This window comes from Balaenoptera musculus, chromosome 8 (assembly GCF_009873245.2).
Source record: "Balaenoptera musculus isolate JJ_BM4_2016_0621 chromosome 8, mBalMus1.pri.v3, whole genome shotgun sequence".
In the NCBI taxonomy this organism is placed as follows: Eukaryota; Metazoa; Chordata; class Mammalia; order Artiodactyla; family Balaenopteridae; genus Balaenoptera; species Balaenoptera musculus.
The window spans coordinates 29,863,760-29,935,848 of record NC_045792.1 but is presented as its reverse complement, the minus strand read 5'-3'; the positions used below and the strand labels follow the sequence as shown (position 1 = coordinate 29,935,848).

Here is a 72,089-nt window from a genome sequence, read left to right as displayed (position 1 = left end):
GTCTCTAAATGATGATATAATCACTGTTTTTAAAAACTGGCTTGCTGATGAGATCCATGTAAACGAATCCATTCTCAGCCATGTTCTGTGGTCCCCAGTGATAGATAACATTCAACTGCACAGGATACCACCTGAAACTCTACCTCTTTCTCTCCAATTCAAAAAAACACACTAGAAAGCAGTGAGAGTGACACTATCAAAACAGATAGCCCAGAAAATGATACAAAAAATGTAAAAATGTAAATTGTTTGAAAAATTCAGCACTTTATTATTCCTCATGACCAACCTCACACAATTAATGGAGACAAATTACTCAGTTATGACAGCAAAGTGGAGGATTTCCCCAAAATTTTAGGTATGAAGATGAGAATATTGAAATTAGTTCATGTATAGGAAAACTTCATTTACAAATGATGAAACAAAAGCCTATGAAAATAAGTTATTTTTATTTTAACAATTTATTTTGATAATTTATTTTAGAAAGATAATACATATTTGACAAGTGCTAATAAATTTTATGTCCTAGAATATTCTCATAAATTTTTATATTTAAAATGCATTAACTAACTTATTTCAATGATTCTTAAGTTTTTTATAAATTCTTAATATGTTTTAAAAAAATAAAATGAGTATCAAACACAGAATTTTATGAAACAATCACTGAAACACCAGTATTATCATTTTGTTAATTTCAGAAATTTATTGAAATCTCTCAAGTGTTAATAAACCCTCGCATTGTCTTGGTTCTTATAGAGTTTTATAACTTTTGTTTCTTTTATATAATTTTAACAGAATAAGGATTGACATATAGACGCATTTGTCTGCAGCAATATCTACTTGTTCTGCCTGGGGTATCTGGTCTGTGAGGGAGAAAAGAGTAACAGATAAAATCTGAAGGAACAGTCCTTTAAGATCACCCAGGGCCTTTTGCTCTGTCTCCAAACAAACCAAGAAAACTCTGCTCTTGATTATATTTCTCATATAGGTATCTCAGTGGAAAAGAATGCATAAATTATTGGATATGATTCTTTAATAGTCATATTTTTACCAAGCAGATATTCCTCTATCCAAATTAACACTGGTGCACTGATTTGTCAGTTTCTTGTGAATAGCTCTGGTCTGCATTGAACTGCCATGATCCAGAGATGATTTTTAAGGCAAAAGATATTAGAGCAGTAGAGATATAAGACTAACAGTGGTAACTTAGTTGAGCTTTGTAACTACTCTTCCATCCCAGACCAGCCTAACCCAGATTACCTGTTATAAAGTGTATTTATCTGCTCTTTGCTCTGCCATAGAAATGCAATTGCCTTTTTAATACACACATGTTTGAGTCTCAGGAAAACAAATACAACAAAATATGAAACAAGCAACTCCCTGATCATGATATAATCAATCAGGAAGAGGCTTAGAGATTTCTTTTTAGTTGTCGGAAGAGAATTCTCTGTGAACCTAACCTCTGTATAATTCATAAGGTTTTCTGTGGGTTGCATGCTATTTGCAATTATTTATTAATTATTGATATTTATGAACTCAGTGCTCAAAAATTACTTGGTTGATGGATAGATTAAACAGAAAAATCATCTAAACCCAAATTCAGTTTAAATTGTAAGTAGCCTTATTTAATTAGAATGTTAGTAACCTAAATATTATTATTATACTATTAACATTAATACATACAGTTTAAAGAAGTTGTTTGCAATCTCTTGTAAGTTAGTAAGATTTTAAGTTACCAAGAGTCACTAAATAATGTGAGTCATGTTGTCTGGCTTCAACTCCAGACAATGATTGTGGCTTACATTGGATTAAAGTATAAATGATATGAAGAGTTTGTGAGCCATGCCCTTGGGGCAGGGAAGACGGTGCTGCATACCTTTAGTAAAAACTTTGAAATTGATTCTGTATGTATGAATCACTATTGGATTTTCCATAACCACAAAAGAGAGAGAGAGAGCGAAAGAGAGAAATATAAAAAACAAATAAATGACTTTTCATTTCCTTAAAAGCCATTTAAGGAAGAAAAATCTTAGTTCAGAAGGGCAAATTATTTTCAAAATAAAGTAGACAGCTATAAAAACAAATTTCAGGTAATAAGCAACAGTGGTACTTGAGCCATAGAGTCCCCTCACCTGAAAAAGTTAACCATTGGTGTACAATGGAAACAGGCACTGAGTGTAATCTTCATGGGGTGACTTGAAAGCTGTGTGACTTTGGCAAAATTATTTAACTTTCTGAGTTTCATTTTTCTGTGTATAAACTAGGAGTGAAAACTATTCTTCTTTCATAACAATATAAGGAATAGAGATAATATGAGTAAAGCAGCAGCACCTTACCTGATATATAGCAGGTCCTCCTACTTATCATCAATGTCAGTTATTGCTGTTGTTATTTGTTATTACTGAAGATTAGCCAATATTTGTTGAGCATCAGTCATGCACGAAGCATAGTTAAAGTTTTAGAAGACATGCAAGACGTAGAAGATTTAATCTTTTAGACAAAACAAGGGAAAATCCCAATTAACAGAATCCTTTTTACAAAGCAGTAGTATTTCTCTTACCACATTCTAATACGGGACAACAGAAATAATCAAGAGGTAGGGCAGATCAGGTAGAAATCTCTCAACTGGAAAATACTTCTAGGAGGCTGTGAATTTTCATTAGATTCTGCAGGGCTTTGGTGAGGGGCTTGGACTGGTAGAGAAAAAGGCAAAGGGCATTTTAGGAGAGGGCATACGAGGCAAATGTACGGAGATAAACAAGCTGGTTTCCAGTTGATAAATCATGTTCTTTTTTGCTTTAATGCACTCACAGGAGTCTTCTCCTTGACGTTTCTCCTCACCAGTCTTTACCTTTGAGTAAATAGTGCATGGGGTCTTAAAATCAAGGCCAACCTGAAAGGTGACTGAAGGTGTGAAAAACGTGCTGCTGGGATGCTTGGATACAGAAGCCCACAGTGCTGGCAGGTTATCTGCAAGCTAAAGAGAAAGGAAGAAACCGAGATAAAGAAGTCAGAACTTGGTCACCAAGTGGTCACTCCCTGGGAACAGCTGAAGGGATTTATGGAGGCCTGTTACCTTTAACGTATTTACAGTCATCTAGCAGCCCTCATGGAGAACCAAACTTCTTTCCCAATTCAATGGCAATTCTAGTCGTCCAGCAGCAGTTCTGGTGATACCCCACCAAAGCCAGCCACTAACTCAGGGACACTGCTGGCTTCGTGCCTCACTTCTCCTCTCTGATTCTTTGCTCCTGCTTTATTCTCCACTGCCTATACTAACTCCTGACTCTCCCAATCCTCCTTATTTCGTGGCTTCTGATTATTTATGTCTTCAAAGTGTCTGCTTATCGTCTTCTTGGTTGTAGTTTTTTCAGTCTCCCCCCCCAGCCCTCCGCCCCCAAAAATTCTAAGAGAGAATCTGATTGATTCGTTTAGATACTCTCCAGTATAGATTTGCTCCTCCTATAGAATTTTCTGGCAAGCCTATGAATGGTTACCTTTGATTTCAAGGGTCCTGGTTAAATTCGATAGGCATGATGGTGTTATGATGGTCAACATAAAGTATGGTAACAAATGTGCAAGGAGTCACTCTTGGACAGGGGGCTGTGGGCATGGTATGTACTGAGCAAATCATTAACTCACCTAAAATTCTGAGGCTGCCTCACAGTCTTCCCTAGGGTTAGCTAATCCTGTTAGAATATAAAAGGTAGTGCAGGATGGGCAAAGAGGGTGAGGCAGTAGTCAAAGTTAATTGATTTAAGAGATATTCCCAAAAGAATTTCCCTTAAATCAATCACTTTTATACTAAGGAAACTTTCTTCTTGACTAATTTGTTCCTATACAACCGTGCTGCATTATACATATTGATACAGAAGTTAAATAAGAATAATGATAATAACACCTAATATTTAGTAACTAGGCTAAATAATCTTATTTCATTTATGTAATAGTACGCAACTACATTTTAAAATTATTATTATTATCATTCCCTTCTTACAGATAAGAAAATAAATTCAGAAAAGTCACACTTCTTAAAGTCAATAAATGATAGGTGCAGGATTTAAACCTAGCTCTTTCTGGCACTAAAGCCCATGCCCTTAACCACTATCTTATAATGTTAGTCAACTAAAAAAAAAGAATTTGGGGGGGGGAAAAAAGAAGCATATCTCACAAAGGAAACCCGAGGCTAGAAGTCAAAAGAGCTAAACACTCAAGACTGAAAGATTTAAAAGATCTCTATATAATACTTGATCAGCACCTTTGATCCAGTAGGGCACAAAAACCAGACAAATCACTTTCTGCTTGTTGTTAACAATATGTATGGTGATTCAATGACTTTTTTGCTGTAAGAGTCCCCAAGGACAAAGCTGGGGAAAATATGACAGCTGTCTTAGACTGGTGATTTCCCAAGATGTTACTCCAGTACTTTTCACCTGCTGATTCATGCTAAAGCATTTTACACTAATCACTGAGTAGGCATCTTGAAAACAAAGTGTACACTTAATTGTACTGCATAATTCTCGATTGATCATGTCTTTACTACTAGAAATTTTGTCATATAAAGCCAAATTTGCTCAGATCAAAAATAACATTCCAATATGGATATTGACTTATATTTGACATATGGTATTTCCACATAACACTCCTAATTAGCCTTTGTTTAAACCTGTCCTATATAATTACTGGGGCAGAGTTCTTCAGACTTCAGACAGAAAACAATTCTAAGTCAAAATAAAGAGAGCTTGTCACTCAGATTCCCATCTCTGTAAAATCACCAACAACGAACCAACAGGTAAAAAAGAGATTAAAAATAAGCAAAAAATAATTAAAGATTCATCAAGGTCCTGTTATAAGATCTGGAAGATTGTTATTGAGTTAAATGTTTCACTTTCTGTTTTGAAGAACGTATCATATTAGGGAAAGAGTTTAACATATTTTTCTTTAGGTTACTGGAAGCCACTGTGGTGCTACCCACCGAAATTGGCACTGCTTTACTGTGGGGTGAGGTGCCCTCCACTTATGGGTTTTCCTCTTTTACATACACCACAGCATATAATTTTTGCCATACAGACATTGAGCAATGCATTGGGTCTGTGTTTGGTAAGAAACCTGATGAAATTTCTGTATTTGCTAAGCTGTTGGAGGGTTTCCCCGAACATCTAATTCCAGAGAACACAGGAAATTAATGGAAATTTGGGTGTAAACCACCCTGGAGTTCTCCTTCCTGACAGTTCACACGCCCGCATCCCAGCCCCTATGAAGCTACATTTCTTGGGCTTTTCATTTTTTAAGCCTAAAGGGTAAGAATTCAATACAGACACTAAATTGATCTCCTGATCTCATTCTAGTCGTGGTAGCTGCAATTAATAAAGCACTCCTGACCTGGATCTTCACCATTTCAACCCAGTTCCTATTAGTGGTCACCCTGTCTCCTCACTGGGCAAAGCCACAGGAATCCATCCAACCACTGGGTAGGAAGTTCACCTAGTTGAAAAGTCAAGATCTGAACCATTAATCAGGAGATGGAACCTGGGGGGTGACAAGTCATTTCCAGGAGACTGAATATGGGGGCGGCAAAATGATAGGACATTGCTCATTGCAAGTCTGAAAAGTCGAAAAACTATTGTAATTGAGGCTGTCTCAGGGCTGGCCCATTCCATTGTGCTAGCAAATAAAAGTGAATGAGCAAAATATTATGACTCACATCCTGACATCAACATGAGACAACACCTCAGGGTTAATTAAGGAAATAAAAAATAAATATCAAGGCAATGTCAAGGTGCATTTTTAATTTGCCTTGGAAAGTTGGGTATATTCTATTTTTAAGCTTCACAAATTGCTTCCTTTGAAGAGTTGATGTTAACATAGCATCTAAATGCCAAAATGGCTCTACTGCCTAGTTTGGTTCTTTTGTTGTGCTCTTTCATAAACTTATGCTGGGGATGTACACGTCTATCACACTGTCTTTTTGTTTTCTCTTCTCCCAATGTTGGGTGTTGTGTTGGGTCAGGTATCTTCCATCATGTCTTTAAGTATAGATACATGTTTTCTTTACCCCAAAGAGGTAGTACTCCTTACTTTTTCGCCACTGCTCATAACTCTTTATATGCATATTACGTCAAACCATATGAAATTGTCATTTTTGTAGGTCAAAAAGTAGTCAGTACTGACAACTTCAAACAATTCAACACACAATTTGTGTGTATGTGTATGTATTATATAATGTGTGTGTGTGTCTGTGTGTGTGTGTGTCTGAGGCAGAGTACTTTACATATTTTACTTCAATTAATTTTTACAATATCCTATAAGGTATGTCAATTTCTTCAAGGTACACATGTGAAAACAAGAGGTAAAAAAGGGTAGTAATTTGTCTAAGGTCTTCAAGGATTCAAATTTAGCTTTCTTTCCCTGTGCCACATACTCTTTCCAGGCTCCCCATTATGAAGACTGTTTAGTTGCCTGAATCATCTTGACTTCAAAGCCATCTTGGGAAGAGAACCACCTGAGTGCTCCCAGCTTGCAGGCATCCCTGCTCTCACCCGGTCCCAGGATGCGGCACTGCACAAGGAAGTGAATCAGCATGTGCTATGTGGGCTAACCCCACTAGCAAACATTGGTAAAATTAATTTAGAATGTTTCAATGATTGTGATACTGACTTCTAAAAGAAACCTTGAATAAATTCTTCAAGCCATGTTTTGGGCCCAGGTTTGGAATACTAGTTTTCCCAGACATTTGGAGAGAAATGTGCTTACAATATAGTTGAGCAAAGGTATCCAAACACTGTGAAATCTAGTTCTCTCCTCTTCCAAATTATAGAGCGTGAGAAGTGGTTTGCTGGCTTTCCGGTTCCTACTCTGGGCATTTTGGGAAGTAAGACCACAGCAGTCTAGATTTACATTGTTGGGATTATTTTTTTTTCCAGTAAATGCTTATGCAAATCCACCCTTTCCTGTTGGTCTTTGATTGATTTGTTTTCAACTCACATTTTTTGCTGAACTGAAATTATTAAAAAAAAAAAAAAAAGACCTTGGCCCTAGGTCATGAGAACATTGTATTAAACCATATTCACAACTCACATTTTTAGACCAGTGGCAGCAAGGAAGCTGACTTTGAAAGAGCAATCACAGCATCTTCAGGATTCTCTGAGAAGAGAATAGGACATGAAGCAAACCAGAGTGAGGTCACCGGTGAAGTGTCTCTGTCTCAATGATCTAGTTCATTAACTGAAAAGGAAAGAGTAGGGCGAGCCATTCCCAGTGTAAACCTCACCAGATCGGAGGGTCCATCAGGATTAAACTTTTCTCAAACTGAAGTCTCTGCATGCTTGGTAGTTTGTGCCATGTGTTCTTAGGCATCTGCAAGGCTCCCATGAGAATTTTTTATTTTGCATTTTAATTTTAATGGTCTTCTAAAAAATGATCAGCATAAGCATATCCTGGGTTATTTGGATGACCACCTTGGAACCAAGAACTATGGCCTCATTTCCGGGCCCATATTTACAGTTATGTTTGTAAACTGTCGAGAACAGGGGAGAACTGAATAGGTCAAGTGAAAACTAAATGACTTCATGAGCATTGTATAAAGGAAAGTTCTGGAGTAGAGAAAAGTTGGGAGAACTGCATTCAGGAATATGCAGTCAGGAATATATTCATATTGGGAGCCATGATATAGTTGTAGCAAAATTATACCGATTGTCACATTAACTTAGTGTAGCTCATTTAAAACTTTTTGGGTTTATAATTTTAAATATATGTGTTTTGTAAACTTGTTTTGCTTTGGTAGCTATAAAAGAACTGTAGGTTTATGGAGTGTGCATATATAAATATATTAGTTTGCTAGAGTAGCCATAACAAAGTACCACAAACTGGGTGGCTTAAACAAGAGAAATTTAATATCTCACAATTCTGGAGGTTAGAAGTCCAAAATCAAGGTGCTGGCAGGGCCATGTTCCCCCTGAAGTCACTAGGGAAGAATCTGTTCCAAGTCCTTCTCTTAGCTTCTGGTAGTTCCTTGGCTTGTGACAGCATAACTCCAGTCTTCACATGGTGTCCCCTGCATGCATGTCTGCATCCAAATTTCCCCTTTCTATAGGAACACCATATTGGATTAGGGACTCATCCTACTCCAGTATGACCTTGTCTTAACTAATTACATCTACAACAACCCTATATTCAAATAAAGTCACATTCAGAAGTGCTAGGGTTAGGACTTCAACATACAAATTTTGGACTGACATAATTTAATCCATAGTAAGAAATAACATAATAAAAATAATTTGTCATCATTAGAGTCAAGATAATTTTTTTTCTTTTAAAAATGGTCTGCACAAATATCATATGATATTCCTTATATGTGGAATCTAAAAAATGGTACAAATGAACCTATTTACAAAACAGAAATAGAGTCACAGATGTAGAAAACAAAATTATGGTTACCAAGGGGAAAGGGGGGCAGGATAAATTGGGAGATTGGATTTGACACATACACACTACTATATATAAAATAGATAACTAATAAGAACCTACCGTACAGCACAGGGAATTCTACTCAATAATCTGTAATGACCTATATGGGAATATAATCTAAAAAATAGTGGATATATATACATATATATATATGTATGTGTGTATAACTGATTCACTTTGCTGTACAGCAGAAACTAACACAACTTTGTAAATCAACTATACCCCAATAAAAATTAAATAAATAAATAAAAGTGCTCTGCAGGTTGCTCAATTTTGAGAAATCATTCTCAGAATTACATCATTCTTGTAAGAAATTACAACTTCTTATTTGCCCATAGAAAACATTATAAAAATATTTAAGTATTAAAAATAAACTCTTTATGGATCAAACCATAGAAAACCTAGATAAAAATAGAATTGAATATTTAGTCAGACTTTTTGAAAAAGATGAGTCTCTCAGCCAGAGGTAAAAGAAGAAATCGCAGTGGAAAAAGACAAATAGGCTTGATGGTATAAATTTTTTTTAAAAAGTATACTTTTTAAAAAGGCAGACAAACTGTGTAAAAATATGCATAAGAAACAAAACAGAAAAGGGAATAATATGTTTATTTCACAAGACACGTACAGAATGATAACAGAAGCATAAGACCTCAGTAGATAAATAAGTACAAGACAAAAAGAGACAATTTTATAAGAGAAAATGTGGCTCAGAAACAATCAAATAAATGGGAATTTTTAACTGAAATGCTTTTTGCAAACACACAGGCAGGCACATAGGGTGAAACTGGGCTCTTGCATCTTGCTGGCACCGGGGTAACTTGCTACCACCCTCTCAGAAAGCACTGTTGAAAACACTACAAATGAGGTTTATCAAAGTTAAGAAATACACAGATGAATTTTTTTTTAATTTTTATTGAGATTAAAGTCCCATAAAACAAAGTTTACCACTTTAAAGTGTATAATTCTGTGATATTTAGTGCCTTCACAATGTTGGGCAAGCGCCACATGTACTGAGTTCCAAAACACTTTCATCTTCCCAAAAGAAGGTCCTGGATCCTTTAAGCTGTCACTCCCCATGCCTCCTCTCCACCAGCCCTTGGCAACCATCAGTCTGCTTTCTGTCTCCATGGATTTACCTAGTCTGGATATTTTTTGTGTAAACAAAATCATGCAATATGCTATCTTTTTGTGTCTGGCTTCTTCAATTAGCATTAGGTTTTGGAGGTTCATCACCTTATAGCATGTATCAGTACTTCATTCCTTTGTATGGTTGCATAATACCCCATTGGGTATATGTATATAACACAGTTTGTTTATGCATTCATTCACTGATAGACATTTGGTGGACAAAGTTGTGCCCATCTTTTGGCTGTTGGGAACAGTGTTGCTACAAACCACCCTTAAGAAAAAAAAAGTCATATTTCTGATTCAGTCATACTAATTCAGGAATTCTCTCCAAAGGGAAAAACCTAAAATATGGGGAAATCTACATCTTATGTTTATTTCAGGGTTATTAATGTAATTGGGAAAAAATATGGTTGTAGTAAAATCCACACTGACTGCTGGCTGTTTCGTCTTTTGTTATAACCTGCTAACTGGTTCCCACTATTCCACTTTTTTTTTTTTTTTTTTCTGCGCAGTGCAGCTTGCGGAATCTTCCCCAACCAGGGATGGAACTCAGACCCTCGCAGTGATAGCACTGAGTCCTAACCACTGGACCACCAGGGAATTCCCACTAATTCCACTTTTTCCCCTAAAATGTATCCTTCAAACAGTAGCTTAAGTAAATGTTTTTGAACAGGATCATCTCACTCCCTAGCTAAAATCTTCCAATTATTTTCCATCTCATTCAAACTAAAACACAGTCCCCTATCCCTGCTTATGAAGCCCTGCCTAATTGTGCTCCAGCCTCATCTCTACGCACCCTCCCTTCCCCTCTGCTCAGTCATATTGATTTCCCTTCTGTTTCTGACGGGAGACATTTGCTATTCTCCTCAAGGTCTGGTCACATTTCTCTCCTCGATTTCACTGCCTCTATTTCCTCCTCACCCACTCATCACGGCAACCTGAACTTTGTTCTACCAGATGGCCAAAACTGCACCCGGGAAGTGACTCATAAAAATAATGTCAGAATAAACGTCCATATGCTACATATTCATGAGAGTCTCTGATGATATCCTTAAAAATAAATTGCTATGCCACTCTCACTTCGTCCCAGCTTACCCTTCCCCCTCCCCGTGGCATGGACATATGTACTCTGCCAAAAGTACAATATATAGCTAGTGGGAAGCAGCCGTAGAGCACAGGGAGATCAGCTCGGTGCTTTGTGACCACCTAGAGGGGTGTGATAGGGAGGGTGGGAGGGAGACACAAGAGGGAGGAGATATGGGGATATATGTATATGTATAGCTGATTCACTTTGTTATACAGCAGAAACTAACACACCATTGTAAAGCAATTACACTCCAATAAAGATGTTAAAATAAATAAATAAATAAATAAATAGCTAAAAAAAATAGTTTTAACATGTTTGAGGTTTTCTGCCAAACCAACTCTGGAAACTTTTACCAGCTTGATCTCTGTCACTGGTCATCTTTCTCTACTTCCTCCCCCTCTTCACTATGTGCAACCATTCTTCAATGTGCAGACAGTCCTCTGGCCTAAGTTCTTCTCTCTATACTGTTTCCTTGGTGACAAAATGCAGCACAGGACCCAGCACTGCTCTGGCATGTGTTTTCACGCAAGGCAGTGACAGCCAAGAAAGTGGCTAAGGTAACTTTGAAATGACTGGGTCAAAGAATGTAAAGTGGATTTATCCTTGTGTACTTATGATATCCAACCACTTGGAGAACATGCTAAATAAGGTGAGGAGGCTGGATTCCTAGTGACAGGTAGGGTCCAGGTACTGGTGAAATTCAAATATTAATGTTAATGTGGTCTCTTGTATTCTCACAAGTTGTTAAAGCCTGGGCCTTCAGGACTGTGGCAGATCCACACTTCTCTAGAGCAGAGAACTCCGCAGATCAGTTGTCAGCACCTGTCAGTTACTATATTACACATAGATTGCTTCAGGGTAACTCTCTGGCTCATTTATGCTAATTAATGTCAAAAGCACACAAGAAATTGCACAAATAAATGCTGGTGCTCATTACATTCAGCAGGACAACCCATCATGTCTCTGCTTCACCACAGTTTTAAGGTTCCCATTTGCACATTTGCTTAATTCAATCAAAGAAACGCATACTGAGCACCTATCATGTGTTCATCCCTGAGCCAGACACATTAGATACAAGATGAATTTGACATGGTCTCAGCTCTAAAAGATTAATGAATAATGTAGAGAAGACTAGAATGAAGGGAGCCTAATAGGTAGTACATTCTTCTCCACCAGCATTCAGAACAAATTCAGAGATAAGGTTAAAAAAAGCAAAACTAGATAAGCAATATGTCAACTTCATTAGCAACAGAAAGTAGATTGAAGGACAAAGGTTAGTGTGAAAGCCAAATTGAGTTTGCTATTCCTTTACCCTCTAGTCTGGACCTTGGAACAGCCCAACAGAGGAAAAGTTTAAATCTGCAAAGTAGACACACTTACTTCATGTCTTACCTCCCACTGGTCAAAGTGGAGAGGGAAGGAGAAAAGAGACCAAATGTGCAACCTCAGGATCATTGATAGATTAACTTCATCCACTTCAGACACTTGGACCAAAAGCTGTCACCCACTGAGCAGGTACTTATTCTATGGGGGAAAGTCAGGGAGGAGAAAGAGGCCAGGAACGGTAAGGGAAAACTCTTCTTTGTGGAAACCAGGAGTGGAAAAGATGCTATCAGGAGGGAGCAGAGAAGTATGTATTGGGGAGGTAGCGCTTTCATTATGTTGGAAAAATGAGTAGGGTTTGGACAGGTCTAACCAGAAAGGGAATAGTAGAGTAGGCGGTGGAATGCAAGGCAAATGGAACAACATGACTCAAGGTACAAATGTGAACGTTCACGGTGAGCTAGAGAAGAAGCAAGTATCCAGCAGGATGGACAGAGTCATTTTATGAGACCAATTTGATCTAGAGGTTTTTGACTTGGCCGTAAAGGCAAATATTTTTCCACATTTTAAATTATCAGACAATGTTTAAATGTGCTTCATCATGCGTCAGGATGAAGTGAAGTTCGAGGTTAGGGGATATTCAATTAGGGACACTAGGGCCAAAAATGGGGACAAGAGGTGATTAAAAAAATATAATGATTGACATTATGATGTGGCCATTTTGAAAATATATTTGTCAAAATGTCTCTCATTTCCCAGAAAACCCTGTTCATATGCTGGGCAGTATGGAGGGCATAAAGTAAGAGATGGAGATTTTTTAAAATGTAGGTGGGGTGAAATTGTAAAGGACTTTGAATAGCATTTAGGTGAGTTTGTTTCATAGAAAATAGGAAACAAGATTTTTGAATAGAGTTATTATGTGACAGGTGCCATACTAGTCACTGATATAAAGTGATACTAGCCTTCCAAGGGTTCATAGTCTAGTCAAGGAGATCAACAGATAGATAATTTCCATACAAGTAAACAGAAGGATAGGATGACATAATCTTAGTCATGTGTCAGAAATATCTCTTTGGCAACAGTGTGAGTACTGGTTGAAGGAGGAACAGAGACTGGAGGCAAGGACCTCAGTTAAAAAGCAATGCGGCATCCAGGTAAGAGACCAAGAGGATCACCGAGTGGTCAGGAGGAAATGAAGTCTAGCACACAGGCAGAAGCATTCATTTTGGAAAAAAGCAATTTCACTTCTGAAACAGGTGAAAGAAACAAGCACAAGTAAAGATACAAAAAATCATATTGCCTTTTAGACTTGCATGATTTAAAAATCATTTTCACATTTTAATTCAACAGGGTCTTCTCTTTCACTGGTTGTGAGGGAAAGTATTCAGACCAATTCAGATTCCAAACAAAGAGCATACTTTTTTGTTTATTTAACTCTAATATGGCCCAGCTGTAGAAAAAAAGCAAGAGTTGACCATGGTGTCTGTTTGTACACTTAGAAAACTATAGGTTAGGTTCCCAGAGGTTTTTATTTTTCCAGGAATCAAAACCACAGTCACTGTAAAATTATGAAACTAAATAGTCAGGAAAGTAAGATGGGAAGCTCTTTTTGAGAGGACAGGGAAGGAAGAGGCACATATCAGAGTAGATTCAAGGTGATAGGCAGTAGATACTTGTAAAGAGGTTACGATCTCTAGGCAGTTATTCAGCTACCCCTGAATAGCTCATAAAATCAACTGCCTACATTGACATTCACTCATTCATTTCTGAAATATTTATTAAATGCCTACAATGAGCCAGACAGTCTTCTATGTACTGGGGATATAGTAGTAAATATAATAGACAAAAAAAACTTATCCTCATGGAGCTTACATTTTAGTGACAGAAGTCAGATAATTAAAAAATAGATAAGTGGAAAAGTAATGTTAGATGGTAATTGTTATGGAGAAAACAGCATGGAAGGTTGGACGAGATGGTTATAGCTAGGGTAAGGGATGTGCAGAGAAGTCTTCACTGAGAACTTAACATTTGGGTAAAGGCCTGCAGGAAGTGAGAGAGTGAATAATTAATGCTTCTCCTTTTGAACGTCCAAAGACTTAAGAATCAGCATGCTCAGAAAGGTGGTTCCTATCTGTTAATAAAATTCTTTGGTGTTAAAAATGTATTTTAAAAAATATAAGTATAATTTACAAGGGCTATTTAGAATCAATTCCATTGAACTTTCTAATTTGCTTATTTGCTATCTTAGGGTTAGGAATTTGGGCAATTAATATAAGCAGATCATTCATTCAGCTCTATCTTAAAATACATGTCCAGAATCACACCACTTCTCATCACTGCCGTTCCTACTACCTTGGATCATGCCTTCATCATCTCTCATGCCTGGATTACTGCAATAGCCTTCTAACTCATTTACCAGATTTATCTCTTGCCTCCTGTTCAACTGATTCCCTCAATACAGCATACCAGGGAGATCCTTAAAAGTTAATAACAAAAAACTCTTCTGTTCAAACTCCTCAATGGCTTTCCATCTCACTAGAGTAAAAGCCAAAGTATTTAATGGGCTGAAAGGTCCTACTTGATCTGGCCCATGGGTATCTCCTTGATCTCATCTCCTATAGTTTTCCCCACCATAATTTTAACTCTCTGCCACTCAGGTCTTCAGTTCCTAGAATACAGCAGGCATACTTCTGCTTCAGGGACTTTGTTCTTGCTTTTCCCTCTGCTCACAACACTCTTCCTCAAGATATTGGCATGACTTGCTTCTTTAACTTTTTCAGGTCTTACTCAAATGTTAGCACCTAAGTAAGATTTTTCACTGATGATCTTGTTCACACACACACACACACACACACACATACATCCTATCTCTTCTTCCTTATCCTTCATCTTCAACTTGAGCATGAGCTCCCTATTGTCAGTTTCATTCACTCCTATTTCATTCACTGCTGAATATCCAACACCTGGAACAGCGCCTGACACATGGAAAAGACTCAAAAAATTAGTTGTGGTATGAAAAAATGAATTTATCAATAATCTTTATTGTATGTCTACTAAATATCAGGCATAATTTCTAGTCCTATAACTATTCCTCAATAGCTGTTTATCTTAGAGCAAATCACTTAATTTGGGGGGCCTATTTTTTGCCACTTGCATAATAATGGTGTGTAGTAGCATCAGTTTAGTTCATCAGCTCAACAAAAAACATATTGAGCAAGTACTATATACAAGGAACTAGGCCTGGACTGATAGAGGTGAGGGAAGTTTAAAAAAATGAAGAAATATTTTTCTTCAAAATATTTACTTCTGGGGAGTAGGGGCAAGATGGCGGAAGAGTAAGACGCGGAGATCACCTTCTTTCCCACAGATACAGTAGAAATACATCTACACGTGGAACTGCTCCTACAGAACACACACTGAACGCTGGCAGAAGACGTCAGACCTCCCAAAAGGCAAGAAAATCCCCACGTACTTGGGTAGGGTAAAAGAAAAAAGAAATAACAGAGACAAAAGAATAGGGACGGGACCTGCGCCAGTGGGAGGGAGCCGTGAAGGAGGAAAGGTTTCCAGGCACTAGGAAGCCCCTTTGCGGGCAGAGACTGCGGGTGGCAGAGGGGGGAAGCTTCGGAGCCACGGAGGAGAGCGCAGCCACAGGGGTGCGGAGGGCAAAGCGGAGAGACTCCCGCACAGAGGCTCGGCGCCAACCAGCACTCACCAGCCCGAGAGGCTTGTCTGCTCACCCGCCGAGGCGGGCGGGGGCTGGGAGCTGAGGCTCGGGCTTTGGTGCTAGCCGGGAGGGAGTCCGGGAAAAAGTCTGCAGCTGCCGAAGAGGCAAGAGACTTTTTCTTGCCTCTTTGTTTCGCGGCGCGCAAGGAGAGGGGATTCAGAGCGCTGCCTAAACGAAATCCAGAGACGGGTGCGAGCCGTGGCTATCAGCGCGGATCCCACAGCAACAGGGGCGCAGAGGGAAAAACGGAGAGATTCCCGCACAGAGGCTCAGCGCCGAGCAGCGCTCACCAGCCCGAGAGGCTTGTCTGCTCACCCGCCGGGGCGGGCGGGGCTGGGAGCTGAGGCGCGGGCTTTGGTGCTAGGCGGGAGGGAGTCCGGGAAAAAGTCTGCAGCTGCCGAAGAGGCAAGAGACTTTTTCTTGCCTCTTTGTTTCGCGGCGCGCAAGGAGAGGGGATTCAGAGCGCCGCCTAGACGAACTCCAGAGGCGGGCGCGAGCCGCGGCTAACAGCGCGGACCCCAGAGACTGGTAGGAGACGCTAAGGCTGCTGCTGCCGCCACCAAGAAGCCTGTGTGCGAGCACAGGTCACTCTCCACACCGCCCTTCCCGGGAGCCGGTGCAGCTCGCCACTGCCAGGCTCCCGTGATCCGGGGACAACTTCCCCGGGAGAACACACGGCGCGCCTCAGGCTGCTGCAAAGTCACGACGCCTCTGACGCCGCAGGCTCGCCCCGCCTCCTCCGTACCGCTCCCTCCCCCGGCCTGAGTGAGCCAGAGCCCCCGAAGCAGCTGCTCCTTTAACCCCGTTCTGTCTGGGCGGGGAACGGACGCCCTCAGGCGACGTACATGCAGAGGCGGGTCCAAATCCAAAGCTGAACGCTGGGAGCTGTACGAACAAAGAAGAGGAAGGGAAATCTCTCCCAGCAGCCTCAGAAGCAGCGGATTAAAGCTCCACAAACAACTTGATGTGCCTGCATCTGTTGAATACCTGAATAGACAACGAATCATCCCAAATTCAAAAGGTGGACTTTAGGAGCAGGATATATTAATTTCCCCTTTTCCTTTTTTTGTGAGTGTATATGTGTATGCTTCTGGGTGAGATTTTGTCTGTATAGCTTTGCTGTCACCATTAGTCCTAGGGTTAGGTCCGTCCATTTTTTTTTCTTTTTACTTAAAAAAATTTTTTTTTCCTAATATATGTTTTCTTAATAATTTTTTCCATATTTTCTATTTTTAGAAATTAAAAAAATTTTTAATAAGTTTTTTCATATTTTTTATTTTAAAAAATTAAAATTTTTTTTCTTAATAAATTTTTTTCTTAAAAATTTTTTTCTTATTTTTTACTATAAAAAATTAATAAATCTATTTTTAAAAATTAAAAAAAAATTTTTCTGAATACATTTACTCTTAATAATTTTTTTTCTTATTTTTTATTATAATACCTTTATTTTATTTTATTTTACCCTCTTTCTTTCTTTCTATTTTTTTCTCCCTTATATTCTGAGCTGTGTGGATGAAAGGCTCTTGGTGCTCCAGCCAGGCATCAGGGCTGTGCCTCTGAGGTGGGAGAGCCAACTTCAGGACACTGGTCCACAAGAGACCTACCAGCTCCACGTAATACCAAACGGCAAAAATCTCTCAGAGATCCCCATCTCAACATCAAGACCCAGCTTCACTCAACGACCAGCAAGCTACAGTGCTGGACACCCTATGCCAAACAACTAGCAAGACAGGAACACAGCCCCATCCATTAGCAGGGAGGCTGCCTAAAATCATAAGGCCACAGACACCCCAAAACACACCACCAGACGTGGACGTGCCCACCAGAAAGACAAGATTCAACCTCATCCACCAGAACACAGGCAATAGTCCCCTCCACCAGGAAGCCTACACAACCCACTGAACCAACCTTACCCACTGGGGACAGATACCAAAAACAACGGGAACTACGAACCTGCAGCCTGTGAAAAGGAGACCCCAAACACAGTAAGATAAGCAAAATGAGACGACAGAAAAACACACAGCAGATGAAGGAGCAGGGTCAAAACACACCAGACCTAACAAATGAAGAGGAAATAGGTAGTCTACCTGAAAAAGAATTCAGAATAATGATAGTAAGGATGATCCAAAATCTTGGAAATAGAATAGACAAAATGCAAGAAACATTTAACAAGGACGTAGAAGAACTAAAGAGGAACCAAGCAACAATGAAAAACACAATAAATGAAATTTAAAATACTCTAGATGGGATCAATAGCAGAATAACTGAGGCAGAAGAAAGGATAAGTGACCTGGAAGATAAAATGGTGGAAATAACTACTGCAGAGCAGGATAAAGAAAAAAGAATGAAAAGAACTGAGGACAGTCTCAGAGACCTCTGGGACAACATTAAACACACCAACATTCGAATTATAGGGGTCCCAGAAGAAGAAGAGAAAAAGAAGGACTGAGAAAATATTTGAAGAGATTATAGTTGAAAACTTCCCTAATATGGGAAAGGAAATCGTTAATCAAGTCCAGGAAGCACAGAGAGTCCTATACAGGATAAACCCAAGGAGAAACACGCCAAGACACATATTAATCAAAGTGTCAAAAATTAAATATAAAGAAAACATATTAAAAGCAGCAAGGGAAAAACAACAAATAACACACAAGGGAATCCCCATAAGGTTAACATCTGATCTTTCAGCAGAAACTCTGCAAGCCAGAAGGGAGTGGCAGGATATACTTAAAGTGATGAAGGAGAAAAACCTACAACCAAGATTACTCTGCCCAGCAAGAATCTCATTCAGATGTGATGGAGAAATTAAAACCTTTACAGACAAGCAAAAGCTGAGAGAGTTCAGCACCACCAAACCAGCTTTACAACAAATGCTAAAGGAACTTCTCTAGGCAAGAAACACAAGAGAAGGAAAACACCTACAATAACAAACCCAAAACATTTAAGAAAATGGGAATAGGAACATACATATCGATAATTACCTTGAATGTAAATGGATTAAATGCTCCCACCAAAAGACACAGACTGGCTGAATGGATACAAAAACAAGACCCATATATATGCTGTCTACAAGAGACCCACTTCAGACCTAGAGACACATACAGACTGAAAGTGAGGGGATGGAAAAAGATATTCCATGCAAATGGAAATCAAAAGAAAGCTGGAGTAGCAATTCTCATATCAGACAAAATAGACTTTAAAATAAAGAATATTATAAGAGACAAAGAAGGACACTATATAATGATCAAGGGATCGATCCAAGAGGAAGGTATAACAATTGTAAATATTTATGCACCCAACATAGGAGCACCTCAATACATAAGGCAAATACTAACAGCCATAAAAGGGGAAATCGACAGCAACACAATCATAGTAGGGGACTTTAACACCCCACTTTCACCAATGGACAGATCATCCAAAGTGAAAATAAATAAGGAAACACAAACTTTAAATGATACATTAAACAAGATGGACTTAATTGATATTTATAGGACATTCCACCCAAAAACAACAGAATACACATTTTTCTCAAGTGTGCATGGAACATTCTCCAGGATAGATCATATCTTGGGTCACAAATCAAGCCTTGGTAAATTTAAGAAAATTGAAATCGTATCAAGTATCTTTTCCGACCACAACGCTATGAGACTCGATATCAATTACAGGAAAAGATCTGTAAAAAATACAAACACATGGAGGCTACACAATACATTACTTAATAATGAAGTGATTACTGAAGAAATCAAAGGGGAAATCAAAAAATACCTAGAAATAAATGACAATGGAGATACGACGACCCAAAACCTATGGGACGCAGCAAAAGCAGTGCTAAGAGGGAAGTTTATAGCAATACAAGCCTACCTCAAGAAACAGGAAACATCTCGAATAAACAACCTAACCTTGCACCTAAAGCAATTAGAGAAAGAAGAACAAAAAAACCCCAAAGCCAGCAGAAGGAAAGAAATTATAAAGATCAGGTCAGAAATAAATGAAAAAGAAATGAAGGAAACAATAGCAAAAATCAATGAAACTAAAAGCTGGTTCTTTGAGAAGATAAACAAAATTGATAAACCATTAGCCAGACTCATCAAGAGAAAAAGGGAGAAGACTCAGATCAATAGAATTAGAAATGAAAAAGGAGAAATAACCACTGACACTGCAGAAATACAAAAGATCATGAGAGATTACTACAAGCAACTCTACGCCAATAAAATGGACAACCTGGAAGAAATGGACAGATTCTTAGAAATGCACAACCTGCTGAGACTGAACCAGGAAGAAATAGAAAATATGAACAGACCAATCACAAGCACTGAAATTGAAACTGTGATTAAAAACCTTCCAACAAACAAAAGCCCAGGACCAGATGGCTTCACAGGTGAATTCTATCAAACATTTAGAGAAGAGCTAACACCTATCCTTCTCAAACTCTTCTAAAATATTGCAGAGGGAGGAACACTCCCAAACTCATTCTATGAGGCCACCATCACCCTGATACCAAAACCAGACAAAGATGTCACAAAGAAAGAAAACTACAGGCCAATATCACTGATGAACCTAGATGCAAAAATCCTCAACAAAATACTCGCAAACAGAATCCAACAGCACATTAAAAGGATCATACACCATGATCAAGTGGGGTTTATCCCAGGAATGCAAGGATTCTTCAATATACGCAAATCAATCAATGTGATACACCATATTAACAAACTGAAGGAGAAAAACCATATGATCATCTCAATAGATGCAGAGAAAGCTTTCGACAAAATTCAACACCCATTTATGATAAAAGCCCTGCAGAAAGTAGGCATAGAGGGAACATTCCTCAACATAATAAAGGCCATATATGACAAACCCACAGCCAACATTGTCCTCAATGGTGAAAAACTGAAACCATTTCCACTAAGATCAGGAACAAGACAAGGTTGCCCACTCTCACCACTCTTATTCAACATAGTTTTGGAAGTGTTAGCCACAGCAATCAGAGAAGACAAAGAAATAAAAGGAATCCAAATCGGAAAAGAAGAAGTAAAGCTGTCACTGTTTGCAGATGACATGATACTATACATAGAGAATCCTAAAGATGCTACCAGAAAACTCCTAGAGCTAATCAATGAATTTGGTAAAGTAGCAGGATACAAAATTAATGCACAGAAATCTCTTGCATTTCTATACACTAATGATGAAAAATCTGAAAGTGAAATTAAGAAAGCACTTCCGTTTACCATTGCAACAAAAAGAATAAAATATCTAGGAATAAACCTACCTAAGGAGACAAAAGACCTGTATGCAGAAAATTATAAGACACTGATGAAAGAAATTAAAGATGATACAAATAGATGGAAAGATATACCATGTTCCTGGATTGGAAGAATCAACATTGTGAAAATGACTCTACTACCCAAAGCAATCTACAGATTCAATGCAATCCCTATCAAACTACCACTGGCATTTTTCACAGAACTAGAACAAAAAGTTTCCCAATTTGTATGGAAACACAAAAGACCCCGAATAGCCAAAGCAATCTTGAGAACGAAAAATGGAGCTGGGGGAATCAGGCTCCCTGACTTCAGACTATATTACAAAGCTACAGTAATCAAGACAGTTTGGTACTGGCACAAAAACAGAAATATAGATCAATGGAACAGGATAGAAAGCCCAGAGATAAACCCACACACATATGGTCACCTTATCTTTGATAAAGGAGGCAAGCATATACAGTGGAGAAAAGACAGCCTCTTCAATAAGTGGTGCTGGGAAAATTGGACAAGTACATGTAAAAGTATGAAATTAGAACACTCCCTGACACCATGCACAAAAATAAACTCCAAATGGATTAAAGACCTAAGTGTAAGACCAGACACTATCAAACTCTTAGAGGAAAACATAGGCAGAACACTCTATGACATACATCACAGCAAGATTCTTTTTGACCCAGCTCCCAGAGAAATGGAAATAAGAACACAAATAAACAAATGGGACCTAATGAAACTTAAAAGCTTTTGCACAGCAAAGGAAACCATAAACAAGACCAAAAGACAACCCTCAGAATGGGAGAAAATATTTGCAAATGAAGCAACTGACAAAGGATTAATCTCCAAGATTTACAAGCAGCTCATGCAGCTCAATAACAAAAAAATGAACAACCCAATCCAAAAATGGGCAGAAGACCTGAATAGACATTTCTCCAAAGAAGATATACAGATGGCCTACAGACACATGAAAGAATGCTCAACATCATTAATCATTAGAGAAATGCAAATCAAAACTACAATGAGATATCATCTCACACCGGTCAGAATGGCCATCATCAAAAAATCTAGAAACAATAAATGCTGGAGAGGGTGTGGAGGAAAGGGAACACTCTTGCACTGTTGGTGGGAATGTAAATTGATACAGCCACTATGGAGAACAGTATGGAGGTTCCTTAAAAAACTACAAATAGAACTACCATACGATCCAGCAATCCCACTACTGGGCATATACCCTGAGAAAACCATAGTTCAAAAAGAGTCATGTACCAAAATGTTCATTGCAGCTCTATTTACAATAGCCAGGACATGGAAGCAACCTAAATGTCCATCGACAGATGAATGGATAAAGAAGATGTGGCACATATATACAATGGAATATTACTCAGCCATAAAAAGAAATGAAATGGAGGTATTTGTAATGAGGTGGATGGAGTTAGAGTCTGTCATACAGAGTGAAGTAAGTCAGAAAGAGAAAAACAAATACAGTATGCTAACACATATATACGGAATCTAAGGAAAAAAAAAAAAAAAAGGCCATGAAGAACCTAGTGGCAAGACGGGAATAAAGACACAGACCTACTAGAGAATGGACTTGAGGATATGGGGAGGGGGTGGGGTGAGATGTGACAGGGTGAGAGAGTGTCATGGACATATATACACTACCAAATGTAAAATAGATAGCTAGTGGGAAGCAGCCGCATAGCACAGGGAGATCAGCTCGGTGCTTTGTGACCACCTAGAGGGGTGGGATGGGGAGGGTGGGAGGGAGGGAGATGCAAGAGGGAAGAGATATGGGAACATATTGTATATGTATAACTGATTAACTTTGTTATAAAGCAGAAGCTAACACACCATTGTAAGGCAATTATACTTCAATAAAGATGTTTAAAAAAAAAATTTACTTCTAAAGGGGGAGTTAAAAGAGAAGTACAAAAAAAATCAAGGGAACTCAAAGACAACAAACATTACATTTTATTGGGCAGTCTTTGCAATGATTTTGTGGCTTATTTAGCTATTCGATGTCTTGAAGGATGGTTAGGATTTTTAAAGGAGTGTATTATAAATGGAGTGAATATAAAAGAAAAAGACAACAAAATAGATAGCAATGGAAAACAAGAACATGTCTAGTTCAAAAGAAACAGCTAATAGTGGAGAGGGGGAAGTCACGCTGTATTTTAAGAAGTTACATACGTTCTCAGAAAAGCAGAGAAGGAAGTATATCTGTGTTACCCAGAGGTCTTCCAATAACAAGTCTCAAAAACCTCAAACCATTTTAAGCAGAAAAAGAAGAATTTAATACAGTGACACAGTTTCACAGAGCCCCAAATGGGCTTGCAGTTATGAAAAATTTGAACTCAGTTTTGAACACTGCCTCACCCACTTCTACTTTCCTCCTGACTTCTCTTTGTGAGTTGACTTCATTCTTCTTTCTTGTTGCTCACAGTTTATTCTGGTCTTCAATCCATGTGCCAAGCTCCTGCAAAATTATTTACAAAATTACTTAAAAGAGATGTCTTGTAAGCACTTGGAAAGGAGAATTGACTGGGAAACAAAAACAGATTCACAGAGAAAAGTCATGTCATATCCATGACACTTCATTTTTTAAACAGGGTTACTAAATTGTAATATTAGAAAAATACTTTAGAGCACTAAAGTTTTACATGATATGCAAATATGCCATTTTTAGTTAGCTATGTTAGGCATTTCATGATCTGACCCCTGACCTGCCTCAACAGTCTTCTTTGCTCCTCCTATTGCTCCCTGTCACACTGAACATATCATCTGTCTCTCCTGCTAGGCTGTAAGTTAAATGGAGGGTAGAGAGTACGTCATATTCACCACCATACTCTCAGCATCTAGCAAAGATTCTGGCCCATAACAGGCATTTAATTAATGTACACTTAATCAATAAATGAATGAATAATATTTTATAAATAAAAACTATGGTATGTGGGCTAAATGAGAGTAAGATTTTGTTTGTTTGTTTGTTTGTAAGTAAATTCATTAAAAATATGCTTAGGTTCATGTAGTAACATCAAGTATTTGAGGGGTATAAGGTCTGAACCTAGCTATGTGCTATTCAACATTCCCATCAATAATTCAAATGCAGAAAAAGGAGGAATGTTTATTATACCTCTAACAAAGCTCAAGGGACATGAGATTTGGCATTTCATTGGAATCTCATTTCACCATATTGTGGAATGACAATAGCAGATATCAAAAATATCTTGACAGGCTGCAGGGATGAAAAGCAATCAAGATGGAATTTAACAAAAATAAATATAAACCTCTGCATTAAAGTTCAAAATCAACAATAACAACGGAGACATGATTTGACAATATTTCAAAAGGTGAGCCTGAGACTAGAACTGTATTTCAGTTAATTGCCTTCATTTTGCTGTCCTGTGTATTTTATTTTTGCATTTAAAAACATTCCAAGAAAGGATACAACACTAGGTTGCGAATGGAATTTCATGGCACAAAATCCACAAGAATTCCTGACCTACAGGCTCTACTTTTCAAAAAAAGCTTTATTGATTTATAATAATTAACCCTTTTAATTCATAAAAATTAACCCTTTTAAACTGTAAAATTCAGTAGTTTTTAGTATATTAATAGTTACGTAACCACCACCATAATAAAATTTTAGAACTTTTCATCACCCCAAAAAGAAACCCCATACCAATTAGCAGTCATTCCCCATCCCCATTCCCTCCATTTCTTGGCAATCACTAATCTACTTTTTGTCACTATAGATTTGCTTGTTTTGGACATTTCATATAAAGGGAATATGTTTTCACTTCCCTTGGACAAATACCTAGGAGCAGAATTGCTGGCTATGTTTGAGTTTCCTAGGAACAGACAGATTGACTGTCCAAAGTGACTGCACCATTTTACAATCATGATAGTATGATTGTACATGCTACCTTTATACAGAGGGTTCCAATTTCTCCACCTCCTCTATAACACTTATTTGTCTGTATATTTTATGGCAGGTCTCCTAGTGGGTGTGATACAGTATTTTATAGTTTTGATTTGCATTTCACCTATGACTAATGATGTTGAGCATATTTTCATGTTCTTATTGACCTACTGTATATCCTCTCAGGAGACATGTCTATTCAAACCTTTTGTGCATCTTTTAATTATTTGTCTATTTATTATTGAGTTGCAAGTGTTCTTTACATATCCTTTATACAAGTCCCTTATCAGATATACGATTTGCAAATTTTTTTCTTTGGATTGTCTTTTCATTTTTACTGACTCTTCTTGACTATAAAATCAATTTGACCCTTTTCACAACATTGCCAACAAAAATTAACATAATGTCAAGCTGTATTAATAAAATTATAAGATGCAGATCAAAATATATCTGCTCTCTGCTAGTTCGGCCACTCTGGAATGTCGACATTGTTCAGAACACCACAGTGTAGAAGGCATACAAAAAAATAGATAAGATATTTCAGGGTTAAGCAAGGGCCTGAAAACCATTCCATATTTCTTATGAGGAACAGAATAGGGAGCAGAGTATATTTAGCACAGAATAAGGGTTCTCCACTTAGTAACAGATACTCATGTAATCCTCTGGAAACCAAAAGTAAAATAAATAGATGCCAAAGGAAGAGACACATTTGGGGGTCTATGTAATGAAGGAATTACAAGAGTCACGCAATGCCAAATACTTATTAAGTATTTAATAGATATTAGTTAAACTGATCAAGGAAGAAATGAATTAGACCTATACAAAAGTAGAACAAGCAGTTTCAACAAGGAGTAGGCTCCCGTTAATAAAATGTTCAAGAAAGTAAAAGACTATTATGTGCTGCTCTTATAGTAGAAAAGTTTCCTGCCTTGGTAAAAAAGATTGGATGAGACAACCTGTAAAGTCTAAGATTCTATCACTTAAAAACCCAGATCGGGCAGCTATTGATGAAAATTCAAATTTTTAAATTAATTTTGAATTAGGAATGTACTCACAAGGAAAAATATAAGGTACAAAGAGAATATATTGAAACTCATATCTTTCTCCCATCCCTGTATCTCAGTCACCCAGTGTCCTTCTCCAGAGGTAAACCCTGTTATTTTTTCTTATCCAGAGATATTCTTCTTATGTAAGTACATATGAAAATATATTTTTACAAAATGGTAGCTTGGTACACATGTTTTGCATCTTGCATTTGTCACTTTAAAATCTATGTTGCAGTTGTAGATTATATCAGTACATAAAGACCAATTTTACTCCTATTAAAGGTTATACAGTATCCAATAGTATGCAACTACTACAATTTATTTAACCTGACCCCTATTGATGGATACTTATGTGGTTTTCTATTTTTTGCAGTTACAAACAATGCTGCAATGGATACACTTATGCATTCCTCATTTTGCATTTGTAAAAAAATAATTGTCTTTAGGAAAAATTAATAATAAGATTTCTAGAATCAAAGGTTTTGCATTTTGTTTTTGATAGAGAATGCCAAATTGTTTTTCTGTTTTTTTTTTTTCAGCATATTTATTGGAGTATAATTCTTTACAATGGTGTATTAGTTTCTGCTGTATAACAAAGTGAATCAGTTATACATATACATATGTCCCCATATCTCTTCCCTCTTGCGTCTCCCTCCCTCCCACCCTCCCTATCCCACCCCTCTAGGTGGTCACAAAGCACAGAGCTGACCTCCCTGTGATATGCGGTTGCTTCCCACTAGCTATCTATTTTACGTTTGGTAGTGTATATATGTCCATGCCACTCTCTCACTTTGTCCCAGCTTACCCTTCCCCCTCCCTGTATCCTCAAGTCCATTCTCTAGTAGGTCTGTGTATTTATTCCTGTCTTGCCCCTAGGTTCTTCATGATCTTTTTTTTTTTTTAGATTCCATATATATGTGTTAGCATACGGTATTTGTTTTTCTTGCCAAATTGTTTTTCATTGGAGTTGTAGCAATTTACCCTTTTACCAAAAATGTTTGAGAATATTTATTTCCCCTCACCCTCAACCCCTAACTCAATTCAGTATTTTCAGTTTTTCTATTTGCCAATATCATGAGTGAAAAATGGTCACTGCCACTTAATTTTTATTCCTATTATTTTGAATGAGCTTCTTTTCATGTTAAAGAGTCACTTGTATAATTTTTTTAAATATCCTTATCTAGTTTGCTACTGGGTTATAGGCTTTTTTTCATAGTGATTAATTTGGTATTAATGTGTTAAGGAAATTATGTATTAAAGAAATTAACCATTTGTTTATGATAAGAGTTGCAAATTTTCCCCCAGGTTCTAATCGTATTTTGTCTTTATGTTTTTTTAATCGTATTTTGTCTTTATGAAGTTATTCTTCATTTTATGTAACTGGATTAAATATCAATGTTTTCTGTTATGGCTTCTGAGATTTATTTCAGCTTACAAAGATCTTCCCTATTCCAGAATCATATTAAAAATTATCCTCTGTATGTTCTATTACTTTTATGATTTTGTTTTTCACATTCAAAGCTTTGCACCATCTGGAATTTATTTTAAGTGGAGGTAGGGAATCACAGTGTTTTTTTTTTCCAGATGGTTACCTAAATGTTTTATTGAATAGAGATGATAGATGAAGTTCATAGTGCTGAGTATAATGCTATAAATTATCGCAGTATCTACAAGAGTAGCATGTACATAGTGGCATAATAACAATAGCAACAATAAAAATAATAGCAACAGCAATAATACTAGCTATACTTACATGGTACTTGGTACAGTATGTGCCAAGCACAGGTCTAAGCATTTTACACAAACACTACGGGATGATTATCTCCCATCCTAAGAATTGGCCAGGTTCACTGCAATGATTGATGCAAGAAGGCAAATCCTTCCTATACTCTAGGATAGCCTGCTTGGAATATAAATAAAAACAAAGAAGAATTTCCTCATCTTTACAGTGGAGTTGGAGAGAGCTCCAGGAATTAAAACAATTTATTTATTTAGGCAAATGAATAAATAGTAGCTCAGTTGGTATTTGTTGAGTACATGGCTTTGCACTAGGGAAATGGGATAAAGGCTGGATTTGATTAGTCAGTGCACCACAATCATAGTTTGCATGTGCCAGGCATCACAGATATTCAGCCTGTACACACTAGAACAACACCACCAGCTGGCTCCACTCTGATGATGGAGCTCTGTATATTCTGATTGATCAACCCCAGAGCTATACTGGTTGTTAAATATTTCAAATAGCACCATAGTGCCAGTGCTATTGTAATTCTTTACATGCATTAAAAGTGCTCTAAAATTAGCAGTTTGGGATTAAAATATACACACCACTATATATAAAATAGGTAACCAACAAGGACTTACTGTGTAGCACAGGAAACTATACTCAATATCTTGTAATAACCTATAATGGAAAAGAATCTAAAAAATAATAGATATATGTATATGTATAATTGAATTGCTCTGTTGTACACCTGAAACAAATACAACATTGTAGAGCAACTATATTTCAATAAAAAATTAAAAAACAAAAAACCAAAAAGGAACAATTTGAACAATAAAAAATTAAAGTGCTCTAACATTTCCCAGCACGTTTTCTTCATAACATTTACTACAATTATACACTTTTATATAATTAGATTCTTTCTGCCAGATTAGACTGTAAATTCCCTGAAAGCTAGAACACATCTGTTTTGCTCAACATTTTATCTCAGTGTCTAGCACTTAGTAGGTGCTCAATAATTATTTGTCAAGTGAATTATTTTAGTTCTAGAAGCAAACAAATCCAAGGTTTAATTCTTTCCCCACCTCTTCCTGACTATGTGACCTTGGGCATGTTTCACAGTTCTCTATACTTTGTTTCTGCACATGTAAGTGGACATAGTAATAAATATTACCTAATAAGGTTGCTATGAGAATTAAATTAAATATTATATCATTATCACCATCATACTGAGTTCTTATTATATACCCAGGTCCTCTCAGCTCTAGGAAAATCTTGCAGAATGTGGCCCACACATGCTCATGTTTGAAAAGCCAGTCCTGAGATTCCATATCTGAATGTTCAGGCTTTCCTTTAATCTCATGATTCACACCCTGGCATCCAAAATCTACCAAGCACAGTCAGTAGAGAGCGAGGGACCAATTTTTTTCTTTTATGTATGTGTTCTAATTTTGCCTAAGGTGTTTGTCCGAGACTTTTAAAATAAGGGTGACATAGTGTCCATCAACAGATGAATGGATAAAGAAGATGTGGCACATATATACAATGGAATATTACTCAGCCATAAAAAGAAACAAAATTGAATTATTTGTAGTGAGGTGGATGGATTTAGAGTCTGTCATACAGAGTGAAGTCAGAAAGAGAAAAACAAATACCGTATGCTAACACATATATATGGAATCTAAAAAAAAAAAAAAAGGTTCTGAAGAACCTAGGGGCAGGACAGGAATAAAGACGCAGACGTAGAGAATGGACTTGAGGATACGGGGAGGGGGAAGGGTAAGCTGGGACGAAGTGAGAGAGTGGCATGGACATATATACACTACCAAACGTAAAATAGATAGCTAGTGGGAAGCACCCGCATAGCACAGGGAGATCAGCTCGGTGCTTTGTGACCACCTAGAGGGGTGGGATAGGGAGTGTGGGAGGGAGACGCAGGAGGGAGGAGATATGGGGATATATGTATACATATAGCTTATTCACTTTGTTATACAGCAGAAACTAACAACATTGTAAAGCAATTATACTCCAATAAAGATGTTAAGAAAATAAAATAAAATAAAATAATGGTGACAGACATATACTGCATATAGTAAGCAGAGAAGCAGCATATAATAAGTAGATAAGCAGACAAGGCAGCAGAGTGCCTGTCAAGTGAGTATGAACAATTTTAATGACAAACTGTTCGTACATTACTCCCTAAGGGTTTGTCATCCAATATTCTGTAAAACTAAGTGAGGAATTCATGGGATACAATCTTACATCTGCACTTTAAATGCCCTAAGATTTACATTGCTGGTTTGGCAGCCACATTACCTCTTCTATTATGAACTTGATACTGCCCTAAAGTGCTTCCAAATCTGCATAGAACCTACCTACTCTCATGATGATAACTTAACAGGAGACTTTAAAATGTCTTTGAACAAAGCTATAAAATACACTTTGTACAGAGCACTAAAAGGATACACTAGGGGATCTACTAGAAGAAAGAAGCGGAACTCCCAACATCAGGGAGCTTCTTCACTCAGCTTCTACATCGTGATAACTCATGCGTGCGCGTGTCTCCAGTCCAGTCCAGATTGTTTTATTCAGCTATTTACTGGACATCTCCATGTAGCTTTCCAGAGGCTCATCTGCCTCACCAGTCCCAAACGAAATTTGTTGTCATTTGCCCTAAGTGTGTCCCTGTTCTGCTAATTGACCACATCACCTGCCCAGTTACCCTTACCAGAAACTTAGAATAGGGCTTGGATTTCTCCCTCTCCTTAATACCCCTCATGTAATCATTCAGAAAACCTGTCAATTTTATCATCTCCATATTTCCTTATTCTGTTCTTTCCTCTCCCTCTCCACTGCCACTGCCTTAATTCCTGACCTCATCATCTCTGACCTGGACAACCACAAGAGTCTCCTCAGTTGGTTTCCCTGGCTCCAGTCAACCCTGCCTCTAACCCATTCTCTTTACTGCTGCTGAAATGATGGCTCCAAATTCAAATGTTATCATGACCCTCCACCGTCGCTAAACTTTTAATGACTCCCAACTTCATAGGATAAAGTCCAAACAAGGCCCTTCATGAAATGCACACTAATTCTTGTCCAGCCATTTTTAGTCACCCCACCCCCACCCTTACATGCCAATGTCAGGCAAATTTAAATATTTAGAATGGTCTCTGTGAGGCCTTCTCTGATTTACCTGAACTATAGTTGATGACTTCTTCCTTTACCCCATTAGTGAAATTCATCTGTGTCTCTTTCTGCCATTTCTCACTGTATTATCATTTTTTTATGCCAGTATCTCTTTCTAAACTTTAAGTACCTTAAAACTGGATCTTTTAGTATAACTCTTCAATCCATGAAGCACTCTCTATATTCATCACCATCACACTTGCCCAAGTCAGCACTTCTCTCCAGAATTATTCAGTAGATTCCTAACTAACCAGGTTCTCTACTTCCACTGTTGTCTCCTTACAACCCGTTCTTTCTCTGAATTTGGAGTGTTTTATTTAAACACAAACAGATCATTTTATATATATATATATATATATATATATATATATATATATATATATATATCTCCTTCACTTCCTAACATATGTTAGTGGCTCCACATTTCCCTTAGGAAGACTGCACATGCCCCAGTTGTCCCAGCTGCCCCAGCTGCCCCTGGAAATCTAGAGCCCTGATGACATCTCTGCCTCTTATCCCTTAAAATTTCCTTACTCCCCTCCCTTTGGGGAGAAGGTGTCTTTAGAGCAGGAGTTCTCCCTTCTCCATTCTTTGATCAATGAACAAATTTCTGCACTGCTATACCAAACCCAGTCTTATTCAATTGACATTGTGACTGTGGGCAAAGGACCCATTGAAGGGTCCCTGACCCACAGGGGATCAGTAACACATTCAGTCCCTGTATCTTCCCATTAAACACACAGAGGGGTTTAGATTTTCTACTAAAGGACATAAAAGTCAGTAAAAATAGTGTATCAAGTGGGTACCATGATGCAAATATACCAGAAAGGAGGAGTCCGTATATATTGATCGATGGGATGAGTCCCATGTGACCAGCCAGAAAATTGGTGCAATAATCTGGGTGTGACTTGTGTGATGGCAGTGCACACAAAAGAGGCAGGAAGAAATATGAGACGTTTCAGAGGGAAATTCTTCAGAACTGGGTGCCTGTTTAGTTACAAAGAATGAAGGGAAAGAATGGGCCACAGGAGAATGGTTCCCTAACTGAGAGGGAACAACTGAGCGGGGGTCTTGATTTGGGGTTAGGACAATGAGATCTACTGAGACTTGTTACATCAAGCTGAGGGAAAGCGAACTGAAGGAAATGTTCCTGTGAAAGCATGGACAGTATAGCAATACAGATCTGGGAGCATCCACATAGCACAGAGGGAAGGGCAGGGGCTTGAGTGGATCTGCTCTCTTGAGGAGACTGTATAGAGGAAAGGCCAGAAGGTGGAAACAGAGCTAGAGGAAATGCCCAGAGCAACGAGTCAAGAGGAATAAGAGAAGCTGTGGAAGAAACAGAGGACTATCAAAGAGCTAGGCAGAGGCTGAACACATTATGTCTTGGAAATCAGTACAGAGGAGGTTTCAAGAAGGAGCAGGTGGTCAGTGATATCAAATGGAGGTCAAACAACATCATGGAAAACAAAGACTGAGAGATGGCTTTTGGATTTGGTAAAAAAAAAAAAAAATGAATATCATTCTTGACTTCTCAGAGAGCCTCATTAGAAGGTAAGAAAGAATAAAAACCAGAGAAGAGAGTGCTAAGGAATAGGCTATTACTAATCCCTGGGGAAAAAATGGTTTTCAGTGATATTTTGAAGAGTTAAGAAGGCAAACCACTGGTTACTCACCAGACATCCTGAAACACCTCTGTATTCAGGAATAGGTTGCCATATGTTGTAAGCAGAGACTAAAACCATATAAAACAATTCTCTTAAAACCTCCAAGGTTGGGAAAGCTGTGAAAAATCCAAGTATAAAATGTTTTCAGAAGCTTTCCCCATCTTCCATTCTTGCTTATTCAGAAGAATATTTACAGTCATTTCTTTTCCAGAATGATGTCTCCATTCTGTCACTGCAGCATGCAAAAACGCAGCTGGCTGCTTTCTTCTTGTTTATGTTTTACTTTAAAGTAACTCAGATCTGAAATAGCCCAACTCTCCAGCTGTATTTTCATAAGCTACTAAAGTTTTAGAAAACACCTAAACTCTTATCCATTCATTCTAAACCTCTGTATAAACTACTTATGGCTCAGAAATACCTATCTCCTAGCTTTCACTCAAAGAAATGAAGTAGCTGTGTCCAAAAACTCTTTTAAAAAATCACTTTTATTTCACCATTTAGTGAATTCTATGTGAGCCAACCATTATGCTGGTTTCTGAAAAGATGAATGACTTCCCAGCCTCAAAGTTTTCACACTTCAGTTGGGGCTAACATGTACTTTTTTTCTCCCATGGGAGAAGGTGTGACTTCCAAGAAGAATAAATTTGAAGATATGCTAAGAGTCCCAGCTCAGATTATCACAGGAGAGCCAGTGAGTGGAGCTCGCTGATCTATACCAGAAGGGAAACTGCACAGCATTGCTCTTCCCTGAAAATTACTTTATCATTATAATTGATAAGTGGGGCAAGGACCAGGGTGGAGAGCCAAGAGCTCTCTAAAGACAAATTCCTTCACCTGGTTAGGGGCATGGCTTATACTTTGTTCTTTTCACCTTGGAGTGAGCATTAATGATCTTCTCCTGCTTACTGGGAGCACAATTACAATTTGCTCTAAACTATGCTAAAAAGAAGATCATTAAAGGGCGTGGATAAAGAAGATGTGATACATATATACAATGGAATATTACTCAGCCATAAAAATGAACAAAATTGGGTCATTTGTAGAGGCGTGGATGGACCTAGAGTTTGTCATACAGAGTGAAGTAAGTCAGAAAGAGAAATACAAATATTGGATATTAACGTATATATGTGGAATCTTAAAAAGTGGTACAGATGAATCTATTTGTAGGGCAGGAATAGAGATGCAGATGTAGAGAATGGACATGCAGACACAGGGGAGGAAGGGGAGGGTGGGATGAATTAGGAGATTAGGATTGACATATATACACTACCATGTGTAAAATAGATAGCTGGTGGGAACCTGCTCTATGGCACAGGGAGCTCAGCTAGGTGTTCTGTGATGACCTAGATGGGTAGGATGGGGGTGGGGGAGTGAGGGAGGTTCAAGAGGGAAGGGATATAGGTATACTTATAGCTGATTCACCTCGTTGTACAGCAGAAACTAACACAACATTGTAAACAATTGTATTCCAATTTAAAAAAAAGGGTGTGGACAGATTCGAATGACTTTATCTAAATGAGAAAATGCATTCCTGCTTTTAAGTGAAAGAACTCAGCTCAGTTATAGCAATGACTTTGTTTTCCCTTCCTTCTGAGGGAACATTTCAAGCTAAGGAAATCTGCCAAATCAACCTAACATTTCTTCAACATGTTTGACATTTTCAGCAGGGAGTCCAAAAGGTTGCCAGAAGTTAGTTCAGTATCTGAATTTACTGTGCGTCTCACTTTGTCATATAATATTTAGAGCTGGTCATTTTGAGATGTCTAGATAGGTAGTTTTTCTTCTGTGTTTCTTCCTCCCCAAAATATTAATTGAGCCATTCAGTATTTGAATATCAATGAGCAAAAAGCTAATAGATAGCTAGTGGGAAGCAGCCGCATAGCACGGGGAGATCAGCTCTGTGCTTTGTGACCACCTGGAGGGGTGGGATAGGGAGGGTGGGAGGGAGGGAGATGCAAGAGGGAGGGGATATGGGAACGTGTATATGTATGGCTGATTCACTTTGTTATGAAGCGGAAACTAGCACACCATTGTAAAGCAATTATATTCCAATAAAGATGTTTAAAAAAAAAAAACTACCATGACAAATTTCCTAAATTTATGCCTTTTAGGTATTGTCAATATTTTTAAAGATTAAAATTCATTCACTATACATCTTTAATTAATTAACATTTTGCAAGCTCATGCCTCTAAATTTCTCTTATTCTTCTACTCTCAGTTAGGAGGCAGCATACAAACCAACAGCTTTATATAGAGGAAAATGGTGGGGAAAGAATTATGTCCCACCTTCTTGGTAGAAGAATGCTTAAATATTCAAGGTACATTAGGAATTTCTCTAAAATAAAATATTGAGCTCACCTGGAGCTACTTTGCTTTTACTTACATCCTGTTAGTTTAAATAGATCCAAACTAATTGTTCTCTAATTGCTCCATGTTTGTTTATTGAGCCAGATATTAAATCAGGGATTACACCAGGTGTCAGTGATTCAAAGGTCAAACCAAGAGCTCGCAATTGACATAAGTTTAGCCTCTATAATGAGATTCTGAGTTTCTTGATGGCAAGAATTATTTTAAATGTTCCATGAATTATTTATTATTCTGAGTAGCTTAACAGAAAATCAGTACTTAAAAGAACTGGAGAGCTAGGAGGAACCTTATATACCATCTAGGGTAGGGCTAATCAATAGAAATACAACAGGATCCACAATGAGAATCACATATGTAATTCTAAGTTTTCTAGTTTCCACATTTAAAAAAGCAAAAAAAAAAAAGTGAAATTAATTTTGATACATATTTTATTCAAGGCAATATATCCAAAATATTATCATTTCAACACATATTCAATAAAAATTATGAATAAGGTATTTTACTTTCTTTTTTTGTAGTAAATCTTCAAAATCCAGCGTGTGTTTCATACTTACAGCATACTTAAATTTAGGTTGGCCACAATATCAAATGTTCAGTAGTCACATGTGGCTAGTAGATACCATGGTGGGCAGTACAGTCCTAGAGTCTAACCCCTGCACTTTACAGATGAGAAAAACAGAGATTCAGAGAGGTGAAATGACCAGCTGGTCAGTGAACTGAAGAGAAACTCTAGAGAAAAAGTGATTGCATAACCTGAAATCACAGGGTTTCCCTACTGGGAAAGTTGTGATGACTTTTCCCACTTATTAAACCCACGTGATGCCTCTCCTTTTTCCCTCACCTCCAATATCTTAACCCAGGGGTCTGGGTAATCATGATGAAGTCACTGCCTTCAAATATAGGTAAGAAATTTGTTCCCAGGAACTGGTTGTATTTGCCCTGCCACACCTACTGATGAGACAAGACCACTTTTTTAATGATCTTTGCCCTGACCACTCTTCAGATATGAATTTTTTGATATAGTGACTAACTGTTTTTTGAGGTAAATACAATTTCAAAATTTCCTCTCCACATTAAGGTTTCTCTTGCCCCTTGAAGACAAGATCTGATCTGTTCCTCTTCACAATCTTGCTCTTCAGCCAATAAAAATGAGTAAAGTTAGTGATCAGAAAGGTAACTGAGGTTTTCAAAAGGTCAAAAGAGAAGGGCAAGGTAGAGGTGTGAGGTGAGTTCTTGCAATATAGAATTTATTCCTCAGAAAGGTTATGGACAGGAAGTGCTTGCCTAGGACAGAAGAGGCATATTAAAAGAGTCACACCAGGCTGGACCCTGTGCTTGGCACTGATTCTATCAAGTGAAATGAAGGACCCAATTACGCTTGATGGCGTGATAAGTGGAGAGAGCCCAGGCACTCAAACCAGGATAAGATAAGGAAGTGCCACTGGGAACTGAGAAGAGTGAAAGCTGCAGTCAATGGGATATGTTTTCTACAGAAACCTTTCCAGAAGATGATTTGTAAATATATTGCCAATCAGATTAAGGCATAACGTTCAACATATCAATAGACCATAAGGCGCAATTTGGGGAATTACAAAACAGTGACAGCCCATTCCGATGACTTGTGCGGAAGCTGGAGAACCAGAATCTGTCCACATTCTTGGTGTTCCTCCAGCAGAACTGGTGCAACAAATCAACTTATCTACCCGTGACGGCAACACCACCTCCCCGCGCCCCCGCCCACACACACACAAAATAGGGCTTCAAATTCTAAATTCACCAAGTGAACCCAGTTCGAAGGTGGCTTTTTCTCTGAAGCCTCCCCTGATACAGGTAAGTACTCGTCTTTTCTGCCTCTCATCCTTCTGTCATAGCTACTTTACCACAATGAAGTTTCCATCCTACCGAACTGTGGGTTAGAGTCAACTTATGAGCTTTTAAATATTAAGAACCCTAGACCAATTAAACTACAATCTCTGTGGGTAGAGCCTGCCCTGTCATTAATATTTTGCTAAAAACAGAGAGATTAAATAAAAATCTATATTCTGAACAGTGAACTATATAGGCTCCTGCATCCACCCTACTTCCCACCATCACCCTCAATTCTAAGAAACCTGGCAATCAGGCTTATACCCTCAAGGCAGTCAAGAGAAAATGCCTACAGATACTAGTATTTGATGGGCAGGAGGAGGCAGATACCAAAAAAAAAAAAAAAAAATGTATCTAGGTCAGCATCCTGCAGTCCCCAAACCAACCCTGTTTACACATAGAGCTTCCAATCAGTTTCTTAGTGCCTCACTCTTTTTTTTTTTATGATTCAATTTATTTTTTTAAATTTCCTTCCCTAAGGGGAACAGGATTTTATTTTTTTGTTTTTTTATTGATTTATTTTATTTAGTTCACATACAATATTGTTAGTTTCAAGTGTACTGCATAGTGATTTGACATTCGCATACGTTATGAAATTATCACCATGATAAGTCTAGTAACCATCTGTATCCACACAAATTTATTACAATATTATTGACCATATTCTTTATGCTGTATATTACATTCCAGTATCTTATTTATTTTATACCTGGAAGTTTGTACCTCTTAATCTTCTTCACCCATTTTACTCCCAACTCCCACCCTTCTGGAAACCACCCATTTGTTCTCTGTATGTATGAGTCTGTTTTCATTTTTTTGTTTGTTTTTAGATTCCATATATAAGTGAAATTATTCAGTATTTGCATTTCTCTGACTTATTTCACTTAGCATAACATCCTCTAGATTCATCCATGCTGTCAAAATGGCAAAATTTCATTTTTATGGCTAATATTCCACTGTATATATATTACCATATCTCTTTATCCACTCCTCTGTGGATGGACACTAAGGTTGTTTCCACATCTTGTCTATTGTAAATAATACTTCAATGATCATTAGTGTTCATCTTTCTGAATTTGTGTTTTTGTTTTCTTCAAATAAATACCCAGAAGTGAAATTGCTGGATCATATGGTTGTTCTATTTTTAATTTCTTGAGGAACCTCCATACTGTTTTCCATAGTGGCTGCACCAATTTACATTCCCACAAACAGCACACAAGGGTCCCCTTTTCTCCATATCCTTGTCAACACCTGTTATTTATTGTCTTGTTGGATAATAGCCATAATAACAGGTGTGAGATGGTCTCATTGTGGTTTTGATTTACATTTCCCTGATGATTAGTGATGTTGAGCATCTTTACATGTGTCTGTAGGCCATCTGTATATCTTCTTTGGAAAAATGTCTTTTCAGGTTCTCTGCCCATTTTTAAAATGGGTTGTTTGGGGGTTTTTTGATGTTGAGTTGTATGAGTTCTTTGTATGTTTTGGATATTAACCCCTTATCAAATGTACTGTTTGCAAATATCTTCTCCCATTCAGTAGGCTTTTTCATTTTGCTGATAGTTTCCTTTGCTGTACAAAGCTTTTTAGTTTGATGTAGCTCCATTTGTTTATTTTTGCTTTTGTTTCCCATCCTGAGGACAACAGATGCAAAAAAAATATTGCTAATACAGATGTCAAAGAGTGTATTCTATGTTTTCTTCTAGGAGTTTTATGGTTTCAGGTCTTAAATTTAAGTCTTTAATCTGTTTTGAGTTTATTTATGTATATGGTGTGAGAAAGTAGTGCAGTTTGATCTTTTTGCAAGTAGTTGTCCAGTTTTCCCAACACTATTTATTTAAGAGGCTCTGTTTTCCCCATTGTATATTCTTGCCTCCTTTGTCATAGATTAATTGACCATATAAGCATGAGTTTATTTCTGAGCTTTCTATTTTGTTCCATTGATCTATGTGTCTGGGTTTTGTGCCAGTACTATACTCTTTTGATTACTATAGCTTTGTAGTATAGTTTGAAATCAGAGGCTGTGATACCTCTAGCTCCATTTTTCTTTCCCAAGATTGCTTTGGCTATTTTTAGTCTCTTGTGTTTCCATACAAATTTTAAAATTATTTATTCTAGTTCTGTGAAAAATGCTCCTGGCATGTATTAAATCTGTAGACTGCCTTAGGTAGTATGTTCATTTTAACAATATTAATCCTTCCAATTCATGGCCACAGTATATCTTTCCATTTGTTTGTGTCATCTTCAGTTTCTTTCATCAGTGTCTTATAGTTTTCAGAGTACAATTTACTCCTATGTACTTTATTCTTTTTGTTGCAATTGTATATGGGATTGTTTTCTTAATTTCTCTTTCTGATAGTTTGTTATTCATGTATAGAAAGACAACAGGTTTCTGTATATTGATTTTGTATCCTGCAAGTTTAGTGAATTTATTTATTAGTTCTATTCGTTTTTTGGTAGCATATTTAAGATTTTCTATGTATACTATCATGTCATCTGCAAACAATGACAGTTTTACTTCTTCCTTTCCAATTTAGATTCTTTTTATTTATTTTTCTTATCCAATTACTGTGGTTAGGATTTCCAATACTGTGTTGAATAAAGGTGGTGAGAGTGAGCATCCTTGTCTTGCTCCTGATCTTAGAGGAAATACTTCCAGCTTTTCACCATTAAGTATGATACTAGCTGTGGGAATGCCACACTCTTAAAAATTAATGAGACAAGAATTTCCCAATACTTAAGGGAAGGGTCTAGTATGAAAGTTAGGTACCAAAACTTACAAACAAGAAAAAGAAAATTGAGGAAACAGAGGCCATACAGAAGAAAACTTGAAAAAAATGTATAATGAAAATATTAAAACCCTCAGAAATGTAGAAGTAGTTATTATTGCCTTCACAAAACAGGAGTGGATGTTAAGGGGGGGAAAAAGGAGCACTCAGAAAAAAACCTAGGAGATAAAATTATGCTAAAGTATACATTTATAAATCAATAGAAGTTAAAAAAAATAAAAAAATAAAAATAAATAAATAAAATAAATAAATAAAATAAAATAAAATAAAAAATCAATAGAAGTATTGAGAGAGAATATTTGAGGACATTTCCTAAGAATTAGAACAAAAAAAAAGAACATCATAAAGATAAGAAAATTATAGGATTAATCCAAGAAATCTAACTAAATAATAGAAGTTTCAGGGGGAAAAAAATGGAAAGTAAAAAATTATCAAAGAAGTAATACAGGGAAATGTTCCAGAATAGAAGGGTATGAACAACCAAGCATAAATATGACATGGGAACCAGGAAAAAGGGTACCAAACCTAGAGCAGGAGAAAGGGAGGTCCCAGGATGATGGCTGCATAGTAAGCCAGAGCAGGCCAAGGGAGAAACTCCAAGAGGGATGTCTCCAAGAAAACATATGCCCCTAATAAATTACCTGCTGTGCTTGTTTGAGAACCATTTCAGAGTTCTGCCAGACAGTTCTGGGATAAATTAGTGATCAGTATATAAAAAGTAAGCAAATGTAAAAGTGACAATTTTTTCAACCTTCAAGGAAAAAAACTTATACAATATCAAAACATAAATATAGTACATTATGGGCTCAGCTAATCTCTAGTTAAGTGACTCCAGGAAACTTTACATGATTTCCCAAACCTTAGTATTCTTTATTTTCTTTTTGCTTTTGTCCCTAATTTTTTAGTTTTTTAAAAATATTTTATTAGAGTATAGTTGATTTACAGTGTTGTGTTAGTTTCTGCTGTACAGCAAAGTGAATCAGTTATATATATATATATATATATATATATATATATATATATATATATATATATATATATCCGCTCTTTAGATTCCTTTCCCATATAGGCCATTACAGAGTACTGAGTAGAGTTCCCTGTGCTATACAGTAGGTCCTTATTAGTTATCTATTTTATATATAGTAGTGTGTATATGTCAATCCCAATCTCCCAATTTGTCCCTCTCCCCCACTTACTTCCTGGTAACCATAAGTTTGTTTTCTACATCTGTGACCCTGTTTCTGCTTTGTAGATATGTTCATTTGTACCCTTTTTTTAGATTCCACATATAAGTGATATATTTATCTTTCTCTGACTATATTGGTCATATGGTATCTCTGTTGATGATGACCACAGGGGAAGGGTTCACTGAGGCCCCACAGCATATCGTACCTGCACCTCTCCCTTGGCAGTGGGGACAGCCCTCCTTTATGTGAGGGTCTGAGGAACAGGGCACAGGAAACCCCAAAACCCTTAAAGCACATCATTCATTCTGGACTAATTAAGACCTGACCATAGGAGTAATACCTCAGAGGAAACAAACCCGTTTTCCTAGATAACAAATTCTTAGATAACCTGCAATAGGTGATTAAAAATTAAGTTTCTAGTTAGAAAAGAAATTTAGTCATTATTTAAGAAGAAAAAAAGCACAAAAATGGTCACTGGTGGGAAGCTTAACATGTGGAAACCATATTGGTCATAAAGTGAGGAGACCTGTGTCATCTTGTCTCCCCACACCCTAATCCTGGGCTTCAGGTTCCTCAGCTATAAAATGAGGCTGGCTCCTCAGCTATTAAATGAGGCTGGCTTGGATGAGCCTCTTGTTCCCTTCCAACTTGGCAGTTCCATGACCCCAAATGACCCGGGATCTAACAGCCCAGCATTGCCTAAATGTTCCCGAGAACTAGCAGAGCATGAAGTGGTTTCATGTTCTGTTGAGAAATATAAAGATGGGTCTGTTACTTGCGGCTAGAAAAAACACATCACTTCTGACACAGAAAGAAGACAGAGGGTGAGGAATCAAACCAGAGCAGTGAGTCTGACTTGCCAAACCCAAATGATTTTCCTCTTTGAGGTTAGAAGACAAGCAGTTTGAGAAAGAGTTACATAATGGTTTATCACTCCTTCACTCTCTGGCTTGTGCTCTGTTATGATGATTACCTCTCCTAGACCACCTGGAAGGTGAATGTCAAGAGCTCCAACTTGTACTTGAGGCTTTGTCACCAAATTCTCCCATAAACCTAGGTAAGTTCCTTAACCCCCAAGACCTCAGTTTCTTCAATTGTAAAATGGTGGAATTGAGCAATGAATAAATGTGTTAGTAATAATAAATAATAAAGTAATAGGTGAAAAGCAGGGGACAGAAATCACTAAAAGCAACAGGAAAATACACACAGATTATGTCATCAGGATGTAATTTTTATTCATTCACTGAACAAATATTTATTTCTTGTGCCAGGTATTATTTGAGGTACTGTGGATATGGAAGTAAAAAAAGGGGAAAAAAGCAGGTATTCCTGCTTTCTTGGAGTGTAAGTTTCTGTCAGGGTGACAGTAAATAGACAAGCAAATAAGTGAAACATGTAGCATGACAGATGGTGACCAATGCTATAGAGAAAAAGGGCAGGGAAGAAACATAGAGAGTCCAGGAAGGGGGTGGTAGTGGAGTGGGTGCAGCAAATGCCTGACGGAGGAGAAGGAATGAGCCAGGGCTGTTAGAGAGGAGAGCTCTCCAGCACAGGAACAACAAGCACCAATACACCAGGAACCATAGGAACACTAGTGTGGCTGGAACTGGTGGGCTAGGCAGAGAGTAGTAGGAAATGAGCTCAGAGATTTAACAGAGGACAGATTGTATAGAGCTTTGTAGGACTTTGGTATTTACTCAAAGTGAGATAGGAAGAACTGGAGGATTTTGAACAAAGGAATAACTAAATCAACTAAGGGTTCAAAAAGAACACTCTGGTTCAGTGTGGAGAACACAAAAGCTAAAGCAGGGAAATCAGTTAAGAGGCTATTACAATAATGTGAGATGACGGTGACTGGGATCAGGATGATAGCGGTTCAGGTGGGGAGAAAGTTCATATTCTGTGTATTTTAAAAAGCAAACAGGGGCTTCCCTGGTGGCGCAGCGGTTGAGAATCTGCCTGCCAATGCAGGGCACACGGGTTCGAGCCCTGGTCTGAGAAGATCCCATATGCCGCGGAGCAACTAGGCCCGTGAGCCACAACTACTGAGCCTGTGCGTCTGCAGCCTGTGCTCCGCAACAAGAGAGGCCGCGACAGTGAGAGGCCCGCGCACCGCGATGAAGAGTAGCCCCCCCTTGCCGCAACTAGAGAAAGCCTTTGCACGGACACGAAGACCCAACACAGCCATAAATAAATTAATTAATTAATTTTTTAAAAAAAACTGATAAAAGGCCAAATTAAAAAAAAAACAAAACAGGTTTTGTTAATGGATTAGATGCAGATTCTGAGAGAGAAAAAAGAGTCAAGAACAACTTTAAGTTTTTTTGGCAAGAATAACTGGAAGGGTGGGATTGGCATTTCCTGGAATGGGGAAGACAGCAGGATGAGGAGGTTTGAAGAAAGATTGGGGGTTTATTAAGTTTGAGATGTTAGACATACAAATAGAGATGTTGAAAAGGTAGTTGGATTTAGAATCCTGAAGTTCAAAAAAGAGGTTGTCAGAACTAGAAATATACAGCCGGGAGTCTTCTGTGTATAAACGACGTTTAAAGTGATGAGGCTGGAGGAGATCACTAAGGAGGAAAAGGAGCTATAGAAGAGTTCAGAGGACTGAGATATGGAGCATTCAAATGTTTAGTGGTTTAGCAAGATAAAGAGAAACCACCAAAGGAACCTGAGAGGGAGAGATGAATGAGGTAGGACAAAAACCAAGAGAGAAAAATATCTGGAAGTGAAATGAAAAAAAAGTCTTTCAAGGAAGGGGGATTAGTCAACTGGGTCAAATGCTGTTGATAGGCCAAGTAAGATGAGGACAGAGAAGTGATCATTGGATTTAGCAACGTGAAGGTTGTTAGGAACTTAGACAAGAGATGCTTCATTGACAACGTAATTGAAATGGCTTCAAGAGAGAACTGAAGGAGAGGAACTGGAGACAGCTGGTATAGATCACTCTTTCAAGGATTTTTGCTGGATAGTAGAGCAGAGACTTGCGGCAGAGCTGGACTTGGGGCAGAGTTGTCAAGAGAGTGTTATATTTTTAAGCTGTGCTACTCTACAGTATGTTTGCCTTCTGATGGAAATAATAAAGGGGGAGGAGCAGGGGGAGGGAAGGAAGGAAGGAAGGAAGGAAGGAAGGAAGGGAAAGAGGGAGGAAGGAAGGAAAGGAGGGATGGAGGGAGGGAAGAAGGGAGAAAGAAAGAGAAAGAAAAACAAGTAGTGAAGGACAGAGAGAAGAAGGAGAACAAGAGAAGGGAGGGGAAGGATTGAAGGATTGAGGAAGGAGGGGGAGGGGAATGCAAAGGCAGAAGGAGGAGTAAAAATTAATAACACACTGAAAAAGAAAGAGAAGTAATTATCTAAATCAGAAATGGAAGTGAGGACATTAAAAATATAAAGATCTTCCTATAACTATCCATCTAAAACATTATTTTTAATGACTGAATTGTAGTCCACTGTATCAATAAACAACTTATATACCCAGTGCCCTATTGGTGAGCATTTAGATTTCTACCAATTATTAGATTTGATGAAAAATCTTGTAGGAAATCTTGGTAAACATTCTTGATATTTTTTATTTAATTTAATATTTATTTTAATATTTTAAAAATTTGATGTGAAATTTCTTGTCAAAATGGCTATAAAACTTTAAGGTCTTGAAAATATATTGCTAAATTACCTTTCAAAAGGAAGTATCAGTTTATACTCTCATCAACAGTGTGTGAGAGTGGCATTTCCCTGCACCCTCAATTATGAATTATTATTTCCTTCCATAATCTTTGTTTATTTGATAGGTAAAAATGATATGGCACTTGAATTCACAGTCTTTTGTATATTTTTTTATTGAGATATAGTTGATGTACAGTATTATATAAGTTTCAGGTGTACAACATAGTGATTCACAATTTTAAAGGTTATACTCCATTTATACTTATAAAATATTGGCTATATTCCCTGTGTTGTAAAATTTATCCTTGTGGCTTACTTATTTTATCCATAGCAGTTTGTATTTCTTAATCCCCTAACCCTATCTTGCCCCTCCCTCTCCCTTCCCCCTGCTAGCGACCACTAGTTTGTTCTCTATATCTGTGAGTCTGTCTTGTTTTTGTTATATTCACTAGTTTGTTTTATTTTTTCCACATATAAGTGATATCATACAGTATTTGTCTTTCTATGTCTGACTTATTTCACCTAACATAATACCTTCTAAGTCCATCCATGTTGTTACAAATGGCAAAATTTCATTCTTTTTTATGGCTGAGTAGAATTTCCACTGTATGTATGTGTGTGTGTATACCACATCTTCTTTACCCATTCAGATGTTGATGTGTCCATATCTTGACAATTGTAAATAATGCTGCTATGCACATTGGGGTGCATGTATCTTTTTGAATATTGTTTTCATTTTCTTTGGATATATAACCAGGAGTGGAATTCTTGGGTCATATGGTAGTTCTATTTACAGTTTTTTGAGGAATATCTATAATGTTTTCCACAGTGGCTGCACAAATTTACATTCCCACTAACAGTGTACCAGAGCTCCCTTTTCTCCAAATCCTCACCAACATTTGTTACTTATGTTCTTTTTGATGATAGCTATTCAAAGAGATGTGAGATGACATCTCATTGTGGTTTTAATTTGCATTTATCTGATGATTAATGATGTTCAGCATCTTTTAATGTGCTTGTTGGCCAATCTACATGTCCTATTTGGAAAAATGTCTATTCAGTTCTGCCCATTTTTTAAATGGGCTCTTTGGTTTTTCTTGCTGTTGAGTTGTATGAGTTGCTTATATATTTTGGATATTAACCCCTTATCAATTATATCGTCTGCAAGAATTGTATCCCCTTCATTAGGTTGTCTTTTCATTTTGTCAATGGTTTTCTTTGCTTTTTTTTACAAAAGCTTTAAAGTTTAATTAGGTCCCATTTGTTTATTTTTGTTTTTATTTCCTTTGCTTTAGGAGACAGATCTAAAAAATATTGCTACAGTTTATGTAAAAGGCTGTTCTGGCTATGTCTTCTTCTAGGAGTTTTAAGGGTTTAGGTCTTACATTTAGGTCTTTAATCCATTCTGAGTTTATTTCTGTATATGGTGTTAGAGAATATTCTAATTTCATTCTTTTACATGTAGCTATCCAGTTTTCCCAGCACTATTTATTGAAGAGACTGTCTTTTCTCCATTGTATATTCTTGGCTCCTTTGTCACAGATTAATTGACCATAAGTATGTGTGTTTATTTGTGGGCTCTCTATTCTCTTCCATTGTTCTATGTGTCTGATGATGTGCCAGTACTGTACTGTTTTGATTACTGTAGCTTTGTAGTATAGTGTGAATTCAGGGAGTGTGATTCCTTCGGCACTGTTCTTTCTTAAGATTGTTTTGTCTATTCAGGGTCTTTTGTGTTTCCTTGTTTTTCTTGTGGTTTTTTTTTTTTAATAAATTTATTTATTTATTTATTTATGGCTGTGTTGGGTCTTTGTTGCTGCGTGCAGGCTTTCTCTAGTTGGGGCAAGTGGGAGCTACTCCTCATTGCTGTGCGTGGGCTTCACATTGTGGTGGCTTCTCCTGTTGCGGAGCATGGGCTCCAGGCGTGCGGCTTCAGTAGTTGTGGCTCACGGGCTCAGTAGTTGTGGTGCACGGGCTTAGCCGCTCCACAGCATGTGGGATGTTCCTGGACAAGGGCTCGAACCCGTGTCGCCTGCATTGGCAGGCAGACTCTTAACCACTGCGCCACCAGGGAAGTCCCTGTGTTTCCTTGTTTTTAAAATTATTTTTTCTTCTTCTGAGAAAATATGCCATTGGTAATTTGTCAGGGATTGCATTAACTCTGTATTTTGCCTTGGATAGTATGGTCATTTTAACAATATTAATCTTCCAATTCATGAACATGGTATACCTTTCCATCTGTTGTGTTGTCTTCACTTACCTTCATCAGTGTCTTATAGACTTCAGATAGGTGTTTCATTTCCTCAGGTAAGTTTATTCCTAGTTTTTTATTCTTTCTTATGTGATTGAAAATGAGATTGTTTCCTTAAATTCTCTTTTTGATAGTTTGTTGTTCATTTATAGAAATGCAACAGATTTCTGTATATTAATTTTGTATCCTGCAACTTTACCAGATTCACTAATGAGCTCTAGTAGTTTTTTGGTGGCATATTGAGGATTTTCTATGTATAGCATTATGCCATTTGCAAACAGTGACAGTTTTACTTCTTCCTTTCCAATTTGGATTCCTTTTATTTATTTATTTATTTTTATTGTCTGATTGTTGTGGCAAGAGTGGGCATTCTTGTCTTTTTCCTGAAGCCACTGGGTATGATGTTGGCTGTGAGCTTGTCAAATATGCCCTTTATTATGTTGAGGTATGCTTCCTCTTTGCTCACTTTCTGGAGAGTTTTTATCATCAATGGATGTTGAATTTTGTGAAAAGCTTTTTCTACATCTATTGAGATGATCATATAGTTTTTAATACTTCAATTTGTTAATGTGGTGTATCACATTGATTGATTTGAGGATATTGAAAAATTCTTGCATCCCTGGGATAACTCCCACTTGATTGTGGTGTATGATCCTTTTAATATATTGTTGGATTAAGTTTTCTAATACTTTGTTGAGGATTTTTGCATCCATGTTCATCAGTGCTATTGGTCTGTAATTTTCTTTTTTTGTGATATCTTTGTCTTGTTTTGGTATCAGGGTGATGCTGGCCTCACAGATGAGATTAGGAGGATTCCTTCCTCTGCAATTTTTTTGGAATATTTTGGAAGGATAGGTGTTAACTCTTATCTAAATGTTTGATAGAATTCACCTGGGAAGCCATCTGGTCCTGGACTTCTGTTTGTTGGGAGTTTATTTATTAATGATTCAATTTCATTACTAGTAATTGGTCTGTTCACATTTTCTATTTCTTCCTGGTTCAGTCTTGGAAGAGTGTACATTTCTAGGAATTTGTCCTTTTCTTCTGTTTTGTCAACTTTACTGGCATGTAGTTGTTTATAGTAGTTTCTTATGATCTTTTGATTTTCTGTGGTAGTGGATGTAACTTCTTCTTTGTCATTTTTGATTTCATTGATCTAGGTCCTCTCTCTTTTTCTCTTGATGATTCTGGCTAAATGTTTATCAATTTTATTTATCTTTTCAAAGAGCCAGCTCTTAGTTTTATTGATCTTTTCTCTTTTTTTTCTTTTTTTTTTGTCTTTTTTAGTTTCTATTTCATTTATTTCTGCTCCGATCTTTATCATTTCTTTCTTTCTACTATCTTTGGGTTTTACTTGTTCCTCTTTTTCTAGTTCCTTTAGGTATAAGATTAGATTGTTTACTTGAGGTTTTTCTTGTTTCCTGAAGTAAGCTTGTATCATTATAAACTGCCCCCTTAGAACGGCTTTTGCTGTATCCTATAGATTTTGTATCATTGTCTTTGTTTTAATTTGTCTCCAGTTATTTTTTATTTCCTTTTGATTTCTTCAGTGATCCATTGGTTGTTTAGTAGTATATTGTTTAGCCTCCATCTGTTTGCATTTTTTGCAATTTTTTTCTTGTAGTTGATCACTAGTCTCATAGCATTGTGGTGAGAAAATATGCTTGATATGATTCAATCTTAAATTTACTGAGACATGTGTTGTGGCCTAGCATGTGATCTATCCTGCAGAATATTTCATGTGCACTTGAAAAAGTATGGATTCTGCTGCTTTTGGATGGAACGTTCTATATACATCTATTAATTCCTTTTGGTCTAATGTGTTGTTTAAAGTCAGTGTTTCCTTATTCATTTTCTGTCTGGATAATATGTCCATTGATGTAAGTGGGGTGTTAAAGTACCCTACTATTATTGTGTGACTGTTGTTTTCTCCCTTTATGTCTGTTAATATTTGCTTTACATATTAGGTGCTCCTATGTTCAGTAGATATATGCTTACATCTTGTTATATCTTCTTGGATTGATCACTTGATCATTATGTAATGTCCTTTATCTTTTGTGACAGTCTTTATTTTAAAGTCTATTTTATCTGATATAAGTTTTGCTATCCCAGCTTTCTTTTGATTTCCATTCGCATTGAATAACTTTTTCAATCCCCTCACTTTCAGTCTGAGTGTGCCTTTAGATCTGAAGGTAGTCTCTTGTAAGCAGCATATATACGAGTCTTGTTTTGTATACATTCAGCTACTTTATGTCTTTTGATTGGAGCATTTAGTCCATTTACATTTAAATGTAATTCACATTACATTTAAAGTAATTATCAATATGTATGTTCTTACAGCCATTTTGTTAATTGTTTTGGGGTTGTTTTGTGGGATTGTTGTTGTTGTTGTTTTTCCTTTCTTCTGTGATTTGATGGCTATCTCTAGTGTTACGTTTGGATTCCGTTTTCTTTTTGTCTGTGTGTATCTATTATGGATTTTTCGTTTGTGGTTACCATGAGGTTTATATATAGCAATATATACATATATGTATGTATATATTGCTATATGTAATACATACATATATGATTATTTTAAGTTACTGATCTATTAATTTCAAATGCATTTTGACAATCCTGCATTTGTACTCTCCTCCCCTCAGGATTACTGTTTTGATTAGATTTTTCATCTGATTGTTTTGTGTATCCCTTAACTGCTTACTATGGATATAGATGATTTTACTGTTTCTGCCTTTTAACCTTCCTACTAGCTTTGTGCATGGATGATTTCCTACTTTTACTCTATGTTTGCCTTTACCGATGAGCTTTTTCCTGTCATAATTTTCATGTTTCTAGTTGTTGCCTTTTTTTTTGCTTAGAGAAGTTCCATTAACATTTCTTGTAAAACTTATTTGGTGGAGCTGAACTCTTTTAGCTTCTGCTTGTCTGTAGAGTTTTGATCTGTCTATCAATTCCGAACAAGATCCTTGCTGAGTAGTGTATTCTTGGTTGTAGGTTTTTTCCGTTCATCACTTCAAATAACTTGTGCCACTCCCTCCTGGTCTATAAAGTTTCTGCCGAAAAGTCAGCTGTGAATCTTAGGGGAATTTGCTTTTATGTAACCAGTTGTTTTTCCCTTGCTTTTTTTTTTTTTAAACATCTTTATTGAAGTATAATTGCTTCACAATGGTCTGTTAGTTTCTGCTTTATAACAAAGTGAATCAGCTACACATATACACACGTTCCCATATCTCCTCCCTCCTGCATCTCCCTCCCTCCCACCCTTCCCATCCCACCCCCACAAGCAGTCACAAAGCACTGAGCTGATCTCCCTGTGCTATGCGGCTGCCTCCCACTAGCTATCTATTTTACCTTTGGTAGTGTATATATGTCCATGACACTCTCTCACCCTGTCACATCTCACCCCTCCCCCTCCCCATATCCTCAAGTCCATTCTTTAGTAGGTCTGTGTCTTTATTCCCATCTTGCCACTAGGTTCTTCATGACCTTTTTTTTTTTTTCCTTAGATTCCATATATATGTGTTAGCATACTGTATTTGTTTTTCTCTTTCTGACTTACTTCACTCTGTATGACAGACTCTAACTCCATCCACCTCATTACAAATACCTCCATTTCATTTCTTTTTATGGCTGAGTAATATTCCCTTGTATATATGTGCCACATCTTCTTTATCCATTCATCCGATGAGGGACACTTAGGTTGCTTCCATGTCCTGGCTATTGTAAATAGAGCTGCAATGAACATTTTGGTACATGACTCTTTTTGAATTATGGTTTTCTCAGGGTATATGTCCAGTAGTGGGATTGCTGGGTCGTATGGTAGTTCCATTTTTAGTTATTTAAGGAACCTCCATACTGTTCTCCATAGTGGCTGTATCAATTTACATTCCCACCAACAGTGCAAGAGTGTTCCCTTTTCTCCACACCCTCTCCAGCATTTATTGTTTCTAGATTTTTTGATGATGACCATTCTGACCGGTGTGAGATGATACCTCATTGTAGTTTTGATTTGCATTTCTCTAATGATTAATGATGTTGAGCATTCTTTCATGTGTCTGTTGGCCATCTGTATATCTTCTTTGGAGAAATGTCTATTTACATCTTCTGCCCATTTTTGGATTGGGTTGTTTGTTTTTTTGTTATTGAGCTGCATGAGCTGCTTGTAAATCTTGGAGATCAATCCTTTGTCAGTTGCTTCATTTGCAAATATTTTCTCCCATTCTGAGGGTTGTCTTTTGGTCTTGTTTATGGTTTCCTTTGCTGTGCAAAAGCTTTTAAGTTTCATTAGGTCCCATTTGTTTATTTGTGTTTTTATTTCCATTTCTCTAGGAGCTGGGTCAAAAAGGATCTTGCTGTGATTTATGTCATACAGTGTTCTGCCTATGTTTTCCTCTAAGAGTTTGATAGTGTCTGGCTTTACACTTAGGTCTTTAATCCATTTTGAGTTTATTTTTGTGTATGGTGTCAGGGAGTGTTCTAATTTCATACTTTTACATGTACTTGTCCAATTTTCCCAGCACCACTTATTGAAGAGGCTGTCTTTTCTCCACTGTATATGCTTGCCTCCTTTATCAAAGATAAGGTGACCATATGTGTGTGGGTTTATCTCTGGGCTTTCTATCCTGTTCCATTGATCTATATTTCTGTTTTTGTGCCAGTACCAAACTGTCTTGATTACTGTAGCTTTGTAATATAGTCTGAAGTCAGGGAGCCTGATTCCTCGAGCTCCATTTTTCGTTCTCAAGATTGCTTTGGCTATTCGGGGTCTTTTGTGTTTCCATACAAATTGGGAAACTTTTTGTTCTAGTTCTGTGAAAAATGCCAGTGGTAGTTTGATAGGGATTGCATTGAATCTGTAGATTGCTTTGGGTAGTAGAGTCATTTTCACAATGTTGATTCTTCCAATCCAAGAACATGGTATATCTCTCCATTTATTTGTATCATCTTTAATTTCTTTCATCAGTGTCCTATAATTTTCTGCATACAGGTCTTTTGTCTCCTTAGGTAGGTTTATTCCTAGATATTTTATTCTTTTTGTTGCAATGGTAAACGGGAGTGTTTTCTTAATTTCACTTTCAGATTTTTCATCATTAGTATATAGGAATGCAAGTGATTTCTGTGCATTAATTTTGTATCCTGCTACTTTACCAAATTCATTGATTAGCTCAAGTAGTTTTCTGGTAGCATCTTTAGGATTCTCTATGTATAGTATCATGTCATCTGCAAACAGTGACAGCTTTACTTCTTCTTTTCCGATTTGGATTCCTTTTATTTCTTTTTCTTCTCTGATTGCTGTGGCTAACACTTCCAAAACTATGTTGAATAAGAGTGGTGAGAGTGGGCAACCTTGTCTTGTTCCTAATCTTAGTGGAAATGGTTTCAGTTTTTCACCATTGAGGACAATGTTGGCTGTGGGTTTGTCATATATGGCCTTTATTATGTTGAGGAAAGTTCCCTCTATGCCTACTTTCTTCAGGGCTTTTATCATAAATGGGTGTTGAATTTTGTCGAAAGCTTTCTCTGCATCTATTGAGATGATCATATGGTTTTTCTCCTTCAGTTTGTTAATATGATGTAGCACGTTGATTGATTTGTGTATATTGAAGAATCCTTGCATTCCTGGAATAAACCCCACTTGATCATGGTGTATGATCCTTTTAATGTGTTGTTGGATTCTGTTTGCTAGTATTTTGTTGAGGATTTTTGCATCTCTGTTCATCAGTGATATTGGCCTGTAGTTTTCTTTCTTTGTGACATCTTTGTCTAGTTTTGGTATCAGGGTGATGGTGGCCTCGTAGAATGAGTTTGGGAGTGTTCCTCCCTCTGCTATATTTTGGAAGAGTTTGAGAAGGATAGGTGTTAGCTCTTCTCCAAATGTTTGATAGAATTCACCTGTGAAGCCATCTGGTCCTGGGCTTTTGTTTGTTGGAAGGTTTTTAATCACAGTTTCAATTTCAGTGCTTGTGATTGGTCTGTTCATATTTTCTATTTCTTCCTGGTTCAGTCTCGGCAGGTTGTGCATTTCTAAGAATCTGTTCATTTCTTCCAGGTTGTCCATTTTATTGGCATAGAGTTGCTTGTAGTAATCTCTCATGATCGTTTGTATTTCTGCAGTGTCAGTGGTTACTTCTCCTTTTTCATTTCTAATTCTATTGATTTGAGTCTTCTCCCTTTTTCTCTTGATGAGTCTGGCTAATGATTTATCAATTTTGTTTATCTTCTCAAAGAACCAGCTTTTAGTTTCATTGATTTTTGCTATTGTTTCCTTCATTTCTTTTTCATTTATTTCTGATCTGATCTTTATGATTTCTTTCCTTCTGCTAGCTTTGGGGTTTTTTTGTTCTTCTTTCTCTAATTGCTTTAGGTGCAAGATTAGGTTGTTTATTCGAGATGTTTCCTGTTTCTTGAGGTAGGCTTGTATTGCTATAAACTTCCCTCTTAGCATTGCTTTTGCTGCATCCCATAGGTTTTGGGTCGTCGTGTCTCCATTGTCATTTATTTCTAGGTATTTTTTGATTTCCCCTTTGATTTCTTCAGTGAACACTTCATTATTAAGTAGCATATTGTGTAGCCTCCATGTGTTTGTATTTTTTACATATCTTTTCCTGTAATTGATATCTAGTCTTATAGCGTTGTGGTCGGAAAAGATACTTGATACGATTTCAATTTTCTTAAATTTACCAAGGCTTGATTTGTGACCCAAGATATGATCTATCTTGGAGAATGTTCCATGCGCACTTGAGAAAAATGTGTATTCTGTTGTTTTTGGGTGGAATGTCCTATAAATATCAATTAAGTCCATCTTGTTTAATGCATCATTTAAAGCTTGTGTTTCCTTATTTATTTTCATTTTGGATGATCTGTCCATTGGTGAACGTGGGGTGTTAAAGTCCCCTACTATGGTTGTGTTGCTGTCGATTTCCCCTTTTATGGCTGTTAGTATTTGCCTTATGTATTGAGGTGCTCCTATGTTGGGTGCATAAATATTTACAATTGTTATACCTTTGTCACTGTGGTTTTAATTTGAATTTCTCTAAGAATAATGATGAACTTTTTCCAGTGTTTATTTGCCATTCCTACATCTACTTTTGTAAAGTGTTTAGATCTTTTGTTTATTTTAAAAATGAACCTGTTTGTTTTCTTATTATTGAGTTATGAGTGTCTTTACATATTCTAGATGCCAGCTCTTTATCAGATATGTGTTTTGCAATTTTTTTCCCAGTTTGTGACTTGGTTTTTCATTCTCTCAACAGCAGCTTTTCAAAGAACACGTCTTTAATTTTCATGAAGTCAAACTTATCAATTGTTTCTTTTATGACACATACTTTTTGGGTCTTATCTAAGAAATACTTGCCTATCCTAACGTTGCAAGGATTTTCTTCTATTTTTTTTCCAGAAGTTTTATGGCTTTAGGTTTCATACTCAGATCTATAATCCCTTTTCAGTTCACTTTATGCGTATGGTGTAAGAAATGGATCATTGTTTCAGAACCATCTGTTTAAAACGACTGCCTTCTCTCCATTGAATTGCCCTAGCACCTCACCTTTGTAAAAAAACAAACAAACAAACATATCAGTTGACTATACACATGTAGATCTATATCTTGACTCAATTCCTCCATTTATCTCTGGATTTATACTTTTCCCAATACCATATTGCTTTGATTACTCTCAATTTATAATAAGTCTTAAAATCAAGTAGTAGGAACTCTTCAACCTTCTTTTTCAAAATTGTTTTGACTATTTCAGTGTTTTTATTTTTTCATATAAATTTTTGAATCAACTTGTATATTTCTACAAAAAGAGAATGCTGAGATTTTATTTGGAATTGTACTGAATCTATAACTCAATCTGGGGAGAAAGTTCATTGTAATAAATTTTCTCCCAGTCTGTGAGCATAGTATATCTCTCCATTTATGTAGGTCTTCTTTTTATTAGCTATTTCATTAGTGTTTTGTAGTTTTCAGCATATATTTGTTGTATTTTTATGTAGGCATTTCATATTTGTTGGTACTATTGTAAATGATACTTTAAATATTTCCCATATTTATAGTATTTTTGCATTTATGTATTTAATGCAATTTATGTATTTCATTTAATTAACAGTGTTTCATCTGGCCTGTGTATTGCCAATATTTTTGCCCCATTTGCCATTTACCTTTTAATCTTGTTTATAGGCAAATATTAAGTGTTTTCATTCATGGTTCCTCCTTTTGCATAAATTCTTTACATTTCAAATTACTTTACTTTTATCTATAGTATTTCATTTTATCTTTATGATAACTACAAAACTACAAAAAGGACAGTGCTATTCCTCTTCTATAGCTTATTACACTGATATCAAAAGATTAATTTTTCTAGATTACATAGTTTGTCAGAGGGAGTTTTCAAACTAGACTTTTAGTTACTCTGCTTCTAAATACTTTTCACAGACCCTGCACTCAAGGAGCACACAGTCTAATAAGAAAAATAGATAAATAAATGAATTTAATAACGCTTCAGTGGTAGCCTAGAGGAAGTACAGTATTTAACATGAGGTGTAGTCACGTCAGTACTAACTAAGATCCTCAGTGTGCCCCTAGAAGTCCACACAGTCCTTACATCACATGTTAATTTAGTTCCTGATTGAGACAGTACTTATGGGACTGCATTTTACGACTTCCTTTACATTATTTTCTGGACTTCCTGACTCGTGTATTTTTTCTACTGATTGAAAGCTCTGAGATTATATCTTGTCATATGAAAACTACCAAATGGGGTAAACCAATATTCTAAGTGTAAATTCATACATTTCTTAAGTAAAAAATAAAAAGCAGCATTCAAAATAACCCAAATATAAAAGATATTATCATCATGGATAAACTTTTGGAAAAGCTGGCATGTGGATCCAAATGGTACCCCTGGACCTGGCAGTAAAAATTATTGGTAAAATGTATGAATATATATAAGGAAATGCTGCTACTAATTACTTTCAGATTAAAATTACAATAAATCTTTAAGAGAATGACATATATTTTCCATTCCAGAAAAATTTTACTTGTTATCAAAATACAAGAAATAGCAGAGGATTGTGTATATGCTTTCAGCACAAAAGATGCTATTTCCTCAAGCTAAACATAAATGCTCATCAACAGCTTCATTTAACTCTACTCCCAGAAAACCAACCTAAGCCAAATCTGCCGTTATGACAAAATCTAAACTGTGACTCAAGAGCTAAATGATGATGGTAAGTAAGACAGAATTCACAATGACTTAATCGAATATTCTTAGTCTTCTGGGGAAATAGAACTAGCCTTATAAAACACCACACAACATCAGATGGTTCCTATTTGGATCTTTGTTGATCACCCAAGTTGCAGTAATTCCTCTAGAAGGAAAAGGCTCTCCATCTGAGGACCACTGACCCACTCATCTGTCAACAGATTTTTTTTAAATGTGCTTGTATTGGTTGCAGGGATTTTAGTTTTGTTTAGGTAGAGATAAAATTTCTTTTGGATTTGTTTTAAGAAATGCAATCTTGAGACACAGTATTTTATTTAACACACTTATAAATTTACTTTTATTCAACTTCAGTCTAAAGAAGGGAAGAATCCAATATGAAAGGAGAGGGATAAAAACAGGAGAACTGAAGATAAAGAGGAGTCTATTCTCAATAATGCATTTAAGAAAAACTGTGTAACTTGAAAAGATTGAGCAGAAAAAGGAGCAAAAATAGGGAGCAGGGAAGGGAGAGGAAGGTGATGGAGGAGAAAGTACTTGCACAGATGTACATCCCACAGGGATGTACACATGGTAATTAGGTAAGGAGATAATGAAGAAAAATTCTGGAGGAAGCAATTGAACAGAAGCTATGTGAATACTTAAGAAGAAATGGGTGTTAACTATAAATAAGTATGGATGAGTTCACCAAAATCTTCTTATCAGCAGATCGAGTTTCCTTCTAAAACAGGGTTTTTAAATCAGTAGATCAAGGAAAGACTTCTACTGATTTAGGGTATATCTGACAAACTCTCTCTTAGTACTTTTATGAATAAAAAAAGGACAATGTAAGTTGGATGTTGGCTATGTTAGACGTGTAGATATCTAGTTGAATAAACTTACCCAAAGCATATTGCTTAATATATTAATTCATTCACTCGTTAATTCTCCAATTATAAACTCTTAAAGCGGCTTCTATTTGCCAGGTACTATGTTAAGCCTTAGGTGTACTAAGAAGACCAAGGTGTGGTCTCACAGTCTACGAGGGAGAAGCAGTTCTATCACAAATAACTGCAATAAACTGTTCAGTAACTAAGATTAGAGGGAAATCTTTAACGTGAAGAAAAGACACTCACAAGGTTCTTTCCAAGCTTACCTTCTTCAACATTTTCCCCAGTAATGTAGCTAATGCCAGAAAGGACTTGCTTATCATCTTTCAGATGTCATAAAACTTGTAGATGTGGCTATATATTGGTAGGTAAAAATAAGAAGTCAAAAAAGTTATAATGGCTGTAATGATGGGCTGAAACCATGATGAATTAAATAAAAATAAATAAATGTAGCAGTCTACATTTAGGTTAAAAAACACAACCACATGAATACAGAACCTGGAAGATCTAACTTGACAGCAGCTAATATAAAGAGGACTTGACTCTTAGTCAAACACAAACTGATCATAGCTTAGCTGAGAAATGTAATGGGTGAAAATACTTGTGTAATTTGAGGTTGCATTATCAAAGCAGCATATCCAAGCCAAGGACTGTTACGACACTGCATTCTATGCTGGTAAGAATGATTCTGCAGTGTGGGGTCTAGTTCTGGGGTACACTTCAAGGAAGCGTTTGACATATTAGTAAGGATTCAGCAGGAGGTAACCAGAAGGGTTTTTTATATAAAACCCATTCATTTTATATCTTTAAAAATGTGTAAGGAAATGGAGCTCTTTAGTTTAAAGAAAGGAAGATGTAATGAAACATGGCATTGTTTTCTTTAACAGTGAATAGAATTATTCTATGAAGTCCCGAGGGTGAAATAGGAAAAACTAACTTTTTATTGGGATTCATTCTTTGCAAAGAACTGTCCCATGTCCTATGAACCACAGAATGTGGTTCTCATAATGACCCTGAGAGTTAGGCAATGCAGGCACTACCTGTTACCACCATTTTATAGGTGAGGAAACAGGTTCAGAGAAGTTGGGGTTTGCCTAAAGTGAAAATGTTAGGGTCCAAATTCCAATTTTCTGACCTGAGACCTATGCTTTTCCCATAATACCATACTATCCTTCCACTTAGAAACAGATTTTATCTCAGTACAAAGAAAGTCTTTCTAATAAGGACCACACAAGAATGAAACAGACTGCCTCACAAATTAATGATCTTTCTTTTCCAGAAAAAGGCCAACAAGAGCTGGAGGACTTTGTGTCGAGAACATATTTTGGAGGTGACTTCTACTCATGGAAGAGGATGGGTCAGGTGACCCCTAAATCCATTTAAATAAATGTTCACCACAGGAAAAAGAGAGAGAGGAAGAAAGAAAGAGAGCGAGAGAGAGGGAGTGGGAGTGGGAGGGAAGAAGGGAGGAAAGAAGAAAGTTTTGAGAGATTCAAGGTGATATTCATTAGTCATCCACAGAATTCATTCATTCATTCGGCAAAAATTCACTGACCACTTACTATGTGGTAGTCGATTCTGGGACAGTAATGAGCATACCAAACTTGAAAATTAAAATCTTGGTATTAAGTACTAGTTAACTGAGTTGTAATCTGTGTGACATTTTGAGTCTAAATTTTCCCATATGTCAACTGAGGATTATAAAATCTGCCTCAAGAATTGTAAGGATTAAATGAGATAATATTTTTAAAGTACTAAGCACATAGCAGTGTCTCAAAATATTAGTTCCCTTCTTCCCTTGAAGTATGAGGGGTGCCATGAAGTTGCTAGGAGATAGTTTTATGAACTGAGTATGACAATAAGACAGGACCTAGATATAGAGAAAGTGGGGTGCAAACAGAACATCCCTTGGGGTTCCCATTATTTAGCTGGTCCGAGGGTGATCACTCAGGCTTAACTCTGTAAGAATAGGATAGTTTGTTAATTCACAAGCCTAAGTACAACATCTCTAAAACTTTGTTCTCAATCTAAGATTTATTTCTTTTCATTGATTTTTATACACTCTTGAACACATTGCACTAGTTACTTATTCTCAGACAGAACTGGAGAAAAGGAGATATTTGTCTGTTGGATGCTCTTATAGATGAAACAGAAACAGGAACAGTGTTTTATAGTGATTTAGATATCCAAAGTAATATCTAGCTAAACATGTTTTTAATCAGAGAAAAAAAAATCATTTGCCTAAAAGTAAGAAAATTTCCACTTAGATTTACTAGTTACACATTTCTGTTTGTAAAACCGAAATTCTTGGCTGTATCTAGAGTGGCTTAGCATGTAACAGTTTGGATAATTTTGCCAACTTCATGTTCTGGCCACAAATAAGAACACATCAGGAGACAATGTTTCAGCTGGTTATGAAAGATTGTTGGTCAGTACATAAGCTCACCCAGCTATGGAAACCAAGTTGGTAAACAAAACCTTGCTCAGCCCTGCTGAGCCATTCTTTCAGAAATAAGACTGAGTGAAGTCTTGTTTTATTTTTCTTCCTGTTTTGCTTTAATATATAAATTAAATATTTGCTCAGTTTTACATTAAATCATTAACAAAAACTGTGAATTCTTATTGAATACAGAAGTGATTTACTCACATTCATCTCCTACTGTGTACCCAGAAGTGTAAAGGATACCACAGAAGTATGAGTAAATCTATGCTTAGGTGTTTTCCCATGTTGAGAATATATATTTAATAGACATGAAGCAGTTAAATAGCAATATAAAATTTATTTGATATTCATAACAGCAAACATTTATTATATAACAAACCTATTATGTGCTATGCACATTCATTCTTGAGAAACTTACAGTCTGGTGGAAGTGGAGGGTAGCAGATATAGACAAACTTGTAATAACGGTATAATGTAAAATGGGTTTCATTAGAGCTTAGGACTATGGTACTATTAGGGGGTTATGACAAGGTAAGATTGTGTGTCTGTGTACACAGAGAGGGTGGAGAGAGAGGGTTCCAACTCTCAAAAAAAGTTGTCTTATTGAGCCAAGCAATACCTTAACTAAATAGCTTGAAAATTACATAATGCAAAGTTTAACAAGGAAAGCAAAAGAGAGATTCACTTTATTGCATATTAAAAACCAAAAAAAGATAATTCTCAGCTCCCAAATACCTAAGAATTACCTGGCAGCATGCTAAATGCAGACTCCCAGCTTCACAACAAGACCTCCTGGTTCAGCAGCTCTGGAATAGGGCACTCTTCAGTTTAAACAAATCAGGTGATTCTGATGCAGATGTTATGCAGGTCTCATTTTGAATTATTCTACCAAGGGAATAAAAATTAGAAAGAATAGGATACAGCTTTTTCAATCACAGACTTCAAAAACTTAAAACTCCTTTAACAAAAAATATAAATTCCTGTAAAAAAGAGCTCCAGGTCCATCCATGTTGCTGCAAATGGCATTATTTCATTCTTTTTTATGGCAGAGTAATATTCCATTGTCTAGACCTATATGGGAAAAGAATCTAAAAAAGAGTGGATATATGTATATGTATAACTGATTCACTTTGCTGTACAGCAGAAACTAACACAACATTGTAAATCAACTATATTCCAATGAAAATTTTAAAAAGAAGAACTTAAGGAAAGAAATAATTGTTTTTTAAAATCAAAATAATTAACTATGCTCATTATCACATTTCCTTCTTTCATTTCATCCAGATGATAACATCAACTGCAAAAGGAGTGAATTAGGATCATTTCTAGGAGAAACTTCCTGACAAATAGAGTATAATTTGGATGGTAGAATGAATTATTAAATAAGAGTAGAGAACGTTTTTTCCTCTGGTATCATAAGGTTACAACCACATAATATCAAAACAACCATTTGAATGAGATAAGGTGATTCTACTCATCAAGTATTTCCTTAGGAGACTCTACCATGTGTACGACCATATGCGAAGAGATGGGAATATTGCCTGAGTGAAATCTAAGCTGCTGAGAAACCTAAAATGACACTTAAGAGACAATACAAAAGTACATAAAACACACATATGGGAAACAATAAATGTATGGTAGAGACTATGAACATTGGATAAGTTCAATGAATCTTAATGTGCTCTGGACTGATGTAGGAAAAGAGCAAGAATTGGAGTCTGAAGGATGGATAGAATTTGGATCGTTAGAGAGAAGAGGAAAATGGTATTAGCAAAAGCACAACACACTGTTTTGTTTAGGCTGCTAAACAGGGAGACAAAATGCTGGCTAAGGGAATCAAGCAGTCATTTTGAGGTCACCAAAGCACACCTCTAGTTTTTCAACAATAAAAACCAGTAAAGATAGGCAGAGAGAGCAAGAAGAATAAGATAGAGACAAATAAAGGGGAAATTAAATTCCAATGAAGAAAGAAGAATGACTTCTACTGTTAGGCAGACAACATATTTCTTCACTGAATACCCCTGAGTTTATTTAAAGTAATAATCCAAAGAAAATAGCAAACATTTATTGAGCACTTGCCGTGTATCAGACACTATTCCAAACAGTTTCATGTATTAGTTCCTTTAATCCTAAGTATTAAGATTGAGATAGGAACTCTTTCCACTATAGCATCAGAGTTCCTAACAGCCCATCACCCTCCTAAACAAGGAGCTTTAAATAGAAGATTGATTTCATTTGGTCATGTTCAATACTCCCAATTTTTATGCATGAAAGAAGTTTGCTTTAGGAAAATATCCTTTATTTCCTGTGAACATTATATTTAATTAGTTGTGAATTTTAAGAGTTAAAATAAGGAAATTCCCATTCAATGTTCAATACAAACTTCACATATATTTGTCTTATGTATACATTTTAAAATTATTAATCTTAAAAAGAAACAAAGTATATAAACTTATACCTCAGTCTAAGAGAACGAGTCGATGTGGAGCAGAGGAAGCACAGAGGGCAATGTCAGAAGAAAGTCACTTAAGAATTTAATAAACAAGGCCAAACAGAGTAAACTAGACACCTAATGGAAAAATGTACTTACTGTAATCTTGCATTTATGGTAATAGACCAGTTCTGTCAGTAACAAGTCAAGTGGGTTTAAGAATTACAGCTTCTATTACTTAAACTTTCCAGCAGTTCAGAAAACTCAACAGATTTTTTTTTGCAACTGGGTTTTACGATCACTCTTCTGGATAATATTAAAATTCCAAACATCTCTGATCTTCTCCCAAACTTACTGAGCAAAAATTAGTGACTTAAATGCAGAGTCCACCCTTGTTTAGTAATTACAAGTTTCCCTCTAACCTTAGAAAGAATGCATTCCTGAAAAATTGGTTTCCCCTCATATACCAAGCAAGTTGTCTCTTCATTGACTGAATAGGCTCAAACCACCAAGTTGCTTTAAAAGTTAGTTAAATGGTCAGTAGTATGTTAATCACAGTTGTAGAAAAATTTAAGGTGACATTTATTGGACTAGTTTCCAATCATGTCTAATGATCAATAATTTTGGAAATCTGTAAACTTACTATTAGTTACATGCATTTCACATAATCATTGTAGTATTGATGTTCATACCACTTGAAATTACTGAATAGCATTTTAGATTCTATAAAGTGCTTTGTCATACCTTATCTTACTAGAACCTTATGACAAGTCCTGGAAATCATCTATGCAAATCATCTGGCTTCTAGTCCAGCCAGCAGCTTTTTCTACTGCTAATAAATCAGGGTTATGAGAAGGCAAAGAGAACAGTGAATTCTCAGTTATCAATGGACAGATTTTCTAATTTATAGAGAACTGGTCTTCTCCAGCTTGACTTTTGGAAGGGTGAGACCAACTCCACAAAGTGGATGTACAAATTCCCCTAACATATTTATCTCATTGATCATAGAAACATGGACAGACCGTTTTCCCAAAAGTGCATAGAGTTTTATATTTAAAAGAAATAGTTTCTGAATGAAATCCTGATGTCTGCAGATCTCTCATTTACTTTTAGATATTTTGGGGATTTTTCTTGACAATTTCTATTTTTTAGTGGTTGAGTAATTTTCTAAATTCATATGTTAAGTAGTTGAAGGCTGTGTCATGGCTAGAATCTGGCTCATGATGGTTTTCTCTTCCTAGTTGTAATTTTTTCCCTTTAACTACTCTCTGGTTATTGGGTTGTGGAGAGTATACAATTTCTCAATGAAGTAATACAATAACTATTTGTTCATACTTCTGAAGTACTTCCTGCTTTGTTTTTTCCCATTCTGTCTATATACATATATAAGAAATCTGAACAATTTCCTGTTTTCCCTTAGCCCTACTAACTTCTTTTCATGCCATTTTCCAATTAAAGACAGGATAGACAACTCATGACACTTATAACAATAGCTGGTGTCACTTCACTTTGCCTTTTTCCATCACTTCCACACACAAACCTATAGTCCATATTTCTGTTTCTCCTGTATCTTGATCCATTCAGTTACTGCCAACTGTATCCATAAGCATTTTCTTAGATAGATAACATAAGGAAGGTATTGAAGGCATTTGTATTTTAATAATTGGAAGGAAATAACATTCTAAGTAGTTCTGGGCAAACTGCACGTAAATCTATACTGTGGACTGCACTAAATCATAGCTTTTGTTTTTAAGGAAGCTTATATCACTTTAAAACATAACAGGATTTCTAAATAATCACTTTTCTTTAAATCTTACAGATAATTAACTTATTTATGTTAAGGAAAGTTGTTTCATGAATGTTAAAATCTTGAAAATGAAGTTACCACACTATAAGCAGATCAGTTATAATAAAGACAAAGAGGCAAGCATGTTTTACATAGATGATAAGCATGAAAGAAGGAAGCACAAAAGTGAAAAACAAATCTGAAAATATCTCAGCTAAGAGTAATGCCAGAAGGCAAAATCTCAGTATAAACTGCAGACTGTAGAAACTGCTGGGGACTTCTTCAGTTAGGTTCAGGGTAAGAGAACGGAGAAAGGCAGGGATGGCTGATGAAGAATGTCACATTGAGTACAGAGAGAAAATACAATTGCTTGAGTCCTAGTTTAGTTTCTCTCCTCTCCATTAATGTGAATGTAAATCTGAAATAAAAAGAAGATAGTTTCAAGAATGAGGGGAGTAACCAATTCTCTACACCCTGAGCTGGTTGTATCAAGCTGGAGTTTTATGTTTGTTTCTAGGTTCAATATTTTAAGAGAATTCAAAGATCATTGAAGCAAAGTATATTAATTTGTTCATCCATAAATTCATTTATTCTTCAACAAATACTCCTTGAGCAGCTACTATATACCAGAACCCAAATTATATGCTAGAAAATATATTCATTCATTCACTCATTCACTTATTCATGCATGTCCCTCATGTACCAGGCACTGTGGACAAGTCAGTTAAGGTTCCATCTATCACAGAACACACAGATATGTAAGAAACTTAGAAAACAGTATAAAAATCACTGTAGTAAGCAGTGAGTTAAACATAGTAAAGCATCTATGAAGCACAGAGGACAGAGTTAAAATTTTGGCTGGAAGAAGACAGGGTTTAAATTGGGCCTTAAAGAATGAGTAATTCAGTACATGGAGGAAGGGATGAAGGGTAATGCAGGCAGAAGAATGGCATGTGCAAAGTCACTGAAGTGCAATTGTACAAACAGGCTGCATCAGGAATAAAGGCCAATTTTATTCCTCATAACAGAAACTGTTACATGAGAAATATTAGAGAAACTAGAACTGTTTTATTGAGATATAGTTGATTTACAATATTATGTTAGTTTCAGGTATACAGCAAAGTGACTCAGTTATATATATACATATATATTTTCAGATTATTTTCCATTATAGGTTATCAAGATATTAAATATAGTTCCCTATGCTATACAGTGAGTCTTTGTTGCTTATCTAATTTTATGTATAACAGTTTGTATCTGTTAATCCCATGCTCCTAATGTATCTCTCCTCCCTTCCTCACCCCTTTGGTAACCGTAAGTTTGTTTTCTATGTCTATGAGTCTGTTTCTGTTTTGTATATAGGTTATTTGTATTAATTTTTAGATTCCATATATAAGTGGTATCAGTGAATCTATGACAAAGTAGGCAAGAAAATACAATGGAGAAAAGACAATCTCTACAGCAAGTGGTGTTGGGAAAGCTGGGCAGCTATATTTAAATTAATGAAATTAGGACACTCCATCAACACCATATACAAAAATAAACTCAAAATGGTTTAAAGACCTAAGTACAAGACACAACACCATAAAACTCCTAGAAAAGAACATAGGCAAAACATTCTCAGACATAAATCACAGCAGTATTTTCTTAGATCAGTCTCTGAAGGCAAAAGAAATAAAAGCAAAAATAAATAAATGGGAGCCAGTAAAATATAAGCTTTTGCACAACAAAGGAAACCATAAACAAAATGAAAAGATAACCTACAGAATGGCAGAAAATATTTGCAAAGGAAACAACCAACAAAGGCTTAATTTCCAAAATATACAAACAGCTCATACAGCTCAATATCAAAAAAACAACCCAATCAAAAAATTGGCAGAAGACCTAAATAGACATTTCTCCAAAGAAGACATACAGATGGCCAACAGGCACATGAAAAAGTGCTCAACATTGCTAATTATTAGAGAAAGACAAATCAAAAACACAATGAGGTATCACTTCACACCAGTCAGAATGGCTATCATCAAAAATTCTACAAATAATAAATGCTGGAGAGGATGTGGAGAAAGGGGAACCCTCCTACACTGTTGGTGGGAATGTAAACTGGTGTAGCCACTATGGAAAATAATATGGAGATTCCTTAAAAAAACCTAAAAATAGAGCTACCATATGATCCAGTAATCCCACTCCTGGGCATCTTCAGAAAAGATGAAAACTGTAATTTGAAAAGATATATGCATACCAATGTTCATAGCAGCACTATTTACAATAGTCAAGACATGGAAACAACCCAAGTGCCCATCAACAGATGATTGGTTTAAAAAGATGTGATATATAGATATAGATGTAAGTATAAAACAATGGAATATTACTTGGCCATAAAAAAGTAACAGGTTCTCTTGCTCATTCTCCAATGGGGAGAAAGCTGGTTCCCTATATGGGGTGAGGGTAGGGGTGGTCCAGGAGTCAGTATGGAGGTACGGCTTAGGTGGTTTGCCCACCCCTCTGGTGGTATTGAGTGCAGGGGGCATGTGCAGTACCATGCTTTTGCTCCTGACACCCTGTTTTTCTCCCAGCTCTTCAGAAGTGGCAGTTGGGTGTTTTTGTTTTTTGGATTTTTTGGAGAGGGTATAGTTACTTTACCATGCTGTGTTAGTTTCTGCTGTACAATGAAGTGAATCAGGTATATGTATACATATATCCCCTCTCTCTTGGACCTCCCTCCCAGCCCCCCCCCATCCCACCCACCTAGGTCACCAAAGAACACCCAGTTGAGCTCCCTGCACTATACAGCAGGTTCCCACTAACTATCTGTTTTACACATGGTAGTGTATATATGTCAATCCCAATCTCCCAATTCAACCCACCCTCCCTTACCCCCCCCCACATCCAAAACTCCATTCTCTAAGTCTGCATCTCTATTCCTGCCCTGAAAATAAGTTCATCTGTACCACGTTTTTAGATTCCACATATATGCATTAACAAATGATATTTGTTTCTCTCTTTCTGACTTACTTCACTCTATATGACAGACCCTAGGTCTATCCACATCTCTACAAATGACCCAATTTCATTCCTTTTTATGGCTGAGTAATATTCCATTGTGTATATGTACCACATCTTCTTTATCCTTTCCTCTGTCGATGGACATTTAGGTTGGTTCCATGTCCTGGCTATTGTAAATAGTGCTGCAATGAATACTGGGGGGGCATGTGTATTTTTTTTTTTTTAACTTTGGGTTTATTTATTTATTTATTTATGGCTGTGTTGGGTCTTTGTTTCTGTGCGAGGGCTTTCTCTAGTTGTGGCAAGTGGGGGCCACTCTTCATCGCGGTGCGCAGGCCTCTCATTATCGCGGCCTCTCTTGTTGTGGAGCACAGGCTCCAGACGCGCAGGCTCAGTAATTGTGGCTCATGGGCCTAGTTGCTCCACGGCATGTGGGATCTTCCCAGACCAAGGCTCGAACCCATGTCCCCTGCATTGGCAGGCAGATTCTCAACCGCTGTGCCACCAGGGAAGCCCGGCATGTGTATTTTTGAATTATGGTTTTCTCCAGATGTATGCCCAGGAGTGGGATTCCTGGGTCATATGGCAGTTCTATTTTTAGTTTTTTAAGGAACCTCCATACTGTTCTCCATAGTGGCTGTATCAATTTACACTCCCACCAAAAGTGCAAAAGGGTTCCCTTTTCTCCACACTCTCTCCAGCATTTATTGTTTGTAGATTTTTTGATGATGGCCATTCTGACTGGTGTGAGGTGATACCTCATTGTAGTTTTCATCTGCATTTCTCTAATAATTAGCGATGTTGAGAATCTTTTCATGTGTTTTTTAGCCATCTGTGTGTCTTCTTTGGAGAAATGTCTATTTAGGTCTTTCACCCATATTTTGATTGGGTTGTTTGTTTTTTTGATATTGAGCTGCATGAGCTGTCTGTATATTTTGGAGATTAATCCTTTGCCAGCTTCTTCGTTTGCAAATATTTTCTCCCATCCTGAGTGTTGTCTTTTCATCTTGTTTACGGTTTTCTTTGCTGTGCAAAAGTTTTAAATTAATTAGGTCCCATTGGTTTATTTTTGTTTTTATTTTAATTGCTCTTGGAGGTGGATCAAAAAAGATCTTGCTGTGATCTATGTAAAAGTGTGTTTTGCCTATGTTTTCCTCTAAGAGTTTCATAGTGTCTGGTCTTACGTTTAGGTCTTTAATCCATTTTGAGTTTATTTTTGTGTATGGTGTTTGGGTTTGTTCTAATTTCATTTGTTTACATATAGCTGTCCAGTTTTTCCAGCACTATTTATTGAAGAGACTGTCTTTTCTCCATTGTATATTCTTGACTCCTTTGTCATAGACTTGTCACCTAATCTTTGTCATAGATTAGGTGACCATAGGTGCATGGGTTTATCTCTCGGCTTCCTATCCTGTTCCATTGATCTATATTTCTGTTTTTGTGCTAGTACCATATTGTCTTGATTACTGTAGCTTTGTAGTATAGTCTGAAGACAGGGAGTCTGATTCCTCCAGCTCAGTTTTTCTTTCTCAAGATCTTTTTTGTTATTCGGAGTCTTTTGTGTTTCCATATAAATTGTAAACATTTTTGTTCTAATTCTGTGAAAAATACCATTGGTAATTTGATAGGGATTGCATTGAATCTGTAGAGTGCTTTGGGTAGTATAGTCATTTTCACAATGTGGATTCTTCCAATCCAAGAACATGGTATATCTCTCAATCTGTATCATTTTTGATTTCTTTCATCAGTGTTTTATAGTTTACTGACTACAGGTCTTTTACTCCTTAGGTAGGTTTATTCTTAGGTATTTTAGTCTTTTTGTTGCAATGGTAAATGGGATTGTTCCCCTAATTTCTCTTTCTGGTCTTCTGTTGTTAGTGTATAGGAATGCAAAGATTTCTGTGTATTAATTTTGTATCCTGCAACTTTACCGAATTCCTTGATTAGATCTAGTAGTTTTCTGGTGGCATCCTTAGAATTTTCTATGTACAGTATCATGTCATCTGCATACAGTGACTGTTTCACTTCTTCTTTTCCAATTTGGATTCCTTTTATTTCTTTTTCTTCTCTGATTGCCATGGCTAGGACTTCCAGAACTATGTTGAGTAATAGTGGGCAGAGTGGACATCCTTGTCTTGTTCCTGATCTTAGAGGAAATGGTTTCACTTTTTCACCATTGAGAATGATGTTTACTGTGGGTTTGTCATATATGGCCTTTATTATGTTGAGGTAGGTTCCCTCTATGCCCACTTTCTGGAGAGTTTTTACCATAAATCAGTGTTGAATTTTGTCAAAAGCTTTTTCTGCATCTATTGAGACGATCATATGGTTTTTATTCTTTAATTTGTTAGTATGGTGTATCACATTGATTGATTTGCATATATTGAAGAATCCTTGCATCCCTGCTATAAATCCCACTTGATCAGGGTGTATGATCGTTTTAATGTGTTGTTGGATTCAGTTTGCTAGCATTTGGTTGAGGATTTTTGAGTCTATGTTCATCAGTGATATTGGTCTGTAATTTTCTTTTCTTGTGATATCTTTGTCTGGTTTTGGTAAAAGGGTGATGGTGGCTTCATAGAATGAGCTTGGGAGTGTTCCTTCATCTGCAATTTTTTGGAAGAGTTTGAGAAGGATAGGTGTTAGCTCTTCTCTACATGTTTGATAGAATTCACCTGTGAAGCCATCTGGTCCTGGACTTTTGTTTGTTGGAAGATCTTTAATTGAAGTTTCAATTTCATTACTTGTCATTGGTCTGTTCATATTTTCTATTTCTTCCTGGTTCAGTCTTGGAAGGTTATACCTTTCTAAGAATTTGTCCATTTCTACCAGGTTGATCATTTTATTGGCATATAGTTTCTTGTAGTAGTCTCTTATGATCCTTTGTATTCCTGTGGTGTCCATTGTAATTTCTTCTTTTTCATTTCTAATTTCATTGATTTGAGACTTCTCCTTTTTTTCTTGATGACTCTGGCTAAAGGTTTATCAATTTTCTTTATCTTCTCAAAGAACCAGCTTTTAGTTTCGTTGATTTTTGCTATTGTTTTATTCTTTTCTATTTCATTTATTTTTGCTGTGATTTTTGTGATTTCTTTCCTTCTACTAACTTTGGGTTTTGCTTGTTCTTCTTCTATCTCTAGTTGCTTTAGATGTAAAGTTAGGTTGTTTATTTGAGATTTTTCTTGTTTCTTGAGGTGACATTGAATTGCTATAAACTTCCCTCTTAGGACTGCTTTTGCTGCAACGCATAAGTTTTGGGTCGTCCTGTTTTTGTTGTCATTTGTTTCTAGGTATTTTTTGATTTCCTCTTTGATTTCTTCAGTGATCTCTTGGTTATTTAGTAGCATATTGTTTAGCCTCCATGTGTTTGTATTTTTCACAGTTTTTTTTTCCTGTAATTGATTTCTAATCTCATAGTGTTGTGGTCAGAAAAGATGCTTGATATGATTTCAATTTTCTTTAATTTACCGAGGTTTGATTTGTTGACCCAAGATGTGATCTATCCTGGAGAATGTTGTGTGTGCACTTGATAAGGAAGTGTATTCTGCCGCTTTGGGGTGGAATGTCCTGTAAGTATCAATTAAGTCTATCTGCTCTATGTGTCATTTAAACCTTGTATTTCCTTGTTTATTTTCTGTCTGGATGACCTTTCTATTGGTGTAAGTGGGGTGTTAAAGTCCCCCAGTATTATTGTGTTACTGTTGATTTCCCATTTTATGGTTGTTAGCATTTGCCTTATGTATTGAGGTTCTGCTATGTTGGGTGTATAAATATTTACAGTTCTTCTTGGATTGATCCCTTGGTCATTATGTAGGGTCCTTCCTTGTCTCTTGTAACAGTCTTTATTTTAAGGTCTAGTTTATCTGATATGAGTATTGCTACTCCAGTTTTCTTTTGATTTGCATTTACATGGAATATCTTTTTCCATTCCCTCACTTTCAGTCTGTATGCATCCCTAGGTCTGAAGTGGGTCTCTTGTTGACAGCAAATATATGGGTCTTGTTTTTTTATCCATTCAGCCAGTCTGTGTCTTCTGGTTGGAGCACTTAATCCATTTACATTTAAGGTAATTATCGATAAGTATGTTCCTATTACCATTTTCTTCATTGTTTTGAGTTTGTTTTTGTAGGTCTTTTCTTTCTCTTGTGTTTCCCACCTAGGGAAATTCCTTTGGTATTTATTGCAAAGCTGGTTTGGTGGTGCTGAATTGTCTTAGCTTTTGCTTGGCTGTAAAGCTTTTGATTTCTCTGTCGAATCTGAATGAGATCCTTGTTGGGTAGAGTAATCTTAGTTGTAGGTTTTCCCCTTTTATTCCTTTAAATATATCCTGCCACTCCCTTCTGGCCGCAGAGTTTCTGCTGAAAAATCAGCTGATAAACTTATGGGGATTCCTTTGTATGTTATTCTTTGTTTTTCCCTTGTCGCTTTTAATATTTTTTCCTCTGCATTTAATTTTTGTTACTTTGATTAATATGTGTCTCAGCATGTTTCTCCTTGGGTTTATACTGTATGGTACTCTCTGCTTCCTGGACTTGGGTGGCTACTTCCTTTCCCATGTTAGGGAAGTTCTTGACTATAATCTCTTCAAATATTTTCTCAGTCCCTTTCTTTTTCTCTTCTTCTTCTGGGACACCTATAATTCGAATGTTGGTGCATTTAATGTTGTCCTGGAGGTCTCTGAGACTGTCCTCATTTCCTTTCATGTTTTTGTCTTTATTCTGCTCCTCTGTAGTTATTTCCACCATTCTATCTTCCAGCTCACTTATTCGTTCTTGTGTCTCAGTTATTCTGGTATTGCTTCCTTCTAGTGTATTTTTCATTTCAATTGTGTTTTTCATCACTGTTTGTTTGTTCTTTAGTTCTTCTAGGTCCTTGTTAGACATTTCTTGTATTTTCTTGATCCATGCTTCCACTCTATTTCTGAGATTTTGGATCATCTTTATTATAATTACTCTGAATTCTTTTCCAGGTAGGTTGCCTATTTCCTCTTCATTTATTTGGTCTTATAGTTTTTTACCTTGCTCTTTCGTCTGTAACATATTTTTTTGTCATCTCATTTTTTTTTGGTGGGTGGGCCTGTGTTCCTTTCTTGCTGGTTGTTTGGCCTGAGGCATCCAGCACTGGAGTTTGCAGGCAGTCGGGTGGAGCCGGGTGTTGGTGCTGAGATGAGGACCTCCAGGAGAGCTCACGCCAATTAATATTCCCCAGGGTGTGAGGTTCTCTGTTAGTCCAGCTTGGGCTTGGCACTCCCACCACAGGAGCTCAGGCCCAACCCCTGGCCTGTGAACCAAGACCCTGCAAGCCACAGGGTATGGCAAAAAAAAAAAAAAAAAAAAAAAAGAAGAACAATAACAAAGAATAAAAAATAAAATTAGGAAGATAAAAAAAATATTAGAAAAATTAACAATAAAAATGAAACAACAACAAAGCAAAAGAGAACCACAACAGAAAATAAAATAAAATAAAATAAAATAAATAATAAAAAATAAGAATAAAAATAAAAGATAAAAAATAAATTAAAAAATTTAAATTAAAAAATTAAAAAGTAAAAATTTCCCTGGTGCCGCCTCTATCAGTGTTCTTGCCCCCAAGGTGAGCTACAGCATACCCCTTCTTCCCCAGTAGGCCTCCAAGACCTCTAGGTAGGTCTCTGGACCCACTGTGTCAGCCTCATCTCTGCATG

The 72,089-nt window shown here is 36.7% G+C and overlaps 1 long non-coding RNA gene across 1 annotated transcript; it reads left to right on the top strand.

The window, feature by feature from the left end:
• The first annotated feature begins 36,655 nt into the window (after positions 1-36,655).
• LOC118899789 lies at positions 36,656-58,161 on the top strand. Its single transcript, XR_005020991.1, has 3 exons — positions 36,656-36,724; positions 55,809-55,878; positions 58,020-58,161. It is a non-coding gene; the product is annotated as an uncharacterized LOC118899789 (long non-coding RNA).
• Positions 58,162-72,089: the final 13,928 nt, after the last annotated feature.